The sequence below is a fragment of the Aegilops tauschii genome, chromosome 2, assembly GCF_002575655.3.
Source record: "Aegilops tauschii subsp. strangulata cultivar AL8/78 chromosome 2, Aet v6.0, whole genome shotgun sequence".
Lineage (NCBI taxonomy): Eukaryota > Viridiplantae > Streptophyta > Magnoliopsida > Poales > Poaceae > Aegilops > Aegilops tauschii.
In genome coordinates this window covers 361892651-361963499 of record NC_053036.3, presented here as the reverse complement: position 1 = coordinate 361963499, position 70849 = coordinate 361892651, and the positions used below count along the sequence as shown (strand labels likewise).

Here is a 70849-nt window from a genome sequence, read left to right as displayed (position 1 = left end):
ACCCGGAGAAGATCAAAGCTATCACTTCTCTAGCTAAACCGGCATGTATAAATGATGTTCAGCGTTTGGCGGGTCGTATCGCTGCTTTAAGCCGGTTCATAAGCCGCTTGGGTGAGAAGGCTATGCCCTTATATCAGTTGATGAAGAAAACTGATAACTTTGTCTGGAATGACGCAGCTAATACCGCCTTTGAGGATTTGAAAAAGCAGCTGGCAGAGCCCCCCGTCCTTGCTGCTCCGGTTGACAAGGAGCCCTTGCTACTGTATGTGGCGGCAAACACACGAGCTGTCAGTGTGGCGATGGTGGTGGAGCGTAAGGAGACGGGTAAGGAGCATCCGATTCAGCGGCCAGTTTATTATGTCAGTGAGGTGCTTATTGAGTCCAAGCAGCGATACCCGCACTGGCAGAAGCTTATATATGGTGTGTTCATGGCGAGCCGGAAACTCAGGCATTATTTTCAGGGTCATCCCATCACTGTGGTCAGTTCTGCCCCTCTTGGGGATATTATCCAGAACCGAGAGGCTACAGGGAGAATTGCTAAGTGGGCTATTGAGCTTGGGCCTCATGGCCTCAAATATGTGCCACGCACCGCTGTTAAGTCTCAGGCTTTGGTGGATTTTATTAATGATTGGACAGAGTCGCAAGTGCCTGAGCAGAAGCCGGATAACACCTATTGGACTATCCACTTTGATGGGTCCAGGCAGCTGGAGGGCTCGGGGGCTGGTGTTGTATTGGCTTCCCCTAGGGGTGACAAGTTCCAGTATGTGCTACAATTGATGTTTCCTTGCACTAACAATGCGGCTGAATATGAGGCTTTACTCCACGGTCTTCGGGTGGCTAAGGAGATGAGCTTAAGCCGGGTACGGTGCTTTGGGGACTCAGATTTGGTGGTTCAACAAGTATCAGGCACTTGGGATTCTAAGGATCCCCTCATGGCGGCTTATCGCCGCGAGGTTGATGCCATTGCTGGGCACTTTCAGGGATATCAAGTGGAGCACATTGATCGCAGGAAGAACGAGGCGGCTGATGCTTTAAGCCGGCTCGGCTCTCAGCGAAAGCCGGTGCCGCCTAACACTTTCCTGGATGTCCTATATAACCCTTCGGTTAAGTTGCCTACAGAGGAGGACTTGGCTATCCCTGACCCGGAGGCACGACTGGTGGCGGCTCTTCATGTCATACCAGACTGGACAATGCCGTACTTGGTTTATATAACCCGGGGAGAGTTGCCTGAGGATGAAACTTTGGCCAGGCAAATAATCCGGCGGGCCAAGTCAATGATTGTTATCAACGGCGAGTTGCATCATCGCAGTGTTTCAGGGGTATTTCAGCGTTGTATTTCCCCTGAGGAAGGTCAAGAGATCTTGCGCGAGATCCATGAGGGGGATTGCGGCCATCATGCCGGCTCAAAATCCCTTGTGGCCAAGGCATTCCGTCATGGTTTTTATTGGTTGACGGCTCATGCTGATGCGGAGGACTTGGTCAGTAAGTGTGATGGTTGTCAGAGGTTCTCCCGATGGGCTCATGTGCCGACTCAGGAATTGAGGATGATCCCGATCACTTGGCCCTTTGCGGTCTGGGGGCTTGATATGGTCGGGCCTTTTAAACGGTCCAAGGATAAGAAGACCCACCTCTTGGTGGCAGTGGACAAATTCACGAAGTGGGTGGAAGCTGAGCCAGTTAGCAAGTGTGATGCAGCCACGGCGGTTCAATTTATGAAAAAGGTGATCTTCCGCTTCGGCTTTCCGCACAGCATCATAACAGACAATGGCACTAATCTGTCCAAAGGCGCTATGGAGGAGTTTTGTCAACGAGAGCATATCCGGCTTGATGTTTCTTCAGTGGCTCATCCCCAATCCAATGGTCAAGCTGAGAGAGCTAACCAGGAGATTCTGAAGGGCATCAAACCCCGGCTTTTGGTCCCTTTGCAACGGACGCCGGGTTGTTGGGTGGAGGAGTTGCCCTCCGTCTTATGGAGCATCAACACTACTCCTAACAGGTCTACTGGCTTCACGCCTTTCTTCATGGTTTATGGGGCAGAAGCGGTCCTCCCTAGCGACATCCGTCACGATTCACCTCGTGTGGCGGCTTATGTTGAGACGGACAATGAACAGGCGCGCCAAGTTCCTCTGGACTTGTTGGATGAACAGCGTGATGTGGCAGCAGCCCGTTCAGCGATTTACCAACAAGACCTGCGCCGTTATCATAGCCGCCGGGTCAAAACCCGGGTCTTCCAGGAAGGCGACCTTGTGCTCTGGCTTATCCAGGATCAAACAGATGCACACAAGTTATCCCCACCTTGGGAAGGGCCCTTTGTGGTCAGTAAGAACTTGCACAACGGGTCATATTACCTCATTGATGTTCGGGAGCGTAAAGATTCGTGTAAATCTGAGGAGGAGACCCGTCGGCCGTGGAATATCGCTCAGCTTCGGCCTTATTACACTTGAGCTACTGGCTCTTGTGGTGTACATATTTGTCTCAGATATATATATATATATTATGATAAGCAATAAAGCAGGACCTCTGTCCTTTTTTCTCCTCCAAATATATGTGTCATACTAATTTGAAAGGAGGATCCGGCTTATGATCGCATTTGAGTCTAGCCGTAAGTAGTAAGATCACTTGGGGGCTTCCTGTTCAAACATGGGTCGTATTCGAACCAAAGAGAACATAGCTGTTGATACCCATTTGATTGGCAAAGTGCCGAGCTCATTGGAAGGTTGCCTTTGGTCATATTTGAATCATAGTGTAACCCCTCTGAGAACCGACATGGATCGTATTCGAATCAGCGTCGTTAAACAATTTTCAGAATCACTTGGGGGCTTCCTGTTCAAACATGGGTCGTATTCGAACCCAAGAGAACATAGCTGTCGGTACCCTCTTGATTGGCATCGCCACACCCATTGGGGGCTATATGATCGTATCCGAATCTTGGCTTAAACCCCTGTCGGGCCGGGTCTCTGGTCGTATTCGAACTGGAAGCCCCTAAGTTCCGATTTATCGCAAAGTCTACTCTGATTATGACAACGTGTGCATGGCCGGGTTTCACTTGCCGGCTTAATTTTGGTTTATCTTGTTAGTTGAGCATCATGGATGTCATCAAGACAAGTAAATTCGAGTTAAGATACCAACCGCGCTCCCGGGTTATTTAACCCGGAAGTATGCTTACAGGCTGTTGAGTGTGTTATCACGACTGTGTTCAGAATATAGTTAAGGACCAGTTTTTTTTGGTTTATATTCCGGGTTATCCATCTCAAACACCTGATTCTCAGGGCGGTAAGCCGCCTTGCGACTTGTGATTTGCCTTTCTATGCAGATACTTAAAGGCACTTTTTAAGGTTGAGAAGGACAAGGGGATAATTACGACCCGGAGGAACACAAAGGATAATTTCAAGAGTTTCCAGCATTCATTACGTGCACGATGGCACGGCAGAGATAAAATGTTGCACCTAGTCTATTACAAAATTCTTCAAGTCTCAAGGTTGGAGCGTTGTTCGGTGAACCGCCAGCCGCTTTACGATGCCTGCTGGGTTGAAGTCCCCGGCTCGTCTTCTCCTCCGGTTGATCCCAAGACCTCGAAGGTTGACGACTTCCAGTCGATGCCGCTGAGAGCTTCGAACTGGGCTTCTTCGTCAATTAACCCGGCCGGGTCAATTTCGGGGGCGAAGGTGTGCTGGCGAGCCGGAGGAATCAGACTGAGATCTTCATAGCGAGGGGTTGGAATTCTCTGATTCTCCGCGTTGTACCCCGGCTGATACTTGGTTAAGTCGGTGTCGTTCCCGATGATGGTGGCCACCGGGCGTACAGCCTTCACACATGCCGCGGAATCCTTCTGGTCGAAGGCTGAGCCGTCTTCCTTCAGGCTCGGGTAACCCAGGGCGATGTCTGCAGGGTCTAGTTCCGGCAGGAATGCCTTGGCCCGGCTCAGCGCGGCAATTGCTCCGGATCTTGCGGAGGCTCGGCGTAGCTCCTGGATCCGTTGTGGCAGAACAGCAAGCCGGCGCAGGACTTCGGCCAGATGGGTTGGCACCTCATTGGATAGGGCCACCACAGCTAAGGCGCGCTGTGACCCGGTGTAGAGTTGTTCCACCAGGGTGTACACGGCCTTTAACTTGGTGACCACGCTCTGGTTCAGATTGGCACTCCTGGGACCTGTTTAAATAAAGATCAGGTAAGCCGGTGACAAGAATGAATTATAACATATACAGACTTGATGAAAGCCGGCGAGGTGACTTACCAAAGATAGCAGCCACCATCTGGGAAACCTGGCGCTTTAGGCTGGAGAGCTCAGCGGTTTTTTCATTGAGGGCCTTCTCCGCCTGTTCTGCCCGGGTTACCAGTGCGGCTTTCTCCTCAGCCCAGGTCTTCCGCTCAGCGTCGAATTCAGTCTTCAATTTCTCCTGAGCGGCGATGCTGGAGACAAACTTGGCATTCGCCTTCCGGGTCTCCATCTCTTGAGTTTTTAACCGGCTCTTGAGACCCGCAAGGTCCGACTCAAATTTCTTGCCAGTAGCCTGCATATATTTCCGGGTTATTAAACAGTCATTGTATAAGTCCCAAGCACTTTCCAAGCAAAGACACTTGGCACTTGGGGGCTAATGCATATTGAACGTGTTTATCTATGTACTGCTGGTTCAATTAAGTAAGCCGGACTCTAAGTCTATAACATATGCCAAGTATAAGCTATAGACTTGGGGGCTAGCATGATGAGGATCACTATGCGGAAAGTAAGAAGACAGCAGAAGGTTACCTCAGATTTCTGTTGGATCTGGTTGACCATGGCGATCTCGGCGTCCCGGCTCTTGTGAACTTGGCTGATGTAGCCTGAGACAAGCTCTCCAATGCTTAAATCGGTGTAGCCCGAGAGATCCAGATTCGCCCGGTGGGGTCGTAGCAGCTCCCCCTTCGCGGAGCATTGGGCCAGTGCGGTCGGCCTCCCCGGCTCAACATACTCCGTCCGGGTAATTACCACGTCCGGGTCGTTAGCCGGTGGGGTTGAGCCGGAGGCCTCCGGATTAGCTGACGTTTCGGTCGTTGTCTTGGTAGTCGGGGCAGGGCCTTCAGGCGCCGTATCCATGGGAATGGTGGCCTCGGAGGCGGCTGGTGGATCTTGAGCCGTCGTCTCCGGCTCAGGCAAGTCCGGCACTCCGGCTGACCTGGTCTTCTTTGTTCTTTTGGTGAGCTTTGCCTGGGCGCTGAAAAGACAGAAGTGTTAGGTATACAAAAAGTAAGTACAGACAGATAATGTAAGGAGATTGTTATTACCCGGGTGCAGTCTTGAAGGCCGGCAGATTTGACTGCATGGAGTCACCCGAAGAGGGGGAGGTCTCCTAGTAATTGGAGTCAGAAGAGTTGAGTGGCTGGCGGATGACACCCGCCAACGGATGAAAAGGGTACAGGTGAGAAAAAACCTCAGTACGGCACTTCCTTGTCGCGACGGGTAGCCCGGCGGAGAGGTCGGTGTCCATGCGGGCCCGGGTGAGACGCCGGCTTTCGTGAACCTGCTGCTTCAAAAGAAATTGAGGGTCTTGATGAGCTAATGGATGAGAAAAGCTTACTTTCCGGGTTACCCTTCGGACTTTTAGCTGTGGCAAAGGCTTCGAGTCGGAGGGGAGTAATGTTACCTCTTCAATCACCGGGTTACTGGCGCCGGTGTCATCCTGTCAATAAGCAAAATGATGGTAAAGTGGACAGCAACAAACAATAAATACGGCAAGAGTTTAAAGGTTTAAGGGTTACCTCTGACTCGGAGCTATCGCTTAATTGCAGCAGCTCCGAAGCAGTGGGTCTGTTTCCCTTTTTGCGAGGGGCGGCTCTCTTGGCGGCTTTCTTCGCCTTCCTGGCCTTCTTGGCCGCCTCATGGTCATATTTGACCCGCCAGAATTTATCATCAGCCTGAGAAATACAGTAATGAGTTCTTAGTAAGATGACAGGTAAAAAAAATGGAAAGGTTAAAGTCAGCGGCTTACCGCTGGGGCTGGATTGGTCTTGCAGAACGGGGCTAGCCCGGTTTTTCCACAGTGTGCCAGGCTCTCGTTTAATAGAGCCTTGGTCTCTTCTTCGGCAACGTCTTCTGGAAGGTCGTTGCGACTGTGCCTCTGCGGGTCATCCTTTCGCCCGGTGTACTCACACATTAAGCCGGGGCGGCGGCTCAATGGGATCACCCGCCATGAGATCCAGACCCGGACCAGGTCTATTCCGTTCAGACCGTTGCCTAGCAGGGCCTTGATCTTATTGATCGTTGGAAGCAGAGGCTGGCGTTCCGCGGCAGTCAGCTTGTCGGATAGCGGATGAGTCGGCTCCAGGCGTGTTGGGCGAAAGCCGGGCAGCGGGCTCTCATCAGCCGGGGACGTGTCTTGGCAGTAGAACCAAGTCATGTTCCAGTCCTTGGGGTGACTTGGCGGTTCTGCGTAAGGAAATAGACAGTCCCTGCGCCGTTGGATGGAGATGCCGCCTAACTCTAGACTTGGACCGTTTGCGCACTCGGTTTGGCGGTTCAAGTAAAACAGCTCTCTGAAGAGCAGCAGACTCGGCTCTTCTCCAAGATATACTTCACAAAAAACTTGGAAGTTGCAGATGTTGGATATGGAATTGGGTCCTATATCCTGAGGCCGAAGGTCAAAGAAGTTGAGCACGTCCCGGAAGAATTTTGAGCCGGGCGGTGCGAAGCCCCGGCTCATATGGTCTGCAAAGATCACTACCTCCCCGTCCCTCGGCTGAGGTCTTTCTTCGGACGGGTCAGGGGCACGGTAGGACATCACTTCCTTCCTGGGCAGATATCCGGACTTAACGAAGTTGGCCAGGGTCTCATCAGTGACGTTGGATCTCATCCAGTTGCAAGTGATGGGAGCTTTGGGAGGCATGGTGACGGTTGGTGATCTATGATAAAGAGGAAAGTGTCCGGGTTAATTATAAGCCGGAGTTTATCATTCAAACTACAATGACGGCTTATGAAGGGGACTAATGGTATGTATTGATATGGTGAGTTATCTAAGCCGTCGGGGCATTCAGGATGAGTTGGTCATCTACGGCTTACTGCGGTTAAGTCGGAAGATACTACAGAGCATGGTTCTCTTTAAACCGGAAAGTTCTACGGCGCGTGTTTTCTTTAAGTCGGAAATATAAGCCGCCAAGATTCAAGGGCTGCAGTTTTTTACTAAGTGTGGTAAAACAGATTTCATATATTACAGTAACTTTTTCGGATCAAAATGGTCGGGCAAGATGAAAAATTTCTAGACCTAAAAGAAACAGAAACAGGAGAAATTCTTAAGGTGGAACACGGTTCTTATGCAGTAAAAAGAGGGTTTCTTACATATGAAATGGGTCTCAAACCTCTACCGCAGTGGTTCTACGCGAGGTTAAGGATCAACCAACTACGGTGGCAACAAGAACTACCGAGTTTGTAGGCAACGGTGACGAACACGAAGAACTGAAGGAACCCTACTGCGGATCTGTTTTAGTAAGGCGGAGGAGACTCACCGGAGTTGAGGAGAGAGGAGGTCGCCGCCGTTATCTGGTCCGAGTCAGGGTGATGCAGCGGCCGGGTCGATGAAGGTCAGGGGTGCAGCGGCGGCGGCGGCGGCAGAAGCTCGGGCAGAGGAGCGACAGCGCGAGGAAGAAGAAGGAGAGGGTGAGAAGAGAGCGTTGGGCCGGCCTATTTATAAGGTGGAGTCATAAGTGGGCGCGGGATTCAAGGAGGCCACGGCGTGGTTATCTCCCCCTCACGGCGCCTCGATTCCCGGAATGACAGTAAACGCAAAGATCCGTTGCGGATCTGGCGGAGTAAAAAACGGACTTAATGGAGGATGACGTCACGGCGGATTATCCGGAGTCCGGGGGATGACGTCACTCCGGGTTATGACCTTCACATGAATGATAAGCCGGAGATTTTTTCTGTCTGCAGAGCTGAAGATTGACACGAGCCGGCTCAAGTCAATCTGGGGCCTAATGTTGAGGATATAGACCTTAGAGTCACCCGCCAGGAGGGGCCGGGTTACACTAAGGGTCATTGCCAGAAGCCCGGAGCTAAGTGTCAAGATAATGGGCCAGAGATGGGCTGAGACCCGGCGATGGCTTAAAGCCCGTAGTACAATCTTTATTGTTATAGTAGACTTGTAGTGTAAGGCAAGTATTGTTTAGAGTCCGAGCCGGACACTCTTATGAGCCGGCCGGGACTCTAAGGGCTGCTGGGTGTCAGCCTCCCTATATAAAGGGAGGACCCGGCAGCGGTTTAGGGGCGACAACAATCTGATCGAGAGCCGGGCAAAGCTGTTTAGCTCCCTGGTTATCGAAACCCTAATCAATAACACCTCGAACTGGACGTAGGCTTTTACCTTCACCGTAAGGGGCCGAACCAGTATAAAACCCCCGTGTTCCTTGTCCCACTTAACCCCTTCAAACTTCCCAATTGTGATGGCTCCACGACTAAGTCCTAACCCGAGGACATCTGCCGTGACAATTCCACGACAGGACCCCCTTGACAGTTTGCTTTGAATAAAACTCCTCCAGCAAGGCCTTTTTTCCTTGGGTTCTGCAGACTCAAGGGTCATCTTTATTTAAACCCCCGGACCAGTGCTCCTTCGAGTGCTGGCCCAAACCGAGCGATGTCCGGCGCCCCCTGGGCAACCAGGGTCTATGCCAACCCGACGTCTTGCTCATCCGGTGTGCCCTAAGAACGAGATATGTGCAGCTCCTATCGGGATTTGTCGGCACATCGGGCGGCTTTGCTGGTCTTGTTTTACCATTGTCGAAATTTCTTGTAAACCGGGATTCCGAGACTGATCGGGTCTTCCCGGGAGAAGGTTTATCCTTCGTTGACCGTGAGAGCTTATAATGGGCTAAGTTGGGACACCCCTGCAGGGTATTATCTTTCGAAACCGTGCCCGCGGTTATGTGGCAGATGGGAATTTGTTAATGTCCGGTTGTAGAGAACTTGACACTCGACTTAATTAAAACGCATCAACCGCGTGTGTAGCCGTGATGGTCTCTTTTTGGCAGAGTCCGGGAAGAGAACACGGCGTTTGGGTTATGTTTGACGTAAGTGGGAGTTCAGGATCACTTCTTGATCATTACTAGTTGACGACCGTTCCGTTGCTCCTCTTCTCGCTCTTATTTGCGTATGTTAGCCACCATATATGCTTAGTGCTTGCTGCAGCTCCACCTCACTACCTTCTCCTACCCATAATCTTAAATAGTCTTGATCTCGCGGGTGTGAGATTGCTGAGCCCTCGTGACTCACCAGATACTTCCAAACAGTTGCAGGTGCCGATGATACCAGTGCAGGTGACGCAACTAAGCTCAAGTGGGAGTTCGACGAGGACCTTTGTCGTTACTATGTTTCGTTTCCTGATGATCAGTAGTGGAGCCCAGTTGGGACGATCAGGGATCTAGCAGTTGGGTTATCTTCTTTTCTTTTGGCTTTGACCGTAGTCGGTCTATGTGTGTATTTTGAATGATGTATGAATTTATTTATGTATTGTGTGAAGTGGCGATTGTAAGCCAACTCTTTATCCCATTCTTGTTCATTACATGGGATTATGTGAAGATGACCCTTCTTGCGACACTACCTACAATGCGGTTATGCCTCTAAGTCGTGCCTCGACACGTGGGAGATATAGCCGCATCGTGGGCGTTACAGCTTTGGTCTTTGCCACCTCACCTACACCACTTGAGTGGAACGACAAAGGTAACATAGGTGAAGGTGATGCTCTTGTCCCACTAGTGGACGTTCTTGACATCGATTGCTTGCATGATGTTGATCCACCTATTCCCATGCTTCATGCTAGTATGATTTCTCCATGCGATGATTTACCCATTTATGATGAGTTTGATGATTGCGATGAGGAATCTATTAGTTGTGATGCCATGTTACATAGGATTTCTTGTGATAATTCTCTTGGTCACATCATGTTTGACAATCCGCTTGACTTGTCATATGCTATGCATGAGATACACCATATGTCATATTTGCAATCTCTTCATAGTGACTATGCATATGCCATTACGATAAACCCAATTTGCACATATGGCATAGATGTCAAGCCCATGGTTATTGGCATTTGTTTTTCTTGTGATGATATTGATATGCTCCCTTTGCATCATTTATCTACTATTCCATGCCATGATCGCATTGTTCCAAATATGCATTGTTTTGCATGTTGTCAACATTCTCCATGTGATGTTTCCATTTATGCTCATGAGGAGACCCCCATAGTTTCCTCATACATTTTAGGAGATTTTGATTCATCATATCCATTGCATGATCCCAATACTTGTGTGCACCATATGCTCCCCATGAATAAACATGCTAGTGATGTGCCATATACTTGCATTCTCAATTTGCGTCCCCATCGTGTCATACATAACAACTATTCTTTCATGATGGATGACATGTTCTTATACCATGCATCAATTTTCTTTGAGATATGATTATCTTGTGCTAACTCACACATGCACATACACATCATGATGGATGATGTGTACATTTACCACGCACACACTTTCTTTGGTTTGTGTCTCTTTTGTGTAGGTACCCATGAATACTTGTCAACCTCGCAATCCCACGAGTTGACAAAACGAGCTCTAGAGAGCAATGATGACTTGGGATCCCATGGATTTCCTTTCCCACCGCTCTCTTCGCGCAAAGACTTCGCGCATTTCTTCTACATGGATCTCACATGGTTATGGGTTATCATCCTTTACATATTATATGCCCATCTTGCCATGTTCACTTTGCATGATATGCTCATTCATATGCCTTTGCCATGCATTTGTGACCCATGCTTTGCATTACACATGATGATTGATTTTACTACTTGTATGTGTATTTGCAAGCTTGGTGGAGATATTGCTTATTATTGTCATGTTTGCTATGTGCCCCATGCCTATGATGATATCTTGCTTTGTAATCATGCTTGTGATATGCCATGTGCATTGACTATGCCTACTATTGGCTCTCATGACTTGATTGCCTCGCACATGTTGCAAAATTGCTATATCATTTGTGTTGGGTGCCTCACTTTCTTCACCACACCATATGCACATTGTGCTTGGATTGTCTTGCACTTGCCCCATGTGTTTAGACATTTCATTTCTTTTGGTGTTGTGAATGACTCTTATGCCTACCATAGACCATTTGTCGAGAGCTTTATGCATGTTTGCTATGATCTTGAGGTCGATGCTTGCTATCTTGTCAAACATATTTGCATCGCTACCTCACATTTGCATGCGTGTATCCATGATGTCCTTGATTGTGCTCAATTTAGATGCTTACATTCCATGCCACACTTCTTTGTCAAACCATATGCTATGCTTGATGACAACACTTGTTGGGTGGATCACCGCTTGAATACTTGGTTTTGCTTTAATGCCAATCACATTTGTTTTTCCAAGTGCTTGTTATGTTTGCTCCTTTTGAAGGAACTACAAGACGGTGCGACATTGGAGAGTGCCCATTTCGAGCTTCCACATGACAAGTGCTTGGTGGTTGTCCACTTCTACACGGCGACGCCCTCCCTTTCCCATGGCGATAAAGATCACGATCCGTGGACGGATCTCTCCCAAGGGGGGGGGGAGATGATGCAGAGCATCCCTCGTCCATCCACATGGACACGCCATCACCATCGCAAGCACCGAGAGGATCGGTGACAAGAGCACGTGCACGCAACATTGACAACGAGGTCACTTCTTTCCTCTTCGAGTCTTGTTCGGAATCGCATATGAATCGGGTCCTACCTCAAACGGAGACATTGTGCATTCTTAGGTACGTGGGAGATCGTCACGAGGAAGCACGGAGGGAAACACCAGGTTCACCCGGAGGCACACGGAGGAAGGACAAGGAAGATGGGCACGAAGGAGTGGAGCCACTAACACCCCGGGTGCCCGGCCCCTGCGTCCCCGGGTGCCCGGCCGCCGGATGTGCGGGGCTTGGTCGCCCCGGGTGCCCGGCCAGGAGGCCCCAGGTGCCCGGGCGCCCCAGCCTGGGCGCTTCCCGCCGCCCCGGGTGCCCGGTCAACTGGCCCCGGGTGCCCGGACCCTCCCGCTGGAGCTGCCGCCTTCCACCCCGGGTGCCCGGGCCTTGGCTCCCCCGGGTGCCCGGCCCATGCCCCCAGCCGCCTGGCGCGCCCCCGGGTGCCCGGGCCCTCTACAGCCGGCCCTGTCCAGCCCGGGTGCCCGGCCACCTACAGCCGCACCACCTCCGGGTGCCCGGGCCTCTTTGCACCGGGTGCCCGGACCACTCCGCGAAGGCCTACGTGCAAGTTGGGGATTTTGCCCTTGTAACCCTCTCCCTCTCTTATTTCGCCCCTAGACTATAAGTACCCCCCACCTAGCTCATCAGAGAGGATAACAAAGTAGATGACATGATTTAGTGAGCTTTGCTCCTTATATCTCCTCTTGTGAGAGAGAGAGAGACCACTCCTTTGGAGTACAAGACCTCCATTGGAGAAGATCCCTTGGGATGCAAGCCCCCCTTGAGGGAAGGATCTACTTAGATCATCAAGCCCTCATCTCCTTCATAGGATTTGGGATGAACTCTACCATGTATCTTGTTTCCCTTTGATTGTTCATGTACCTTGTTGATCTTGTGTGTTTGTTGGTCTAGTGGATGTGTGATTGGACTTGTTCTTGAGTGTTCCTCTTGTGTTCATCTTGTTCTTGGGGATTCCCCCTCCAATTCATGAAAGATCTCCATTTAGGGTTCCACCCTACAACACTAGGGCGTTGTTTGGATAAGAGGAATATAGAGAACGCGATCTACGTAAGCCAAAGAAACTGCCTAACCGTATAAAATCTTGTTTGGCTCGTCTAACAACACCACGGATATAGGAAACTCGTTTCTCAAACACCCAGAATTCTGGGTTTATGGGAAAACGAGTATTACTCGTTTTTCCACAAACACGATTAGTATATACGGATGCAACTGCTTTTCTCCGCCCCCGCCTTTTCCTCAGCAAACTCAGCTGGCGCCAATTCTATTGTTCGTGATTCCGCGCAGCCTGCTGCCCCGGGCGTCACAGGTCCAATGGTAAAACGGATTATTTCCGTGCAGCCTGCATGGCCGGCGTTGAGTGGAGGCAGGAGCGCTCGGCCTCGTCCCCTCGCGCCACCGCCGCCGGCAACCAGCGCCACCAGGTCGTGCCCTGCTCCCTTCCTCCCCGTGCCACTCTCTCAAAATCTCTCATCTCTCTCGCCTCACCCTCTCTGTCTCTTCACAGGGAACGAGTGGGATATGCCATGGCCGCCCGCGGAAGCTCCGTCATCGCCGGGATCAAGTTCCTCCGGCCCCGGCTTCGGATCCGACGTCTCCAGCCTCCCTGCTGCCTTCCTCGCCCGGATACGCCCAACTCCAGCCTCCCTCGCCTTTTCCCGCGTCACCAGAGCCCCGCATCCAAGCTCCGCAAGTCCCGCGCCTTCAGCAGCGAGCACCTGCGCCTTGGGCTGCCTTCGCCCCTGCCGCCGCAAGATCTGGCAAGTCCGGTGCTTCCCCGACCTCGTCGCGTCTCCAACCGCATGCCCCGTCGTGCCGTCTGTCTTCTTCATCGACGAACAGCGCCGCCATCCTCTGCGTCAGGAGGACGCTCGAACCTCCCCTACAGCCGCAGCCACCCGAGCTCGTCTTCTCGCGCCTGTAGCCGTCCGAGCCTCCCCTGGCTCCTCTACCCCGGCCTCGTCCCTGGCTCCAGGTCACCGCGCCGCCCCACCGGAGACCGCCAAGTCCCTCTGCCGCGTCGCCCGCCTGCGACCTCCTCGGCTTCACCTGTCGCGCCAAGTCCCACCGCCGCCGCCATGGATGGCTGTGCCCCGCGCCCGAGCTCCGTTGGCCGCCGCCGTTGCCCGGAACCGAGGCCGGACGACTTGATCCGCCCGTTCCGTCCGGTTCCCGCCGACCCCGTCGCCAGGGCCCCCTGCCGTCGTCTTCTCCATTGCCATGCTCCTGCTGCTGCTTCTGTTTCTTCAGAAACGAGAGCAGCAGTGGCTCACCCGGTTCAGTCCCGAGCGTTGACCGCGCCTTCAGTGACCTCCAAGGCCCAGCGCCCCTCCTGCAGCCTCCCCTCCAATCGGGCCAAGGCCCATGGTGAGCCTCCAGCGCCCCTGCTCCTGTTGGCCTAGCCAGATTCGGCCCGATTCATGTTTTTTTTCGTGGAACGATTTTAGCTATTTATCCAGAGACTGCCAGTTTTGCAGAATAGTCCCTCTAGATCATGCATTTAATAACTCACAAATGGTGCATCGGATTAAAATGATTTAAATATGAAAAGTGCTTAGAATTTCATCTAGTTTCATAATATGCTTCTCTCATCCATGTTTAAAATGTTTAAATTGTTGTTTGCACTAATTTGCATATGTGTCATGTTAAGATGATTTAACTCATAACTACTTAACCATAGCTTGGATTTAAATAAACTTGATATGTAAATGGGGTAGAAAAATGCCTAGTTTAACATGGTGTACTTTATTTTGCTGTTTAACAACATTAAAATTGTGTTTAGGGCAGAACAGTACCATAACCAAAATATGCAAATGGGGATTTTCCAGAATTGTTGTTTGTTGTTCCGGCCTCATTTAAACTTGCCTAAATAGTTAGTTTACTTATGCTTCACCTTTTGCCATGTTTAACAACATTTAATATTGTTGGGTACATAACCAAGAGAGAACTAAATAATCGTATGTGGTGTTTCGTCAATATGCAACTTGTTGCATATTGAGCTTCACTTAATTTGTAGTATTGTTTGTGCACTTTGCCATGCCATGCCTCATTAAACTGGACATGCATCATACTTGTTTGTGCATCATGCCATGTTTATGTGATGGTTGTTTACTATGTTGTTTGTTTCTTTCCGGGTTGCTTCTCTCGTTAGCTTCGGTTTCGTTACGGAGTTATGAGGATTCGTTCGACTACGTCCGTTTGTCTTCTTCATGGACTCGTTCTTCTTCCTTGCGGGATCTCAAGCAAGATGACCATACCCTCAAAATCACTTCTACCTTTGCTTGCTAGTTGTTCGCTCTATTGCTATGCCGCGCTACCTACCACTTGCTATATCATGCCTCCCATATTGTCATGTCAAGCCTCTAATCCACCTTTCCTAGCAAACCGTTGTTTGGCTATGTTACCGCTTTTGCTCAGCCCTTCTTATAGCGTTGCTAGTTGCAGGTGAAGCTGAAGTTTGTTCCATGTTGGAACATGGATATGTTGGGATATCACAATATCTCTTATTTTAATTAATGCATCTATATACTTGGTAAAGGGTGGAAGGCTCGGCCTTATGCCTGGTGATTTGTTCCACTCTTGCCGCCCTAGTTTCCGTCATACCGGTGTTATGTTCCTTGATTTTGCGTTCCTTACGCGGTTGGGTGATTTATGGGACCCCCTTGACAGTTCGCTTTGAATAAAACTCCTCCAGCAAGGCCCAACCTTGGTTTCACCATTTGCCTACCTAAGCCTTTTTCCCTTGGTTTCTGCAGACTCAAGGGTCATCTTTATTTAAACCCCCGGACCAGTGCTCCTTCGAGTGCTGGCCCAAACCGAGCGATGTCCGGTGCCCCCTGGGCAACCAGGGTCTATGCCAACCCGACGTCTTGCTCATCCGGTGTGCCCTGAGAACGAGATATGTGCAGCTCCTATCGGGATTTGTCGGCACATCGGGTGGCTTTGCTGGTCTTGTTTTACCATTGTCGAAATGTCTTGTAAACCGGGATTCCGAGACTGATCGGGTCTTCCCGGGAGAAGGTTTATCCTTCGTTGACCGTGAGAGCTTATAATGGGCTAAGTTGGGACACCCCTGCAGGGTATTATCTTTCGAAACCGTGCCCGCGGTTATGTGGCAGATGGGAATTTGTTAATGTCCGGTTGTAGAGAACTTGACACTCGACTTAATTAAAACGCATCAACCGCGTGTGTAGCCGTGATGGTCTCTTTTTGGCAGAGTCCGGGAAGAGAACACGGCGTTTGGGTTATGTTTGACGTAAGTGGGAGTTCAGGATCACTTCTTGATCATTACTAGTTGACGACCGTTCCGTTGCTCCTCTTCTCGCTCTTATTTGCGTATGTTAGCCACCATATATGCTTAGTGCTTGCTGCAGCTCCACCTCACTACCTTCTCCTACCCATAATCTTAAATAGTCTTGATCTCGCGGGTGTGAGATTGCTGAGCCCTCGTGACTCACCAGATACTTCCAAACAGTTGCAGGTGCCGATGATACCAGTGCAGGTGACGCAACTAAGCTCAAGTGGGAGTTCGACGAGGACCTTTGTTGTTACTATGTTTCGTTTCCTGATGATCAGTAGTGGAGCCCAGTTGGGACGATCAGGGATCTAGCAGTTGGGTTATCTTCTTTTCTTTTGGCTTTGACCGTAGTCGGTCTATGTGTGTATTTTGAATGATGTATGAATTTATTTATGTATTGTGTGAAGTGGCGATTGTAAGCCAACTCTTTATCCCATTCTTGTTCATTACATGGGATTGTGTGAAGATGACCCTTCTTGCGACACTACCTACAATGCGGTTATGCCTCTAAGTCGTGCCTCGACACGTGGGAGATATAGCCGCATCATGGGCGTTACAAGTTGGTAATCAGAGCCATCCCCGACTTAGGAGTCCCCTGCTTGATCGAATCGCTGACGTTGTTGAGTCCAGAACAAAAGTGTTTTGAGTCTGGATCTAGGTATTGTTAGTTTGGGTGAGATATATTGTGTCCCTTGTATCCCCAACACGTGATTGCATAACCAGAAAGTTTCGGGAGTTTATAAGTGGGAATTCAAGTAGCTCCTAGGATATTTTCCCGACAGATGCATGATATGAGATTGGGGTTCGACGTCTAGTGGTCCGCCTTTCCACGGTTGGTTTTACGGTGGTCTCGTAGTGTCTTAAAGAGTCCTTGGCTATGCCGACTCGGGGACGCTTCGTATGTCATGTGCACTGCCTTGTACATGATGGTGTTGTACGATCGAGCCCGTGTGGGCCCCACCATGAAAACTTCGGACGAAATCTCTATTATATGGTTGTTCCGGCTTATTCTGCAAGCCAAATCCTTTGTTTTGTTTTCATTGTGGTATTCGAGTTGCTTCGAAGTCAAATGTTGAATCCATACTTTTCCTAAACGGTGTTCTCATATTGCTATGTGAATACTAATCCTTCTTGATCATCGAGGTTGTCATATTAATTCTTTTCAACCGGTGTGCTTCTCTTCAAGTGGATCCGATCATTTCAACATTCACAAGATCACCTCTCAGTTTTTCCCAACGTTGTTTGTTTCATCCGTCCCAAATTGTCTTTGTTTTCCCGCCCTCCCACCCTTTTTCTTCAAGGAGTCAGATGTCTTAACCAAGTATCCATTTTATTCATGTGAAGTCTCTTCATTCTTTTCCTCCATGTTCTTAACCAGTGATTTCTCATGAAGATACTAACGGAGCTTCAAGTTCATCATTCTCTTTTCTTCTCCGGTGGATTCAATTCAAGTTTTCAGTGTTAATCACATTCCTTTCCTTGTTTCAAATGTTTTCTCATGCCGGTGCACCTCTTAATCATCCACCTCTTGCTATTCATGTTTATCTGGAGTGTTGAAGATATCTCAGGAGATTCGTGTTTTCATTCAAGATCCGTTCAAGCTATTTCGAGGTTGTCATCTCATTCAAGCCATTTAATTCAACCGGCGCAATCTCTCTTTTAAATTGTTCAACGGTGTTTCTCTTGAGTGGGCCCTAACCCACAGGTCTTTTCCAGGATCTTACCTGACTCTTCTAATTTTTCCCGGAGCTTCTAAAATTCTTTTCAAAGTTTGACGTAAGAATGGGTTATCATCAGTCATATGTCTTTCTCCAAGATATTTCAAATTCTTTTCATCGTTGGTTCAACCTTTCTAATTTTCATCCCGGGGTATCTCAACAATTCATGGTGGTGTTTCTCATCATCATTCTCAACATTTGAAGACCGAAGAAGAATTTTTCCTCCAAATCCTTACACGTATTTCCATAGATGCGTAGTTCAAGCTTGATGCCATCCTCTCATAATTATTTTCGATTGTGAGAATTCCTTTCACCCATCCGGGGCAATTCATGAGTCTTTTCAGTTTGATTCTCTGAAGGCCATCATTTCAGAAGATTTATTCGTTCTCAACATTCAGCTCTCGTTCTCCCTTTGCATCATTTATCTACTATTCCATGCCATGATCGCATTGTTCCAAATATGCATTGTTTTGCATGTTGTCAACATTCTCCATGTGATGTTTCCATTTATGCTCATGAGGAGACCCCCATAGTTTCCTCATACATTTTAGGAGATTTTGATTCATCATATCCATTGCATGATCCCAATACTTGTGTGCACCATATGCTCCCCATGAATAAACATGCTAGTGATGTGCCATATACTTGCATTCTCAATTTGCGTCCCCATCGTGTCATACATAACAACTATTCTTTCATGATGGATGACATGTTCTTATACCATGCATCAATTTTCTTTGAGATATGCTTATCTTGTGCTAACTCACACATGCACATACACATCATGATGGATGATGTGTACATTTACCACGCACACACTTTCTTTGGTTTGTGTCTCTTTTGTGTAGGTACCCATGAATACTTGTCAACCTCGCAATCCCACGAGTTGACAAAATGAGCTCTAGAGAGCAATGATGACTTGGGATCCCATGGATTTCCTTTCCCATCGCTCTCTTCGCGCAAAGACTTCGCGCATTTCTTCTACATGGCTCTCACATGGTTATGGGTTATCGTCCTTTACATATTATATGCCCATCTTGCCATGTTCACTTTGCATGATATGCTCATTCATATGCCTTTGCCATGCATTTGTGACCCATGCTTTGCATTACACATGATGATTTGATTCTACTACTTGTATGTGTATTTGCAAGCTTGGTGGAGATATTGCTTATTATTGTCATGTTTGCTATGTGCCCCATGCCTCTGATGATATCTTGCTTTGTAATCGTGCTTGTGATATGCCATGTGCATTGACTATGCCTACTATTGGCTCTCATGACTTGATTGCATCGCACATGTTGCAAAATTACTATATCATTTGTGTTGGGTGCCTCACTTTCTTCACCACACCATATGCACATTGTGCTTGGATTGTCTTGCACTTGCCCCATGTGTTTAGACATTTCATTTCTTTTGGTGTTGTGAATGACTCTTATGCCTACCATAGACCATTTGTCGAGAGCTTTATGCATGTTTGCTATGATCTTGAGGTCGATGCTTGCTATCTTGTCAAACATATTTGCATCGCTACCTCACATTTGCATGCGTGTATCCATGATGTCCTTGATTGTGCTCAATTTAGATGCTTACATTCCATGCCACACTTCTTTGTCAAACCATATGCTATGCTTGATGACAACACTTGTTGGGTGGATCACCGCTTGAATACTTGGTTTTGCTTTAATGCCAATCACATTTGTTTTTCCAAGTGCTTGTTATATTTGCTCCTTTTGAAGGAACTACAAGACGGTGCGACATTGGAGAGTGCCCATTTCGAGCTTCCACATGACAAGTGCTTGGTGGTTGTCCACTTCTACACGGCGACGCCCTCTCTTTCCCATGGTGATAAAGATCACGATCCGTGGACGGATCTCTCCCAAGGGGGGGGAGATGATGCAGAGCATCCCTCGTCCATCCACATGGACACGCCATCACCATCGCAAGCACCGAGAGGACCGGTGACAAGAGCACGTGCACGCAACATCGACAACGAGGTCACTTCTTTCCTCTTCGAGTCTCGTTCGGAATCGCATATGAATCGGGTCCTACCTCAAACGGAGACGTTGTGCATTCTTAGGTACGTGGGAGATCGTCACGAGGAAGCACGGAGGGAAACACCAGGTTCACCCGGAGGCACACGGAGGAAGGAGAAGGAAGATGGGCACGAAGGAGTGGAGCCACTAACACCCCGGGTGCCCGGCCCCTGCGTCCCCGGGTGCCCGGCCGCCTGATGTGCTGGGCCTGGTCGCCCCGGGTGCCCGGCCAGGAGGCCCCGGGCGCCCCAGCCTGGGCGCTTCCCACCGCCCCGGGTGCCCGGCCAACTGGCCCCGGGTGCCCGGCCCCTCCCGCTGGAGCTGCCGCCTTCCACCCCGGGTGCCCGGCCCATGCCCCCAGCCGCCTGGCGCGCCCCCGGGTGCCCGGGCCCTCTACAGCAGGCCCTGTCCAGCCCGGGTGCCCGGCCCTTCGGCCCCGGGTGCCCGGCCACCTACAGCCGCACCACCTCCGGGTGCCCGGGCCTCTTTGCACCGGGTGCCCGGACCACTCCGCGAAGGCGTACGTGCAAGTTGGGGATTTTGCCCTTGTAACCCTCCCCCTCTCTTATTTCGCCCCTAGACTATAAGTACCCCACCTAGCTCATGAGAGAGGATAACAAAGTAGATGACATGATTTAGTGAGCTTTGCTCCTTATATCTCCTCTTGTGAGAGAGAGACCACTCCTTTGGAGTACAAGACCTCCATTGGAGAGGATCCCTTGGGATGCAAGCCCCCCTTGAGGGAAGGATCTACTTAGATCATCAAGCCCTCATCTCCTTCATAGGATTTGGGATGAAATCTACCATGTATCTTGTTTCCCTTTGATTGTTCATGTACCTTGTGGATCTTGTGTGTTTGTTGGTCTAGTGGATGTGTGATTGGACTTGTTCTTGAGTGTTCCTCTTGTTTTCTCTCTTGTGTTCATCTTGTTCTTGGGGATTCCCCCTCCAATTCATGAAAGATCTCCATTTAGGGTTCCACCCTACAACACTAGGGCGTTGTTTGGATAAGAGGAATATAGAGAGCGCGATCTACGTAAGCCAAAGAAACTGCCTAACCGTATAAAATCTTGTTTGGCTCGTCTAACAACAACACGGATATAGGAAACTCGTTTCTCAAACACCCAGAATTCCGGGTTTATGGGAAAACGAGTATTACTCGTTTTTCCACAAACGCGATTAGTATATACGGATGCAACTGCTTTTCTCTGCCCCCGCCTTTTCCTCAGCAAACTCAGCTGGCGCCAATTCTGCTGTTCGTGATTCCGCCCAGCCTGCTGCCCCGGGCGTCACCGGTCCAATGGTAAAACAGATGATTTCCGTGCAGCCTGCATGGCCGGCGTTGAGTGGACGCAGGGCCTGTGAGTTGACCTGAAGCAGGACCGCTCGCCGGGCAGAGCTTGTGCGGGGCCGACGGCAGACGAAGCGTAGTAGGCCTGGCAACCTAGCAGTTCAGAGGGGCGGACCGGCGGAGGCGCGCCGTAGCCGGCGTCCGCGCGCGGCGGCGTGTACCTGACGACCCAGGAATCCAGCGGCAATCGGCATCCAGGGGCGGAGGCGCGCTCTAGCCGGTGTCCGCGCGCGGAATCTTCCACGGGCGAGACGAGGGAGCAGCGGTGTCATGGAGCGGAGGAAGAATCAGAGGAGAGCAGCATCTCCCCGAGCTTGGATGACGCCATGATGTGTGATTTGGGAAAAGTGTGAGTCACTCACGGAGTCACGGGAGGAGAATAGGAATAGAAACAGCTAGTGGTCGTGGGTATCCAAACAAGGAACTGGGCGGATCAGTTTTCCGAATTTTCTAACCAAACGTAGTTTTTTATAAACTGATTATTCGCAAAAACAAACTTAAAACGGGTTTTCTTAAAAATCGGCTAAAAACTCATTTTCTATAATCCTAACGCCTCCCCTCGATCACGTTCGACTGCAGCGCTGCTGCCTCCCTCGATCCTCCAGGTCCAGCGCAGTGGCTACCCCTTGATCCATCGGCGCTACGCTGGCCGCCGGGAACGACCTGCATTACCACGCCGCAACCAAACAGGTTTTGATTTTTCTGCGCTAATCTATGAGATTATACGAAGCGTGAAGGCTTTTGGAGATCCTCCCGCGCTGGAAGCCCGGAACCTGCCTCCAAAATTTCTCCAGGGAAACCGCCCCCAAAACCATCTCCCCCCGTTCCCTTCCTCCGACCAAACCGCCCCCAAACTTTCTTCGAGAATGGGGCGCCGCAGCCTAATCATCACCGACTCCGACGAGGAAGATGCCGCGGCCACTCCTGCCTCCGCCTCCGTTTCCACTGGCGGCGGCGGAAGCGTCGGCCGCCCCTCGTCTCAAAACCCCAGCCCCTTCCTAGCCCCCTACACATTACCGTCCTCGCCTCCCCCCTCCCCTCCCGTCGAGATCTCCGATGACGAGGAGGAGGTCGACGAGATCCAGGACCCCGACGAGGATTCCGCCTTCGGCGATGCCCCCGACGAGATGCGGGACTCTGACGGGGACTCCCTTTTCACCGACGTCGCCGATGACCTCTCCCCACCACCTCCCGCTCCACCTCAATATCCTCCGCCCCAAACTCCATGTCCACCTCCCGCTCCTGCTCCCGCCGTTCCTTTGTTCCGAACCCCAAGACCAACCCCGCCTCCCGCATCCACTCCTCCCTCCGGAACACGAACCCCAGTTCCACCGCCGGCCGCCGCACCTACTCCGGCCCGAACCCGAACCCCAGTCTCATCGCCGGCTGCCGCACCCACTCCTGCCCGTACCCCAACCCCAACTCCACCGCCCGTTGCCGCACCCACTCCTATGTCCCGGACCCCAACCCCAACTCCACCAGCCGCTGCCGCATCAGCTCCTCCTGCCCGAACCCCAACGCCAACCCCACCACCTGCTGCCGCGCCTGCTCCTCGGCCTCGAACCCCAGCTCCAACCCCTCCCTCTGCCTGGACCCCAACTGCGACCCCGCTCACGTCCTCGACCCCACCGTCCGCACTGAGCGCGCAGCTGCGTCCGGTGGATGCGTTCCTGCGGCGACTCGGGCTTCGTGTACGGGCAGAGTGGCTTCAACAGTGTGCTGCCGGGTTGCCTGGGCTCAACGGCCATGGCGGCACTGAAGTGCAGGCTAGACAGTGTTTTGAGCAGCTCCTCTTTGCCGACATGAACCAATGCGGCGCTGGTGTGCTTCCGGAGGGCGTCGGGTCTATGGAGGCTGCCATCCTCGATGGACCATTTGTGCTACAGGTTGTAGCCCCCTTATAATTCAGTATGTGAATGATTGGTTATGATTTTCTTTTCGAGTTGGGGATATCAGTACTGCTTTGGTGCCCCTCCTGGTGCTGCATAGTTATGCAATGTACAGCATGGTTTTGCTCTGGTGGATACTTCAGGTTGGTGATGGCAATGTCTGCAATTTGCCTCCATATCCGAGCTTCTAATTCGAGATCCATCTGAAATAAGGCGTTTATGCTGGAACCTAAACCTTTAGTTTACTTGCTTTACTTCAACTTAGTGACTGCGTCACAAAGGCGCAATTCCTTAGTCAGAACTTTGGAGTATCGTTCTTTGACACATGAAGGTGATTGCTGGCCGCATAGAATGATGAATATTGTTGAGATTGCTGTACTAGTAAAGTGCAGGTCATCTAAGTTATCTGTTTAGTTCTTGGTCACCAGTGTGCCAGGAAAACAATCCTAAGCATCACGGGGTCCTTTTAACTTAACCCAATCACATGCATCTTCAAGGTAGTACTGTAGTAGGACTGATGATCTCTTTCCTTCTTTCTTTGTAATGTGATCAAAGTTGAGTCAGTACCAGATTGACCTTAACTTAAGGGCCCATGCTAGTGGGTAGAGGAGAAAGATTGCATCGCTTATATGGTTGGTCCAAATTATAAAGGTGTAGATTTGTCATGTGCAGATTGAGGACCGTTTCATGAATGTAACCATCTAACCAGCTCTGTGTTTCTTAGGTTGATGAAATCGTCAATATGTCTGCCCCTTTAAGGGAAAGATATCGTGATGCACCTGCCGGCCCCAAACGATGTTTAAAGTTATCAATGACAGATGGCATCCAACGCATATATGGAATGGAATACAGGCCTATCAAAGACCTGGAAGTTCTTGCACCTGCTGGTTTTAAGGTCATCTTTCAAAATTTGATCTGCTCATTTTCCTGAGAAGGTTGTCTTGCCTTACGATTTTATGTTCTTTTCTTAGCTTATACTAAAATGTTGAATTTCCACAGAATGTGCTTACTTGTGTTAGGATGCATTTGGCATGGGAATACACTCTTCACATACTTGTGTTCATGGCAATAGTATCAGGCAGTAATAGGATAAAGTTAGAATATTATTTAAATAGGAAAGAGATAAGATTTAAGATAGAGATCGAAGTAACTAATATGATGGTGCCTATGCTCTGGTACCATTTTGACTGTTTTGTGCAATTTTCATATAAAATCAATTCACATATTTACTTTTGTAGCAGTTGAATACATTCATCACCCTTAATGTTCCACCCAGCAATAACTAATATGTGGAGCACTACGCAATTATCTTCTCATTGGGCTATTAAACATTTGAACTTACATCTGGATTGTAACATGAATGTCTACATTTTAATCAAATACTCCCTCCGTTCCTAAATATAAGTCCTTTTAGAAAAGGACTTATATTTAGGAACGGAGGGAGTAGATATGAAAGATAGGACCAGGCACTCCGCATGCATTCAGTAAGTTTTTTCTCTACTTCTGTGATACCATTTGTAAATGTTGGGAAACATAGAAGTATGGTGCTTACTCCATGTGTGGAGTGTTGGTTGGTGCTGGCAAAGATTGATTGTAGTGAAGAAAACTCAGAACTCAGTTGAGAAACCTGGCATTCTCTGAAACTCATTGGTCATACCATTGTCTGCATTTTTTAACTAGCATCCTCTTATATATCATCTTTTCTTGAGACACCCTGTAGACCGAAATGGTAGATGCACTCTATGTACCGGTATATCATATATATAAGTGATATATGATTACAAACAATATGTCAGGTAAATGCCAATGAGTGTGCAGCATGAGATTATAAGACATATTTTTCCCTATCCTTATATTTGTACCAACAGCTTGTAACTTTCTTTACATATCTCAGATTGTTATAAGGAATGTGCACATAAAGAGAGGGCTTCTTATGTTAGTCCCTGAGGTTATTGAGATTCTTGGTGGGGTAGTTGATGAATTGGAAGCAGCACGTGTAAGACTTGTTTCTGAAGTAAATAAACCACCTCGTGGAAAAAGGTATGTACTGTCCTTGTCCATCAGTGAACACATTAGATCTACGCAGATGCCATTTCATTGCGAGGTATATTGCTTCACCTTGTATTTTAAGCAAGAACTCGACAGTTATTTATGGAAGTGTAAAGGGCAGCCCGGTGCATGTAGCTCCCGCTTGCGCAGGGTCCGGGGAAGGGTCCGACCACTTTGGGTCTATAGTACGCAGCCTTTCCCTACATTTCTGTAAGAGGCGAATTAAATAATTTAAAACGCAAACACTTCAGCTGAGGATCTTTGGCTACATCTCTTCTTGGTCAGCAAGAGTCGCAGCTCACAGCCACAATATCATTTTTGTATATTAAGTACTTAGCAAGCTTCGTTTTCTTTCATTTTGTTTACATATCTTTCTATCATAACTCCCAATTTTGTAAACTGAATAATAAATGCTTATCCAATCAGCCACATGCCCTGTTCTTGCAGTTTTGCTATTCAATGTGTTCTGTTCGTCACATTTCTTTACAAGCTGCTAGTTGTTTGTTCATATCTTGGTATATTTATTGTTCTAGATTCCACATGTATGTTCATGTGTTCATGCTGCAGGAAACAAGGTGGATTACCTTTGTCCTCCAGAGCCACCCTAGCTGCCTGGCCACGTAATGTAAGCGCTGCAAATGGTGGTGAGCAAGGCATCTCAATGCCAAGAACAGTAAACCCCTCTCATCCAACAGGATTAGGTAATACTTCTATGTTTAAGTAGACTCATTTTTATTAGATGGAGTCGTAGAGGTTAGAGAGGCAACTGAATTACTATGGATGATTATCTTCTTTGCCAGCAATGTGTAAGTAGACACATTTTTTTGTGTTATCACCTTGATTTTGTGATCGATTTACCTGCAATTAATTACTCCTACCTGTGAGTCTATGCTGCTGAAAGAGACTTTGTATATTCTTTTACTCAAGTGGCGATACAGGTGACTGAATATGCTCCCTATCTGCTGTAGAACTCCATTATATTCAGACACTATGGCCTACTTATAATTGCTTAGCTGCTTGTTGCAAATATTTTGTGCATGACCACAGTTGCCTTACCACACTTTCTTAGAGGTCCTCCTGTTGTATTGAAAATGTTTTCCTGCAATTCTGTCATTCTTGTGGTTCAATACTGTGTCAAAGAAAGTCGATTTGTCAAGCAAGTTGCCCTGTGTTTCAGTTTACATTGTTTAAGATCTTAACCTTCCAAGTATTTATTATATGATGTATTCATGCTTCATTGTTATTCAATTCACAGGTAATGGCTCTCAAGTTGGCGGAACTACACAAACAATGGAAGAAGAGCGTGTTAACCATCCTGTTGTAATAAATGGTGTCCGAGCACAACGTCAACATTTTCAAGAAAACACTATGCAGGACCGATCTACTTCTCTTACTGGGAACAACACAGAGGCTTCTGCACCTGCTACCTATAGACATGAACCCCAACAAAGCACTAGTAGAATTGCACGAACTTTGGTAGACGAATATGTTGACCATCCTATTGTGGCGAACAATGTTGACGAGCAAATACAACGTGTCCAAGAAATCACCATGCAGGACCAAGCTACTGCTTTTACTAGGAGCAGAGGAGAGCCTTCTACATCTACTCCTTGTGGTGGGTATGATTCCCAACAAAGGGCACATGACATTGGTGCAACTGGTGCCAATGGTGCGGAGGCTGCACGGCCTTCAACTGTTGGTGATAATACTGGCCAGATGGAACATCCAGTCATTCTAAGTGGTGAAAATGAAAAACCTTTCATATACATTTTCAACTTGATGGCACATTGGACCATAGAAAAGGATACAAGACCCTACATTCAAGGAAAAATTAAGGTTCATTTACTACTTAGTACCTTTTATTTGCAGATTTAGCTGTCCTTGACCTCTAGCCTTTTTGTCTACATTTTTTTTACATAGAACTGTGTCCATTTCATATTTCCTGTTTGATCAAAATGCTTTTCAACGAGTTCAAGACTGGTGGTAGATTTTCCTACATGTATATTTATTTTCTGTCATTTCCAGATTGGATTTTCTACTTGCAGATTTAGCTATCCTTTCAAACCTTTTGTCTACAAACTTTTACATAGAACTGTGTCCATTTCACATTGCTTGTTTGATCAAAATGTTTTTCCATGAGTTCAAGAGTGCTGGAAGATTTTCTTACATGTATATTTACTTTCAGTCATTTGTGCAAAATGCAAACGTTGATTGGTGACATAACTGCTACAGGGTTTGATTACCTCTGTCAAACGATTTCAATTTAGGAACCGCAGAGAGTACGAGCTTCTTGTGTGCATAGATGATGGAAGTCAAATTTCAGAGGCCTTTGTTGACAGTACTGTGAGTATATCTGTTTTATTAATAGTTTCCTAGCATGTTTACTCAAGATCACAACCTTATCATAACACATTACACAGATTGTACGTAACATAATTGGCCACTCATGTGAGGAGGTTTCAACTGCCGTTTCTGATCCAACCTCAGAATCGTACATCGCTATGAAACAAATTCTGAGTGGATTTCAGCATTATTTGGAGAAATTTGAGGTCCCCCCTCCCTCTTTCCCTCTCATAAAATTGAATATGTATCTTTATTAATACCTTTGCCTTATGGTCCTTTCTTACTGGCGTGACTAATAATATTAGTTTCAATCGCCTGTGCATCTGTTGTCTGACTTATAGCTAGGACAAACAGGGCCCTCCCGATTAATATAAGTATGCTCTAGCAGATAGAAATAAAGTAAAATGTAAACAAAAATCTATTTGAGACTTTTGCAGACCATTTTACAATGTCAAGGGGAATGTCTTATAAGTATGCTCCTAGTTTGACAACATTTACATTTCCAAGTCGAATGTCTTTTGTCACTTAATTAATAATGTGTCGATCATATTTTCACCTGATATTTCATGGCAGCTAAATGTATACTGTGTGAATGTTGTAAAAAAAAAAAAAAAATTGTTGGCTTTTAAGCGATGAACCTTAAGTCTTAGTGCACGTAAGCCCCTTCGTGCGTCCAAGTCGGCCCCGAGGGGAGTGAAATGCCACCAGAGATCCTTTTTGGCAAGACTTTGGTCTACAAACTGAATTTTGTGAGGCTTATAGCCTTCAACTGTTTGAGCTTGCTTTAGATAAGCCTTAGTTATTTTGACAATTCCAGTCGATAAGCCCTTAAGCTAAATAAGCCCCATAACTTTTAAATCAAGTTAGGCTAAGCATGTTCAGATTAGTACATAGCAATTCAGCCTGCTAGTTGTGCTATATAATATCTGCGCACTTACCATTCATGTTTGTAGCTGGACTTCGGTTGATGTTTTAGAACTGTTGAAGTGTATATGTGGATCACCTAGCCCTTTTCATCAGTTCGGGCTTTTGGTTGTGTTGGCTAGTGCATGAAGCTTAGCAAGAACATCTTGCTAGTGCTGCAGTTACCGCATAAGCCAATACTACTACTGTCATTTGGTCAGTTGCCTCTTCATATTGTACTGGTAGTGATTGCAGGTTTTCTTTGAAGCTATTCCTCTATATATATTGGTGGCAAACACTTCAAATAGTGTGCTACTACCTTGTATTCATAATTAGGGAAGAAGTATGTTCAGACCCTTCAGCGCATGGACCATTTGGATTACTTTGAAAAATCCGAATTCATGTCATATGATTTTAGTTCCTTGTTTTTATTTACAACATCTTAAATCTTGAAGGTGTGTATGTTTTCCCCCGTCAATTGTAGGGTACAATGCATATTGAGTACAACGGACAATCTTCTCGACCTATCGTGCGTGAGATGAACGAAGGTTGTTCGACTGCTGATGCATGGCTCCTGCTTCAGAGGCTGAAAACATGTACGGCTCAACGGCACATCCGAAATTTGGACTTTATGGATACCACCCCGTGTCTATGGTCAGCCTTTTTGCTCGGTTAATGCAAAAGCCACATCGTCCTGATCTTGATATGCTAGGCCACTTGTGAAGTTTTCAGCTCTAGGCTTAAGCAGCACTCAGTTTCTCGTTTTACATCTATGCTTCTGCTATAAAATGTTTTCACTATCTCTGATTCACGCAGTAGCTCTTGCATTATTTTTCATCTTCTAGCTCTTTGCATTATTTTTCATCTTCTATGCGTTGGGGGATTGGAACTAAGTAAAAACAAAAACAGTTTGCTGTCACAAGGATAATAAAATATGTCAAATTATTGAAAAAGGCAATTCAAGAATTCACCTGACCGTCAAGAATCCCTCTGTCCGAAAGAATGTACAGAATGTTTGTACTCCTTTTGTCCGAAATTAGTCGACGCTCAAATGAATGTATGTCGAACTGAAATAGTGATTAGGTCTAGGTTCCTGTAAATTGTCTGTGTTCCCCCCACCAAAACACACACACATGACAAGCCGCATCAAATTCCCAATTCGGTAACTCAGAAGTGAAGTTCCATGCACATTGCACCAAGTAGTGATGTCTTCTACGTTGTCCACTGGATTTCAGACGAAGAAAAAAAAGTACTGTAATGTTCTTTTCCACTCTCAATTATTACGGACCATGGACATACTAGTACACAAGCACGTTTTAGTTCGACAAAGCTTCATCTTACTACTACCAGACCTCGTAGTGGGCTTCCTACATCACAACGGGCCGATCCAGCTACTTTCACCTGGCCTGAATCTCCGGCGACCGCAGCGAGGCCGTTTGGGTGAACCAGCGCACCCCGGGCATGTCGAGGATCTGTCTTCCCACAGTGTCGGTCGTTGCAGGGCGCCCCAGTGTCTTCACGGTCAGGAGCCGGGAGCTCCAGGCCAGGATCTCTGGGAAGCAGACCCTGAACAGGTACACCGCCAAGTACCACCTCGGCTCGAACACGTACCTCTCCCCCCGGCACACATCCTTCACCGCCGTCTTTGCGAAAGCGGCGACAGGCTCTGCCGGTGTTGGCCCAAGGATCGCCTGCGATGATCACAATCAGCTAGATCAACAACATGAATTGATATGATGCTACCGTGGTCGAACAATAATATCATGTGGCAACTCGTGTTACATCTCTTTCGTCTTGGTCAACTTTCATCTCTCCTTCCTTGGTGAGCATCTTCCCCTTTGTGATCTCTGACTCGACCACCCCTGGGACGATCTCTGTAATGCGGACGTCCCCGCCAAGCTCCATCCGGAGCGTGTTGTAAAAATTTAGCGCCGCTGCTTTGCTCGCCTGCCATGCAAATAACAGACATTTCACATTAGCAACATTTCCACATTGTACCCGTGCATTTCAATGGTTTATGCTAGCAAGCACGGAAGGGGCTCGTCACAGACATTGTAGAAGGTGTTCCTTCCGATGAATATGTAGGAGGAGTTGGAGGTGACACCAACGATCCGGCCATGGGTTTTCTTCAGGTGAGGAATGGCATAGCGAGTTGGGTACACATGACCCCAGAAGTTGATGTCCTACGTGCAGAAGTCAGATTCTCACTCATTGTCGCCCTAAGTTTGTGTGAAGAACTGAAAACGGCCTGTGTTGCGTACCATCAGTGTTCTGAAGTAGCTCACGTCCTCCACCTCTTCGAACTTGCAGACCTGCCAAATCGACGCGTTGTTCACCAAGTGGTCCACTGCAAATAGCAGGCACATCAAAAGAAAGTTCCGGTGATCCGAATGCACACTCGTCAATCTTGATATGATTCACCAAAAATCCCAGTGATCATTAAGCACTTACATGAATATATGTCATATATGGATTCAGTTAATCTACTGTTTTCAGGAAAATTCATGTAGCAATATTTGTCTACGGTGGCATAGATGCCATTCAGTTCAGACTTACATCTTCCGAAGTAGGCAACCGTGTCGTCGATGAACTTTAGGCAGTCGTCGGGCTTGGAGACGTCAGCCGGCAAGACAAGGACGCTGGGTGAGCCGAGCGCCGACGCGTTGTCGGCGACCTCCCGGAGGCTCGCCTCCCTTCTCGCCACGAGCGCCAGGTTGGCTCCTCTCTTCGCGTACTCATACGCCAGGTGCTACACACACAAACAAGAAACTAGATAAATCTACCGTATAGAAAAGGTGAAGCATCTGTCCTGGAGAGACGTATGCTGTGATGTAACGTATGCATACCTCGCCTATGCCGGAGGAGGCGCCGGTGATGAGGACGACCTTGCCGGAGACGTTGTCGGGGAAGACGGAGCCGAGGAAGGAGGCGGTGAACCTGTAGACGTAGTAGGGCGGGAGGAAGAGCAGGAGCAGCGCGGCGAGAGCCAGCTCCAGCGCTACGCCGGCCAACCTGCCCATCAGCATCGTCATCGGCGTCCTTGCCGACAGGTGGATTTTGCAGTGTGTGTATCCCCTACCATGGCACAAACGTTGCATATATGCCGGCAGCTGGCAGGATCCTCCTTTGCGGTGCGGTGCGGTGCAGGAGACGCGTGGAGAGGCGAGAGGGCATGCGGACCGCCATCTCAGCTGCTACGTGCCGGCGCGGGGGCCACGTGTCAACCGCGTTTCGTGCGGTCGTTTTGGTTATCTGGGCGGCCGCATGCACAGAGCTATCACCGTGAGCATCGTCGATATTGGAGAAGAAGCCCGTTGTATGCTCTGTTTCAGTAGTTTTTTTTTTGGTGTGCGAGGGGCTTTGTTTCAGTTTCGAATGCACACCCATCCATTTGCAGCACTGTGAACAAATCTTCTTTCTAATTCTAAACCCGGAGCGCGAGAACTTCCATTCAAAAGAATGGAGTTTTCTTGTTGTTGAGAGATTCAAAAGAAGAGAGTTTTTCAGGTAGAAACAAAATCATACTTAGTTCGATCGAACGCAACTTAAATTTACACAAACCATCCATCACTCTTCACTAGAACTAACACCTCGCCATTCTATCTTATTTTCTTTGCAGTACGACACCGGAACATTCATTTATTCACGTAGCATCTACTCCCATTTGATGTCCGACGTGTGCAGCGACGGCGGCTGCAGCACGCGCTTGGCGCCCGTGACCTCCAGGACCCTCCTCGCCCTCATCTGGCTGCCCCCGTCGCCGGAGCTCCGGCGGTAGAACACGCGTTGCAGGACGTCGCCCACCTCCGGCGCCAAAGACCGCCAGAGGAACAGCCCCCGGTACCACAGCGGCACGGTGACGCTGCGCCGGCCGCGGCAGACCGCGTCCACGATAGCCTCGGCGCACCGCTCGGCACGCACCACCGGGAACAGCCTCACCTGAGCCTGCATTTGCGCGATGCAAATCAAGCATGAGCATGGTTTGATTCTGTAATTGGCGACAACTTCTACAGAATCAAATCAACTGTGTATTCTCTGTCGTGTGCAACTGACATTCCTCGTGTCTTGATCGACCTCCACTCTCCCTCCTTTGGAGAGGTGCTTCCCCTTGGTCATCTCGGACTCGATCCATCCGGGCGTCGCCACCGTGACGCCCATCTCGTCGCCGAGCTCCATCCGCAAGGTCTCGGCGAAGCTCAGCACGGCGGCCTTGCTAGCCTGCAATGTTACGAAAACGGAACACGTATCAGTCGAACTCAAAATGCACAAACTAGAAAGGGAAAAGGAACTGTAATGTTGGAGGGATTTGTATTAGTACATTGTAGAAGCTCATCCTAGGCATTGCTAGCACCGCCGCGGCCGAGGAGTTGACGAAGATCTTCCCGCGGCTCCTCTTCAGGTGGGGAAGAGCAGCGTGGGTTGGATGCACCGTACCCCAAAAATTCACATCCTGTAGCGCCAACATATCAGTATCATGAAGGGAGATGATGGAATTATAAATTATGTAGAATTGCATTCAGAAATTGAGGAGCAAGAAGGAGCAGAGAAGCACAGGAACATAGGGCTATATTATGAAGAGTCTAAACAAGGTGGGTAGAGATCGAACGGTACCAAGATTTGCTTGAAACCAGCGACATCGGGCACCTCCTCGAACCAGCACACGTTGGCCAAACCGGCATTGTTCACAAGATGATCCACTGCAATTAAACCACTTGCCCAAGTTACAGGGGCTCAAAACATACGTGTACACGATGGATGAGCTATCAAGGCAGGCATAGCACAGCATGTGGCTACTTACACCGGCCAAAGCGCTCGACTGTGGCCTGGACGAACGCCTTACAGTCCTCCGGCCTCGCCACGTCCCCCGGCACAACGAGCACGTCCGGCGAGCCGAGATCGGTCGCCTTCGCAGCGACCTCGCGCAGGCTTCCCTCCCTCCGCGCCACCAGGGCCAGCCTCGCTCCCTTCTTCGCGTACTGGTAAGCTATTTGCTGAACCCACAAGCAGCAAGTCCAAGTTAAACGGGACCCAGGAATATACATATCTGATCAACACGACTTTCTTAAATAAGGGCAACTCTGATCGAGAATCTCCATTATCCGTACCTCGCCGATGCCGGAGGATGCGCCCGTGATGAGCACCACCTTCCCCGCGACGTCCTCCGGCGCGACGGTGGCGGCGGCCGACGCGGCGAGCTTGTAGACGTGGTAGGGGGGCATGAAGAGCGCCAGGAGGAGGAGCGACCGGCGAGCCGCCCAGTCCATGAAGGTGTTGACGAGGTCCGTCGCCGGCGTCTCGCTGCGCAGCACCGTGTACCCCACCTTCAGCATGCTCAGCATCTCCATGACGGCGCCGACCTCCTCTTTCCTTCCTCCTTTCCTCGGGGCTTTGCTCGACGGCTGTGTTGCAAACTGCGATAGGTGGCGACCGTGAGAATGAGGCCAGGAGAGAGACGCTCGAGGAGCTTCACTGCATGAAGCGGGGGTCTCAGGCTGCCATGACACGTCGCGTATGGCTGGACGCGTGGCGCGGTGTCCTGCAGGAGCAGAGCTACCTGTGACTGTGAGCTTCTAGACACAACCTGCAGGTGGCCAGAGCACGCAGAGCGCTACAAGATTGCATCAAGATTGGTGCATGTACGTTTAAGTGATAGGATCATGATATGTTTCTTGCAGGAGTATTTCTTTACCAAAGTGCACGTACGGGTTCCGTCCTAATCCTCCGTTGGAGTGACAAAACACCTTTAGGGAAACGTTTCTACGCGGCGCACCGCCCGAAACTTTCGGCCGGTCCCGCGCGAGCCACGCGATCGAGGCCATCGTACGCCTCGCGTGACCCATCTGCCCCTGCCTTATCTTCTTCCTCCCGATCCCCTCTTCCTCGCTACCTTCGTCCTCCCGATCCCCTTCTTCCTCCTAAATTCTCTCTCAGCCGCGTCCACGCATGGGGGCGGCCATGCCTCTCCTTTTTCTCCTTCAGATCTCACCGCCGGCTAGCCCCAATTCCGCGCAGGTCCATACCTTCAACGTCAGCGCCATGCCCACTTCTTTCTACTGCCCGCGGCTGCAGGTTCCTTCCGCCCCGGCGAGCCGGAGTTCAAAGCCGCCATGGATAAGCCATCCGAGAGCTGCTGGAACCGTCCACCGGAGATGCTACCAGCACGGCGGCGCGACCTCCTCTCCCCGCTGCTGCAACCATCTTCTTCCAAACGAAATTGAAAGCATTTTGCTCCTCCACCGATGTTGCAACCGACAACCACAAAAGCTACAACTGTTCGATTCGAAAGATTCAACCAGCAGTATATAAAGCTTCAACAAGACACCATGCACTGAAAAAAGCTACAATCGTTCATATGAAAGCTTCAACTATAGTTTGAAAAAGCTTCGACGGACCCCCATACAACTAAAAAAAGCTTCAATAGTTCATGTGAAAGCTTCAACCCATATGTGAAAAAGCTTCAAACGGTGGAGTATGAAATAAAAAAAGTTACGGCCATCATTTTGGGAAGCTTCAACCGTTGAATTGAAAAGCTTCAACCGGTTTTATAAAAAGCTTCAACTAGCTTTATAGGAAGCTTCAACCCGCAAGTACACAACGAAAAAGTTGCAATCGTTGACATGAAAAGCTTCAACCCTACTTTTGAAAAGCTTCAACCCGGCGACAAAAAGCTAGAACTGGACACCTCACCGTTGATGCAATGGCGGCACTCCTTCGCCGGAGCTGCGACCTTCACCGGTAGGAGCTGCATGCGATATTTTGCTGCAATCGACAGCGGGAAAAGCTATAATCGGTGCCACGTCTTGCTACTCCCGGCAAAACCCGACGAAGGTTGAAGGAAATCGTGGTCGCCGCCGTGACTGTCGACATGAATGGTTGTAGCGATTCCTGTCACCGGTCGTAGCAAAAAATAACCATGGTTGAAGCAAAATATATCTGCACATGGATGATGAAGGAGAAAGGAATAGTTGGGCATGGCCACGGCGACAGGGCTGCGGCGAGGGGCGGCGGCGGAGCTGCAACCTGAGCTTCACCCGTCGCTGCTGAGAGCTACAACCACAGGTGCAGCTGTTTCATGGGTCAAGGCGGCGACGAGGATGGACGGCGAAGGTGGGGACCGGCGATGAGGACGGCCGGCGAGGATGGGGACCGGCGACGAGGACGGCCGGCGGAGGTGGGGACCGGCGACGAGGTCAGCCACGGAGGGGAGAGGATGCACGCACCGAGCAGGAGATGTGATTCCAGCGAGAGGAAGAAGAAGCTGCGGGGCAAACCCTTTTTTCCGCCAGATCCAATGGCCCACGCGGCTCAAATCCAACGGCCCTGACGCGACCGGCCGAACGGTTGCACCGGTGCACCGGCGCAGATTAGTGCCCTTATCTTTATTTTGCCTCAGCCAAAATGACCCGCTTTCTTGTACTCTGATCGTCCTAAATGTAATGTAGGTCAAGTTCACATGTACCCTTATTGCCGTGTATGAGGCAGCCCAAGATGAGTTCAAGGCTTATTTTCTTCGTGAATTAGTTAATCTGGCAAAAAGATAATCCCTATCTCACTTTTATAGTTGGGGATTTCAATTTGCTTCGATTTCGAAATGAGAAAAGCCGCGGTAGGTTTGATAATCATTGGCCTTTACTTTTCAACGCTGTCATCGACAGTCTAGATCTGCGAGAGGTTTCCATAATTGGAAGGAAATTCATTTGGGCGAATAGTCTTCCAAAACCGACATATGAGAAGCTAGATCGCGTTTTAATGGGTACCGACTGGGAATCTAAATTTCCCATGGTGTCTGTTCGTGCTCTACCTCGTATTGAGGCTATATGAGACCACCCACCCATTATCCTAACTATTGGTTTGCCACGACCACAACATAGATGCAAGTTCAAATTTGAACTTGAGCGGTTGCTTTGGGATGGCTTCCATGATATGGTCAAGGAGGTGTGGGAGAAACCTGTGGCCGGGAATACCCCAATTCACAAATGGAATAACAAAATGCGTGCATTACGCAAATTCTTTGGTGGTTGGGCTAGACATACGGTGGGTATTCTCAAAAAGGAGAAGCTTCGTCTTTCATCTATCATTGATGAATTATAAGCTTTGACAGAGGTTAGACCTTTATCTGAGCATGAAATCGAGATCAAGAGTCATTCGAATGCACACATAGCTAGCATGATGCGTGAAGAGGAACTCAAATGGTACCAAGATTTTAACTCTCGAATACTAGATATTTCCCTTCAGTCGCCAATGGCAGACACTGGAAGAAAATTATTCATTCCCTACTACAGGATGAGGGCACGATTGAGGGGCATGAGCAACTTAAATCCTACATCACTAATTATTATAAAAATTTGTTCAGAGCCCCAGAGGAAGGAAACTTCTCGATGGATGAGTCCCGAACAGATGACATCCCCCAGGTCTCTGATGAGGAAAATAGACTTCTAACAGCCCCATACTTCGAGGAGGAAGTTAGAAATGCAGTTTTCCTAATGGGGCACAACAAAGCCCTGGGTCTGGATGGTTTTCCCGCCGAGTTCTATCAGAACTTCTGGGAAGTCATCAAACATGATCTCCTACTTTTGTTTAGCGACCTACATGCTGGCCAACTAGAATTGTTTCGTTTAAACCGTGGTGAGATTATTTTATTACCTAAGGTTAATGAGGCTGAAAGGATACAACAATATAGACCTATTTGCCTCCTTAATGTTAGTTTTAAAATATTTACAAAGGTTGCGATGATCAGGCTAAATACGGTTGTTGAACACGTGGTTCGTCCTTCACATACTGCTTTTATGCAAGGCAGACACATCTTAGATGGAGTTGTTATCCTTCATGAGACAATCCATGAATTACATCGAAAAAAGTTGAATGGGGTGATACTTAGAATAGACTTTGAAAAAGCTTATGACAAAGTCAAATGGCCATTTCTTCAACAGACTCTTAGAATGAAAGGATTTTCTGTACAGTGGTGCGCTATGATCATAGCGTCATTTCTGGAGGTAGTGTTGTCATTAAGGTTAATGATGACATTGGACACTATTTCCAAATGAAGAAGGGACCGCGACAAGGTGACTCCGTATCGCCCATGCTATTCAATATAGTGGCGGATATGCTAGCGGTAATGATTGAGCGTGCCAAGGTTGATGGCCAAATTAATAGGTAGTAAATCATCTAGTTGATGGTGGTCTCTCTATACTTCAATATGCCGACGATACGATTCTCTTCATGGATCATGACCTCGAGAAAGCGAGAAATCTGTAATTAATTTTATCCGCATTCGAGCAACTCTCAGGTCTTAAGATCAATTTTCACAAAAGTGAATTGTTTTGTTTTGGCGTGGCTCAAGACGACTCCCACCTATACGCCGAACTATTCGGATGCGGGTTGGGCCAGTTTCCAATCACATATTTGGGGATACTGATACATTATCAGAGACTCACAAATGCTGAATGGAAATACGTTTAGGAGAGACTGCAAAAAGACTTAGTAGTTGGAAACGTAAACTGCTGTCTCTGGGTGGAAGATTGGTCCTCATTAATTCAGTACTAAGTAACATGATACTATATATGATTTCCTTCTTCCAGTTGCCGAAAGGAGTGTGGTTTGCCATCGTAAAGTCCAAGGCGGGTTGGGCATTCATGACCTTGAGGTTAAGAATAGGGCCCTCCTTGGAAAATGGTTGCTTAAATTACTAACGGAAGATGATGTATGGCAAACCCCCCGAGGAGAAAATATGTGGGTTCCAAGGCGATATCTCAAGTATACTGGAAGTCTGGGGATTCTCACTTTTGGGCGGGTGTGATGGATACGAAGAAATATTTCTTCTCCTATGGATCCTTCTTGATTAAGGACGGCCCAGAAATTAGATTCTGAGATGACAAGTGGCTAGAAAATGCCACACTCCAAGAACAATATCCGGCTCTATACAACATTGTGCGTCACAAGGGTGATACTATCGCCACGGTAATGGAATAATTTCCGCCAAATGTGACATTCAGAAGAGATTTAGTTGGACCCAGACTTCAATCATGGTACATCCTGCTCCAGCTTTTGTCCACGGTGCATTTGTCACATGGGTCTGATGTATTTCGATGGAACCTACATGGGAATGGACAATTCTCAGTGGAGTCCATGTATAAAGCGTTAATCTAGTCTGATGTACCAGTTGATAATAACAAGAAAATCTGGAAGATGAAGATACCTCTTAAGAATGAAATCTTTGCATGGTATCTTCGTCGCGGAGTCATTCTTACTAAAAATAACCTTATTAAGAGAAATTGGCATGAAAGTCCGCAATGTGTCTTTTGTCACCATGATGAGACAATAAAACATTTATTCTTCCAATGCAAATTGGCTCGTTCTATATGGTCAGTCATCCAGATAGCTTCTGGCTTGTATCCTCCTGGTAGTGTTGCTAATGTATTTGGCAACTGGTTACATGGAATAGATTACAAGTTTAGAACTATTCTTAGGGTGGGAGCGCTTGCCGTTATTTGGTCACTTTGGCTATGTAGAAATAGGGTGTTTAACGATAAAAATACTTCTCTCATGCAGGTTATCTACAGATGTACCGGGACTCTTCATTTATGGTTCTCTCTACAACGTGTGGAGAAACGAGACCTGTTTACGAAGGTGTGCACACGATTGAAGGATTCGGCGAGGGATACTTTTACCCAACATGGGTGGTAGCATGATCTTAGGATTGGCCCACCTCCACTTTAGGCGTTATACAGACTCTACATGTTTCTTTGTATTTCGCCTTCTTAATTTTGTTTGTGTGAGAGGACTTGTTTGGCTGTGTGCATCATAGTTATGCAGAGGCCAGGTGTAATGCTTAAACCTTTTAAGTAATAAAGTGCCCCTTTTCGAAAAAAATGTAATGTCGGTGCCGTCGACGGCTCCGCTTTCGGGCGTCGTCTTCTTTCTTGGAGGTGTCATCGTGGAACTCCTCTTCCTCTACTACTACATGTGGCATGGGCTCTCTCGATAAAAGCCTAAGCTCCGGATGGTTTGGGGAACGGGCGATGGCGGTGTCTTCGTTGTTATTCCCTTGAGGGCGTTGCTTGAGAGAGCTAGCTTCTGCTTGGTGTATCTTGTTTTCTTTTGCGTCGGACTTGGCGGATGCTAGGACAACGGTCCCGGATGGCAGATGTGTGCCGAGGCGGCGGCCTCGAAAAATGATTTGCGATGCGACTCCATGGTGTAGGGCAGCGTCTCGGTCTTCACTTGGGGGCAATCTTGCCCACTTGGGTGGCAGGTTTTTTGTCTCAGTTGATGCGCCCAGACGAGGGCAGTTGGATGGTACGTCGGGGCGACAACCCCGGATGCGGCGCGACGATCGTGGTCTACGTGCAGTTGTTCTGAGCAACATGGGCTACGAGCATTTGTGTCGTCCAGTGTTGTAACTCGAGCGCGAGCGGTAGCATGTCAGGGCGACGACTGCCAGTTCAATATCCGGCGTATCTCGTAGTAGTGGTCCTAAGCTAGGCGTCTTGGAGAGATGGTAACATGGACACGGGATTTTACCCAGCTTCGGGCTCTCTCGAAGAGATAATACCCTACATACTGCTTTTGATTGTATTTATATGGGGTGTAGTACAGAGTACTGTCGGCGTTCTGGGGACGGGGGTCCCCAGACTTGCCTGCCTGCGGCCCATGGCGTGGCTGTGCTAGCGGGCCTGTACGACCCATCTTCATCAACAAAGCATTCAAGACCCTCGCGAGGGGCCAAGCCTCGCGAGGCGGACGATGCAAGACCTCCTCAGGAGCGACCTCTCCAGGCAGGCTCGCGAGGAGCAGAGATATCAAGGTGGGGCAAACCTCGCGAGGCTCTCGTGACGTGAGCCATGACGATCGACACCAGGCGGGCGCCAGCGCGTGCATCGTCCTTGTTTCCTCTTTGGAGCTAAGGAAGCAAGCGCAGGCGCGGAGTACCAAGGCATCAGGAAAAGGTTTCCATCTCAGTGCAACGAGACCAAGACCAGCAGGACGGTAAGACGGAGGTCACCATGGAGCCCAAGACAACGTCACCACCAGAGCCTTTTGCAGGCGAAGACCACTTTTGTCAGGATGGCTTGTACTAGCTGTCCCCTTTCAAATTAGCCCGCCATTGTTGGCTCCCTTCCCGCTCAATATTTGGGGAGAGGACCAGGGCCTATATAAGTAGAACTAGCCACCACAGTAGAGGCATCTGATTCTGAGACATCTCATCCACACAAGTTCGACAAGCACAAGAACACCTCAACCTCAGGAGGCTGTTCTTACCCTTGTACTGTTCATCATCAGCCCAAGAGGCAATCCACCACACACACTGGAGTAGGGTATTACAACACAACGGTGGCCCGAACCAGTATAAATCTCGTGTCTTTCTGTGTTGCTAGTTGATCGAGTTTGTCCGCGAGATCTTAGCGAGTTAGGGCGTAGATTGGTAGGAGGGAAAGAACTTCGCGCGCACCCCAGAGTTCGAACCTTAAGGGTTTGCCGGAACCCCACATCTGACATTTGGTGCGCCAGGTAGGGGTGCGCCGTAGCTTCCCTTCTGTCGATCGGCGCTCCGTCGCTCCGTCGTCTCCATGGCGGACGCTCGCCGTGCTCGTGCTGAGCGCCGGGCTGTCCTCACCGCCCGCATTGCTCAGACGGCTCCCGTCGGCGGGCCACCTCGTCGTTCTCCGTCTCCCGCCGCCAACGCCGCCACCGGCCCGGTGGGGAACGAGCAGCAAGCGTCCTCGCTGCACCCATCGGTGTGGCAGGACGGCCGCACCACCACTCCATCGCTGACCCCAGCCGGTTCTTCATCCTATGCACGTCGCGCGCCCATGGACGCGCAGGCCGCGCTCCTCATGGCGAACGAGCTCCTGCGCTACCGCCCGGTCGATGACCTCTACGAGGACTGGCTCGACCGCGTCGCCGAGCTCGTCCGCGCCGCAGGGGGCTTTCCAGCGCCGTCCCTTTCTCTGCCCCACCCTCCGCCAGCCATGGGCGACGTGGCACACGGGGCGCCTCCTCCACCTCTGCCCCAAGACGGTGCCTTGGCCCCAAGGCGCGCGGCCCCACGACGCGATCCACCACGCCCGGTGCCCGCGCGCGAAGAGCGAAGCTGCCAAGAAATTCCTCGGCCGCGAGAAGCTGCACCTGCGCTCCCCGCGCCACCTCACCAAGACCGCGTGCCACCCGCGGTGGCGGCACGCGGGCCTCGTCAAGACCAAGCTCCACCTCCAAGACGGGCCCCGGCAACCACGACCGGCTGCCGTGCCTTCACCCCCGAGCTGCGTAGCGTCGCCTGGCCGGGCAAGTTCAAGCCGAATCTGCCTCCTCGCTACGACGGCACCCTCGACCCCGCGGAGTTCCTGCAGCTCTACAAGCTAAGCATCAAAGCAGCCAACGGCGATGAGAAAGTCATGGCGAACTGGTTTCCTATGGCTCTCAAGGATGGTGCCCGCTCCTGGCTCCTAAACCTGCCGCATGGCTCGATCTCCTCCTGGGACGAAATGCGCGACCGTTTCATCGCCAATTTCCAGGGCACTCGCGACCGCCGGCCGACCGCGGGTGACCTGCGCCGCATCAAGCAACAACCAGGAGAAACCCTCCAAAAGTACATCCAGCGCTGCAACAACACTCGACTCAAGATCCCCAAGGTGACGGATGAGGCCATGATCTCCGCGTTCTCCGATGGCGTCCGCGACGTCAAAATAAAGGAGGATCTCGCCATCCACGAGGAGCTGTGCACATCCCTGGAGCTGTTCAACCTGGCGACCAAGTGCGCAAGGGCTGAGGAAGGACGCCTTTCCCTTCTTGAGCTCCCAGCTGCCGACCTGGAGGAGAAGAAAGCCAAGGCCAGGGACGTGAAGCGCAAGGGAGCAGCCGTGCTCGCGGCAGAGCCGGACTCGAAGTGCGGCAGGGACCAGCCCGAGTCATCCAAGAGCAGCCGACCGTTCTGCGCCTTCCACAACATGCACAGTCACATGGAAGAGCTCGCTATCCACGAGGAGCTATGCACGTCTCAGGAGCTGTTCAACCTGGCAACCAAGTGCGCAAGAGCTGAGGAGGGGCGCCTCTCCCTCCTCGAGCTGCCAGCTGCGGGCGCAGAAGAGAAGAAGGCCAAGGCCAAGGACATGAAGCGCAAGGAAGCAGTTGTGCTCGCAGCGGAGCCGGACACCAAGCGGGGCAGAGACCAGCCCGAGTCATCCAAGAACAACCGGCCGTTCTGCACCTTCCACAACCTGAACACCCACAACACCAGCGACTGTCAAGAGCTCAGAGCCATTCATGAAGGACGCTACGGTCGATGCCCCGAGCGCAGCGACCGGGGCTATGGCCGAGGAGGAGGACGTGGTGGTGGACGCTGGGACGACCATGGCCCACGCCAGGAGTGGCGCGACCGGCCTCGTGAGGACCGCTGGCAAGATCATCCTCGCGAGGGCGCATGGAGAGACCAGCCTCGCGAGGACCGTCCTCAGGGCAATGCCGGTCTTCCCCCGCTACCGCCACCGCCAAGAAGGAACGATGACCACCATCAGGACGAGGGGGCTGGGGGCTTCCAGGAGCCACGCGCTATCGCCTGCATCTTAGGCGGAGCCCAGGCCCCAGCCTCGCAGCGCATCTTCAAACAGTTTGCTCGTGAGGTGAATGCAGTCCTCCCCAAGCTCGAGGCCATGCGCCCTCTCAGGTGGTCCCAGTGCGCCATCACCTTCAACTCGGCAGACCAGCTCAAGTGCGCAGCCACCGCAGGTTCCCTCCCGATGCTTTGCTCCCCAGTCATCAGCAATGTGCAAGTTACCAAGACCCTATCGACGGCGGCGCAGGGCTCAATGTCCTGTCCATCGACACGTTTGACAATCTCCAAGTCCCATATGACCAGCTTCAGCCTACCAAGCCTTTCTCAGGAGTGACCGACGGTTCCACCACACCGATAGGGCAGGTCCGCCTCCCTGTCACCTTCGGGGAACACAAGAACTACCGCACCGAACTCATCGACTTCGACGTCGCGCACATCCGCCTACCATACAACACCATCCTTGGGTATCCAGCCCTGGCCAAGTTCATGGCCGTCACCCACCACGGCTACAACGTCCTCAAGATGCCGGGAAGCGGCGGAATCATCACGGTCCCATGTGAAGAGAGAGATGCGGTGTGCTCCCTCGAGCGCGCCTTCCAAGATGCAGCAATCGATGACCCCGACAACAGGAACGAGGGCCCTCCAGAGGCCATCCCCAAGAAGAAGCAGCTGCGCCGTGCCGGACCTCAGGAAGGTGGCGTCGCGGTTGGAGCCTCGTCAGGATCAGCACCCGCTCCAGGGGCGCCTCCCTCCATCGCATAGGAAGGCGCGCCCGGCGCCCTTCTCGGGCAGGGCTCGGAGGCTCTCTTCTGGAGGGCCTTAGACCTTGCCAACATCACAAGGGAGGCGCTTGGGCACCACTTGGAGGCATGCTTCGCGGCACGTTTCCCTCAGGAGAATACAGGGCAAGGAGTGCCCACCATTCAGGAGTTCATCACCAAGACCACTCAGGAACTACAAGACGCAAGGGCCATGCGCGGCGACCGCCGCTCACCAGGCGTAGCTCCCCATCCAGGCGAGGATGCCGGGCTGCGCGTCTGCATCGACGTTCCAGGGCTCAACAGGGCCGCATCTCAGGAGCTTTTCTGGCCTTCGCGCATGGGCCGTTGCGAGGGTCCACCACACAGCTACGTTCGCATGCCTTTCGGCTTGCCGAGCGTGTCGTTAGCCTATCAACACAACATGCGGCGTGTCCAAGCGGCCTAGGAGGCCAGGCACCACGCCGTCCTGGCAAAGATGGAGATGGTCCTCAGGGAACCGCCGGAGCCCCCAGAGCCTCCCAAGGCTCAGGGCCCCGGTGGCTCGTGAGGAGCCATTCTTTCGCCGCGTACCTTCAGCTGCCCCAACTCTCCTTCGTCAACAGAACCAGGTGACATTTTCCAAGTTCGTTTAGCTAGGAGCGCCCCTCGGGCTACATTATTCCCAGGCCGCGTGGGTCCGTCCCTGTGGCATGTATCCCTTTTGCTTATGTCTTCAACTTACCTTGTTGGGGGCGCCCCTCGGGCTGCATCATCCCCAAGTCGCTTGGGCCTGACCCAGCGGCATGTATTTTTCTGCATTTACCCAAGCTGATTCGCCTTCCATGCTTAATCTGTCTATGATTGCCACCTGCTCAATCGTCGTCTTCCACGGAGCCTCCTCACACAGGCAAGGCGCTGGTGCATGGGTCCGTCCCTGCCACGTCGACAAACCTGAGCGGTCGAGCTCTGGCTCGCGGCACGCCCCGCGCACGTCACCTCATCAGGCCCTCAGTGCCTTCATCTCCTCACAGAGCAACCAGCGGCAGGCTGACAACCATAACGGCAAAACTGTGTTTCCCCTTGTGCTGGCTCGCAGGAATATCATGAGGATAGCACCAGGCGGCACCATCAGTTCCCACCTCTTCCAAGTAATCCACTTGCACGTTAAAAGGGGGGCTCCTGAGCATCGCGACTCAGGAGCTCTTACTGGCTCTCCAGCCCTCACCCCTGGCCTTGTCCACGGCATCGCGACCTGGCATACCAACGGCGGCTGAGCTCGCTCGAGGGTCGGGACCTGAGGACGTAGAGCATGAAGGAAAGCATTGGAAGGGGGAGGATCCGTACGGGCCTAACCTAGCTACGCTGCGGATGATTACGCACGGACCTGGCGCATCGCGAGGAATCGACCCCGAACTGCCAAGATAAGCCGCGAGCTCGGAACAACTAAGTTGATTGGAACCTAGGCGTTACGCTCGCCGCATTCCTGTTGCGGCCACGTCGCATCCCTTTCCTACCTTACCATAGCCGCTTGGGCGCTAAGGGGGACCTCCTGAGCATCGCGACTCAGGGGCTCTTACTGGACCTCGGGCCGCTCACCTCCTGGCCTTGACCACGGCACGCAACCTGGCATACTAGCGACGGCTGCAGCCTGCCTGGGGACCGGGACCTGTCAGCGTAGAGCAACAAGCTATCGCGAGGTTGGAAAGGGGAGACCGAGCCTGAATAGGACATGCGTTCGCAAATTTTCATGACATGGAATATATACGCAAAAGACATTACAGACCCTTTACACGCCCCCATGGGGTACTTCATGATTCTTTGCAGGAAACAAAAGCAAGAACTAAGAGGAATCCTATCTACACCCTCCCGTGGCGGACGCCATCATCAACAGTGGGCCACGGGAGGCCGGCGCCGACCCCCTCCAGATCAACAGCGGCGGCGGCTGGACGCCGCGGCTCTGCTCCGAGCCCGGCAAGAGCTCGGGGGCACGTAGCTGTCATCGCTCGTCTCCGGAGTCTCGTAAAGCTCAGGAGAGTCGCTAGACTCCCAGGGGCTGTTGCTGCTGGAGTGGCCACGAGCGGAGCGCGCGTCAGCCTGGCGCTCCCCTCTAGGGAAACACTCCAGGCGGTGGCCCTCCGCGTCGAAGACCTTGAAGAAGAGCGTGGAGGTGCCGTCGTACTCAAAGTGGATCACGAGGGCGCCTTCCACACGGCATACCCGCGCGACCTCACCCCAGCCGTGGGTCATGAAGATCTTGCCGGTGGGGACCGCTTCGATCTTTGCTCCAGTCGCCGGAGCGTCGTAGTCAGCATGCTGCAGCCAGAGCTAGAGAGGCCCCCTCGGCGGCATCACGTCGGAGAAGAACTGCGGGAAGCGGATCCAAGAGCTTGGGGGCACCGGCGCCCATAGCACCAGCTCGCGCGAGGAATCCGAGGCGTGGATTCCAGGGGCGACGGCGCGTGTCGCCGTGGCGCGGCGACCACGGACGCGGCGCGGCGACCACAGACGTGGCGCGGGCGGCGCCGCTCGTCGCTCCGCCCTCCTGAGCCCTCGGCTCGGGCGTACAAGGGTAGCGGGAACCCTGGAGGAGGCCGCTCGCACCAAGGCCTCGTCACCACCTGCATCGCCGCTTCGTCGCGGCGGTGAACCGACCTCTTCTTCGGCGGGAGCGGCTCCGGATAATCGCGGGGGGCCTTTCCTTTCTCTTCAGCGGAGAACCTTCGGATGGGCGCCATTGCTGCTAGCAGTGGAGCAAGGAGGAAGGAGCGAATGAACCAAGAAGAGATGGGCGACGGGGGCTCCGCCCCTCCCCATTTATAGCAGAAGAAGGCCAACCGCCCCCCACGATCGCAGGTAATGATGATTCTCCTTGCATGTCGCAGGGACTTGTCAAATCGAGCAGTTGCCGAGGCAGCGTGGGGAAGCGGAGACGCCCACGTCCAATCAACCGCCATGCGTCGATCGAGGCCGCAGGCTTTTGGGGCCCGCGGCGCTTCGTACTTGACCCTTGGCTTCGCCTCGAAGCCAAGCCCGAGCGCACCTTGGGCCCGGGGGCTACTGTCGGCGTTCTGGGAACGGGGGTCCCCAGACTTGCCTGCCTGCGGCCCACAGTGTGGCTGTGCTAGCGGGCCTGTATGGCCCATCTTCATCAACAAAGCATTCAAGACCCTCGCGAGGGGCCAAGCCTCGCGAGGCGGATGACGCAAGACCTCCTCAGGAGCGACCTCTCCAGGCAGGCTCGCGAGGAGCGGAGATATCAAGGCGGGGCAAACCTCGCGAGGCTCTCGTGACGTGAGCCATGACAATCGACACCAGGCGGGCGCCAGCACGCGCATCGTCCTTGTTTCCTTTTTGGCGCTAAGGAAGCAAGCGCATGCGCGGAGTACCGAGGCATCAGGCAAAGGTTTCCATATCAGTGCAACAAGACCAAGACCAGCAGGATGGCAAGACGGAGGTCACCATGGAGCCCAAGACGGCGTCACCACCAGAGCCTTTTGCAGGCGAAGACCACTTTTGTCAGGATAGCTTGTACTAGCTGTCCCCTTTCAAATTAGCCCGCCATTGTTGGCTCCCTTCCCGCTCAATATTTGGGAGAGGACCAGGGCCTATATAAGTAGAACTAGCCACCACAGTAGAGGCATCTGATTCTGAGACATCTCATCCACACAAGTTCGACAAGCACAAGAACACCTCAACCTCAGGAGGCTGTTCTTCCCCTTGTACTGTTCATCATCAGCCCAAGAGGCAATCCACCACACACACTGGAGTAGGGTATTACACCACAACGGTGGCCCAAACCAGTATAAATCTCGTGTCTTTCTGTGTTGCTAGTTGATCGAGTTCGTCCGCGAGATCTTAGCGAGCTAGGGCGTAGATCGGTAGGAGGGAAAGAACTTCGCGCGCACCCCAGAGTTTGAACCTTAAGGGTTTGCCGGAACCCCACATCCGACAAGTACATGTCTCTACCACGAGATTGTAGTAATGAATATGAGATTGTCTATTGACTAGCCTGGCCTCGGTTTATATAACACACCAGAGGCCTAGGGTTTAGGAGAGTCCTCATCTTGGGCGCCAAGTCTTGTGGTATCTCCCTTGTATGCGGCATGGGCTGCCCGAAGTGGCCCATGAGTGAACCGCCATGGGGGTCCTCGGCCCGATCCAGCTGGTCGGGAGGCGATATGGTGAGTACCCCCTAGTCCAGGACACCGTCAGTAGCCCCGTGAACCGGTCTTCAAGTTGAGGACGCTCCTTGATTCTTCTGAACTGTTCTTCATCTTCGGTCATCGGTCTTGAAAACTGGTTCAACAAATCTTCTCATCTTCAATCTTGAGGATCGCCGAAGTGAATCCGAAGGGTTTACACGCCGGGTATCCGAGGAGCCCCTTTAAGTTTTCAGCCTTTATCAATGCCTTGTTATTTTAATGCCACACCTCAGGTTTGAAGTGTTTGTCGTGCGACAGTATCCTCTTGTATCTGAGCTCCAACGCCGGACTGCATTCGAGGTATCTTTTGCAGCCGAGCACCAACGCCGGACCGCTTCCGAGCTCCAATGCCGGAATGTATTCGAAGAGTCTTGTTACGGCCGAGCTCCAATTCCGGACTGCATCCGAGCTCCAACGCCGGACTATGTCCAAGCTCTAAAGCCAGACTGTATCCGGGCTCCAACGCCGGACTATATCCGAGGTGTCATAGATCACCTTGGTTCAAAAAAGTTGAAGGAGTTTAGCCAAGCTTAATGCCAGAGATGCCCTCTATGGAGCCAGGCACTTGCATCCGAGCTTTATGCCGGGGTGCTTCCGAGATGACGCACCACCTCGGGCTTGGACCAATTGTTTGCGGATTTTATTTCCGATTGATGCAATTTATTTACTGACGAGATATGTAGCCAGTAGCCCTCAAGGTGTGTGTGGGCCTAAAATTCTGAGATGCACTTTAGAGGAGATAATGATCGGCGGACGGGCCCTTGAGAGAGGGTTTTGAGAAGTCACCGTAATATACTAGCTTGATGCTGGTTAGGTCCAGATGGTACCTATTGTTGTCCGAAGACGCGTTTGCGCATAGTTCGATCAAGCCGAACACTGAGCACTTTGAATTTTCTGCATTGAATAGGCAATGCAGTAGCACCCGAGACACTGGTCGGGTGGCAACATCAGATCAGGGGATCGATGTACCCCTTTAATATTTGTAAATGATAAGCACGAAGCCCAGTAGCCCTGAGCCTTAATGTGGGCACGGGTGGCCGAATTAAGGATCGATATCCAGAGTAAACACAAAGTATGTGTAATGATTCTATGTATCCAAGTACTCTACATCATAAATGCTCGGATCCGCATTGTATAAAACTTTGTTGACCGACCATCGGCTTCAACCTCCTCGGCCAGCAGCTGAGGAGTGTTTGTCCTACTTTATAAAGCCTTTATGAGGGCAAAGATTTACGGCAAACAAGGCAATCTGGCCATACGGTTTTATAAACAAAGGTACGCAGAGAGATATGTTATATTACTTTTTAATGTAAGAAACATCTTCCGAAGAAAATAGTCCCACTATCGGTTCCTTTCTTTGGGTTGTCATGCTAAGCATGATCATAAAACCTCAGCTCCGATCAATGTGGGAGCAAAATATCGAAGATTTAGTTTGGGGAAAGTTCCCGAACTATGTGGTCTTTAGCGAACCTAAATTTTCACTTCCGTCATTGCCGACCAATTATATCCTGTAAGATTGCGAGCTTTCGGCTTCACCCAGTCTGAGGTACTAACTCGGATGACCCGGTAGTAACAATCACAGAGGTACTCCCTTTACCGCCTAGCCGAACAATCGGGAACGTAGGGGTAAGCACAGGAGGCAACCCAGCTTGGCCAAAATCTTAAGTCAAATTGATGCATATTTATGGCTTTATAACGATAATTATGGAAGGCAACGTTCGTATATTGAATACAAACGCGAAGGATATGTTTATTTTGACTCCGTTGCGACCGTTTATCATTTGAAAGTGGCCCATCGTCGGCTTCCACCCCTTTGTAGATGCTACGCAGGGTGTTTCCGCAATAACAAAGCAACCCTTAGCCGACGTCTCGGTGCCCGAAGGTGGTTGTGTTAGCGGAAACGAGGCAATCAGATATGCGGGCTTTATAACTTTCACTTAGTCATAGGAGCTTAAAGTTGGGAGGCCAGCTACTGGCCCCCGGGTAGTGTTCGGCGACAACCAAGGTCAAGCCGTTAACACTTCGGCCAATGTTATGAACGGCCCATCATTTAACATGGGGTGACCTCCATCGATGTTATAGTTTAACATAGTCATCGGATCGCTGACCAGTTTACGCTTATTGTGACAATCAGTTTTCGGCTTTCTCCACTGAGGCGCTTAACCATGCGAGATGGAAGCACAATCGCAGTGATTCTCCCCTTGCAAACCTAGCCGAACAAAGCGGATCATAGGAGGCAAGCGCAGGAGCTGGGCAACCCAACTATTGACCGAAGACATAATTCGAAACCAATGCATATATAGCAATATCCGAGAATGTTTTTGCCGAGTCTCTAAAGGTGTCCGGCGTTGCACTGCGAGACTTATGCAAGAAACACACAAATAGTTTAAAAGTGCCATAGCCTTGGAAAACCAAAAAACTTCAGTAAAAACTTGACGTCCAAACTAGATCAAGTGTTCGGTGCCAATCCAAAAATTGGTCTTAGAAAGGAAAAAAATTGTGCTTCTGTCGTGCTTTAACATGACACATCCTATCTCAAGACTTCAAGCAGGTCCACCTACGGCTTCAACCTCCTGTCCCGAAGGCGGAGTACTTCTCGTTAGGCCAGTTTAGCAAACTAAACTCTAGCGGCTTTAAGAGAGAAATTAGGCTCCCCGGCTATTGACCACAAACTCGCGTCGAAAAAAGGAGTGATAGAAAAAAACTGTGCAAGGACTAAGAAGAAGAACTCTTATTATAAAACAGCTCACATAAATTTAAGAGCCCCCAAGTGACTTGGGTAAAAGAATTTTATGTATAATGATTGTATGTACCAAAGTACTTATATCATAACTGTGTTCACCCGAACTTTAAACGCGTCTTAAGCGACCGTCGGCTTCTCCCTCTTCGGTCAAGGGCCGAAAAGTGTTATGTACTCCACCTGTCGAGAACATCGATGGTGTTTCCGATAACCAGGCAATCAGGCCATAAGGCTGTAACAGACAAAGCGCGCTCAGGGAACTTATGCTATATTACGGACGAAGTGTAAGAAGCATCTTCGAAGAAAATAGTACCCCCACCGATACCTTTCTTCGGTTGCTCATTGTTACTATGAGACTTGTGCAATAGATTTTTTGTACTCATGAGTTCCGTTGTGTGCCGACCATGATTGAAAACAATAAGAGCGCTAGCTTTCGGCTTCACCCAGTCTGAGGTCCGAGCTTGGATGACCCGATCGTGACAATCGCAGAGGTGCTCCCTTTACTCCCTAGCCGAACAATCGGGAATGTAGGGGTAAACATAGAAGCAAGGCAACCCAGCTTGCAGAACACTTAAGTCAACATGGTGCATATTGTGGCGTAATACACGAACAAGGAACGAAGCCATACAAGTATAATCATATGCAAGAGGAAATGCTTCATAAAGGAAGCCCCCAAGTAAACGGGGTATTTGAATTTGTGTGTCACAAACAAAGTTTTGACAAACAACTTTTTGCCAAAAAAGTATAACGCTTAGTCGAACCGAACAAAATTTAAAACTGAAAGTCTTTGAGCATGAAAGCGACTTAGCTGGTTAATGTGCTCGGTGTTGATAACGCGATTCGGGCTTGTGGCGGGACGAAGACGCCCATTGATCTGTGACAGATCCGACAAGGTTCGCAGTCCTCGGCATGGCCGAGGTCCCAGCCCCCAAGCCCGAGGTGTCTGAGCAAGGAGTTCGGCACTCCGGAGTAGTAACACGGCTTGGCCGATGTGGTAAGGCGAAGCCCCCAGTCTAGCTGAGCTGGCGGAGTTGGTCGGCAAGGTGACAATGAAGCCCCCACGCCAGTCGACCTGTTCGGCATGGTGGACGTCAGTTTGATGAAGCGACGACGCTGCGCGACCGATGTGGCGAGATGAAGTTCTCGGTCCAGTTAACATGGCCAAGCTGTGATCGGCGGATGCCAAAGTCTCATGCAGGTCGGCTGGTGATGCCGAAGTGACCGCGTAACATAGTCAAAATCGATTACCTGCACACATAAAATAGTGCAAGCAAAAAAAATTGAAAGAAAAAATTGCATAAATAATATATGCGAAGCGAATCATGAGGTAAGTTTGGCCTGTGCGCCGGGGTTGGTTCGACGGAGTGGCAGCGCGGACCCGTCGATGCAGGTCGGCATGCGCGGGGTGACAACATCGACCTGGTATGATCCGAACTCATTGTGCGGAGGTGTCGGTCGGTGCAGTGGCTGTCGGCCTAATCCACATGTAGAAATTGTTGTGAAAGACACGCCCCCGAAGTACTCATGCAACTTCATGTGGAAGGTACCACATAAGCTGCTTGTATCATCAATCCAATCTCGATGGACGCGAAGCAACTGGTAGTGCGAGGTGAAAACAAAAGACTGGCTAGACCGACGCCATGTACAATGGTCGGAAAAAATTCTCTGGGCGGCGATGATCGTGGAGGACCGAAGCAAATAAAGAAACATCGGTCGAACTCTGATCGTTGCCTGAAGCAATGCTAGCTGGACTGCTGGCATTCATCAATACGTCAGTAGTGTTTGTAGATTAGATCACAAGGACTGTGCTTGCAAAACAAGTATTTAATACGGTTAGAAATACTCTAGGTCTATGCACTAGGAACTGTCGGCGGCCGACGAAGAGCTGAATTGAAAAGGGGAAAATAATTAAATTTCCCTGTTTATGTGCTGTCATGGAGCCAAGTCCCTGTCAGGGTACTGCTTCCGCACTATCTCTTCGGCTCGATCGCCTGTTGGTCAGACTGAGTCTGGATCCGACGTGTCCGGATCCGATGTGTCGCCCAACAGCGGACACGAACATAGGCCGTACTGAGGATTTGTGAGGCAATCCGAAGAGACACATGTGGGCGTCCTAGAAGAAACAACGGCATGACGATGCCAGGCAGAGTAGTTTTCCTGCGCACATATAAGTAGTGCAAGCCAGGAATAATAATAATATATATATATATTAAAATAAAATTCTCCTATTTAATTAATTTAGCGGAGAAGAAAGTTAGAAATATAGCCTGGCCGACAAGCTCGGCTCGATGATGTCAATGTCGCGAGGTGTGCAGCGGTGTCTGCGGACTACGGGCAAAGAGGGCGGCTTGAATTGGCAATACCGTTGGGATCAGGTAGACTGCGAATGCCGTACACTCGTGTAACGGCTTAAAAAAATTCCTGCGAAAAGCGATACAGTGAAAGCCCCAGAGAAATATTTATAAGTAGTTTAACAAACCACTCCTATTAAGGAAAAATATCACCTGGGTGTTCGCGTAAAGCAGCAGTAATGTGTATGTACAGTACTAGTTTTGGAGTGACAATACAAAGATGCCAGTACGGGGATGCACGCCGAGGCGATGCCAAAACTTGGTTGGCGCAGGCCGGACGACGACAGCTGCTCACCGAAGTGGCGTAGTCGAGGTTAATTATATGCTGCAGCAAGTCTGATCGCCTCTAGAACCACTAGACAAAAAACTCCAAACGCAGCACCACCCCTGACACTTTGAACTTGACGTGAGGCAAAACTCAACCTAAATAATGCTAGTACGATTACTGCTAGTCTTGTGCATGTTTAATTAAAAGTGGAGGTCCACGAGCGGCAGCGTAAACATTATAGATTAAAGAAAGGAAAAAGGAAGAGAGTCTCCCTGACGCTTCCTGCTTGCTTTGTCCGCTAGCGGCCGACGTGCAAAGCAACACGCCGCGCGATCCCTTCATACTCTGCAACCGCTTTGCAACAGCCATCCAGATTGATTCTGGGCACCATGTTGACCAGGTCCATGGCTGCTCCTGGGATTTAGACAGAACACGGATCCCCGCCAACGCGTGTGTCCACTTGGATCGATCGAGAAGCGATCTGGTTTCCGAACTTGACGATCCGATGTCTCACCAAGAACCGTCGCCCGAGAAGTTATGACCTAATTATAGTTCTGCGAACATAGTTGCAAACTAGGAGCACTAATTTGCCAAAAAAAGAAGGTAATATCCACGATACATATCGGATTGGAAAAATATCACCTAACGGTTGATTTGGCTCCCATCAAACAGCGACGATCGCCTAATAGGCTCTCAAAGAAAGCACCAATGTCGGTTCAATATCCGGCGTATCTCGTAGTAGTGGTCCTAAGCTAGGCGTCTTGGAGCGATGGTAACATGGACACGGGATTTTACCCAGCTTCGGGCTCTCTCGAAGAGATAATACCCTACATGCTACTTTTGATTGTATTTATATGGGGTGTAGTACAGAGTACATGTCTCTACCACGAGATTGTAGTAATGAATACGAGATTGTCTATTGACTAGCCTAGCCTCGGTTTATATAACACACCAGAGGCCTAGGGTTTAGGAGAGTCCTCATCTTGGGCGCCAAGTCTTGTGGTATCTCCCTTGTATGCGGCATGGGCTGCCCGAAGTGGCCCATGAGTGAACCGCCATTGGGGTCCTCGGCCCGATCCAGCTGGTCGGGAGGCGATATGGTGAGTACCCCATAGTCCAGGACACCGTCAACGACCCCAGATGTGGTGCGACATTCGTGGTCTGCATGTGGTTTCCATGAGCAGTGTGGGCTGCGGGCATCTGGGTCATGCGGCGTTGCAATTCGAGTATGGGCTGTGGCATGTTGGGCGGCGGCTCGGAAGGTGGTGTTGGTGGGCTGCGCAGGGCGCAACATGGTGGATGAAGGTCGGGGCGCCAACCCTGAGATTTCCGCCGCATCGAGTGACGGTGTCCTGGACTAGGGGGTAATCACCACGTCATCTCCCGACTAGGTGAATCGGGCCGAGGACCCCCATGGCAGTTCATTCATGGGCCACTTCAGGCAGCCCATGCCGTATACAAGGAGGTTTCCACAAAACTTGGCGCCCAAGCCGAGGACTCTCCTAAACCCTAGGCCTTTGGTGTATTATATAAACTGAGGCCAAGCTAGTCAATAGATGATCTCATATTCATTAGAACAGTCTCGTACCCTGCACTACACCCCATATGAATACAATCCAAAGCAGGACGTAGGGTATTATCTTTTGGAGAGAGCCCGAACCTGGGTAAAATCCCATGTCCGTGTTACCATCGCTCCAAGACACTTAGCTTAGGACCCCTACTACGAGATATGCCGGATATAGAACTGATATTGGTGCTTTCATTGAGAGCCTGCAGGTAGTTGCCACGGTGCGATGGAAATTCATATCGTCTCCGGCACGATCTACGCGTCGAAACCGAGCTTTATTGTTGATGTCGGCATCTTCGTCACCAGCTCGACTTGTCAACTCGGCTGGACCGAGGACTACGCTCCACGTCAGAACGTCATGATTGGACGAGGGTCTTCATCAACATCAACTCTGATCTCTATCAAGATCATGGAGGAATCATCCTTGGTGCTCGAGGGCTCAACGTCAACATTGCCCTCCAGCGACCGTGCTATTTTTCTGGACAAGAAAGTTGTATCCGCCGTCACTGCCTCCTCGAGCGTCACTTTGATGATTGCTTCGGTGGAATTGTGCAGAATTGAGTCTACAACAACACTGTAAAATTTCGTTGCATTCCGGTGGAGGAATCTCCGGCGATCTCCGATATACCGAAGCCCTGTCGAATCTGGACGGGAATCTGGACGAGTTTAGGGCGAGGAGTCCAGCATCCAGCTCAGAAATCCTTTGAAAGATCCAATCGTTGATCGGCTGCGAAATTCCTATACCTACCACCTCTCAAAATTTCAGCTCGGTCCGGCCGTTCAAACTCCGGGAAACCTCCAATGAGCGGATTGATTTTCGGATCTGTTTCCTGCGTTAAAAACGAATCTGACCCGAATTCATCTTTTTTATGAACGGATTTTGGACATCCTTTTTGAAGGAAATTTTATCTAGGGTATTGTGTTTTGCTCTCAAACACGTGCCCACTAATTTAAAAACATTTTCCGAGGTAATCCTCACCATTGCGTCGGCGTCAAACCAGACCGACAACATTGCTCCACGGCTGTCGATCTGCGCTAGACATGTCGTCACTTCATCGAGCCGAGCTCAACCTTATCGGATCATCATCTCGACAAGACGATCAAGAGTTCGGCATCGCGAAGACTAGATCATCACCAACATTGTTTCCCCACGGATTATACGGAGCGGGCACACCGGCACCGCCACACGGTCACTTCATCAAGCCGGCATCGACCGCGTCACAAGATCCGACCTGCGTCGGCATCGCCGCGCTATTGCTTCTTCAAGCCGATGTCCACCATGCCGGCCTGCTTCGACACCTCGGCTGATATGGGGATTACAACGTCACCTTACCAACACGCTCCGTCACCTCGTCTAGACCGGGGGCTTCGTCATCAACCTACTTTGGGGACTTCGCCACCACGAGCTGGCCAGCTTTGTCACGATTAGCTGGACCGAGGGCTTCGCCTCGCCACATCGACCGTGTTGTGTCACCACTTAGTCAAGCCGAACTCCTTGATCGGTCACCACGGGCTTGGGGGCTGGGACCTCGGCCAGGCCGAGGACTATGTCTTCGTCCCACCATGAGCTCGGACCTCGTCAGCATTACCGAGCACATTAATCAGCTAAGTTGCTTCCATGCTCAGTTATTTTTAATTTTTTATTCTTGTTCGGTTCAACCAAACATTATATTCGTGTTAAACAAAAGGTTATTTGTTAAAAACTTAGTTTATCAAAAATGTTGTTTGTTAAAAACACTTCTTTTACCCAAGTTAACTGGGGGCTCTTAAATTTATATGAGCTATTTTATAATAAGTGTTTTCTTCTAAGTTGTTGCAAAGTTTTATTCTACCATTCCTTTTTTGACTCGAGTGTATGGTCAATAGCCGGGTAGCCTGGCTTCTCTCTAAAGCCGCTCGAGTTTAGTTCGCTAAACTGGCCTCGGAGAAGCGCTCCGCCTTCAGGATAAGGAGGTTGAAGCCAAAGGCTGACCTACTTGAAGTTTATAGATCGGATGTGTCATGTTAAAGCACGACAGAAGCACACAAATTTTAAGATCGCTTTTGGATTGGCACAAAAAACTTGATTTAGTTCGGACGTAAAGTCTTTACTGAAGTTTTTTGGTTTTCCAAGCTTATGGCACTTTTAACCTATTTGTGTGTTTCTGGCATAAGTCTTGCAATACAACATTGGACACCTTTAAAGCTACGGCAATATCAACGTGGGGCTGCGACTAGAGTCGAACCCACCAAAAGCCAAGGTACTCCAAGGAGTCCTCGGCAAAACGTTCTCGAATATTGCTTTATATGCATCGATTTTGAATTGTGTCTTCGGTCAATAGTTGGGTTGCCCGGCTCCTATGCTTGCCTCCTACATTCCGCTTTGTTCGCTAGGTATGTAAAGGGAGAACCACAACGATTGTGCTTCCAGCTCGAATGGTTAAGCACCTCAGTGGAGAAAGCCAAAAACTGGCTGTCACAATGAGCGTAAACTGACCAACGATCCGATGACGTTGTCAAACTATAGATCGATAGAGGTCACGCCGTGTTAGACGATGAGCCTTTCATAAAACTGGCCGAAGTGTTAATGGCTTGACCTCAGCTGACGCCGAACACTAACCGGGGGCTAGTAACTGTCCTCCCAACTTTAAGCTCCTATGACTAAGTGAAAGTTATGAAGTCCGCATATCTGATTGCCTCGTTTCCGCTAACGCAACCGCCTCCGGGCACCGAGACGTCGGCTAAGGGTTGTCTTGTTACTGCGGAAACACCCTGCGTAGCATCTAGAAAGGGGTAGAAGCTGACGATTTGCCACTTTCAAATGATAAACGGTCGCAATGGATTCAAAATAAACATATATCATCAGCATTTGTATTCAGTAAACAAGCACTGCCTTCCATAATCATCGTTATAAAGCGATAAATATGCATTAATTTGACTTAAGATTTTGGCCAAGCTGGGTTGCCTGGCTCTGATACGTCTCCAACGTATCTATAATTTTTTATTGTTCCATGCTGTTTTATTATCAACCTTGGTGTTTTATAATCATTTTATATCATTTTTTGGTACTAACCTATTGACATAGTGCCAAGTGCCACTTGCTGTTTTTTCCATGTTTTTTTACATCACAGGAAATCAATATCAAACGGAGTCCAAATGCCACGAAACTTCACGATGATTTTTTATGGGCCAAAAGGAAGCAGATGGGCCCTGGTTGCACCTGGGGGGAGTCCCGAGGAGGGGACAGCCCACCAGGGCGTGCCAGGAGGCCCTGGCGCGCCCTGGTGGGTTGTGCCCACCTCGGGTACCCCACGGACCGCCTCTTTGCTCTATAAATACCCCAAAAATACCAGAACCCTAAAGCAATCGACGAAATATTCATCCAGCCGCCGCAGAGTCCAGAACCACCAGATCCAATCTAGATACCATCTTGGATGGGGTTCACCACCTCCATTGGTGCCTCTCCGATGATGCGTGAGTAGTTCTTTGTAGACCTTCGGGTCCGTAGTTAGTAGCTAGATGGCTTTCTCTCTCGCTGAATTCTCAGTACAATGGTCTCTTGGAGATCCATATGATGTAACTCTTTTTGCGGTGTGTTTGTTGGGATCTGATGAACTTCGAGTTTATGATCAGTCATATCTTTTTATATCCATGAAAGTTATTTGAGTTTCTTTGATCTCTTATATGCATGATCTCTTATAGCCTCGTATTTCTTCTCCGATATTTGGGTTTTGTTTGGCCAACTTGATCTATTTATCTTGCAATGGGAAGAGGTGCCCGGTAGTGGGTTCGATCTTACGGTGCTTGATCCGAGTGACAGAAAGGGAACCGACACGTATGTATCGTTGCTACTAAGGATAAAATGACGAGATCTATATCTACCACCATATAGATAAACGGATCTTGTGTACATCATGTCATCGTTCTTATTGCATCACTCCGTTTTTCCATGAACTTAATACACTAGATGCATGCTAGATAGCGGTCGATGTGTGGAGTAATAGTAGTAGATGCAGGCATGAGTCGGTCTACTAATCTTGGACATGATGCCTATGTAATGATCATTGCCTAGATATCCTCATGAGTATTTGAAGTTCTATCAATTGCCCAACAGTAATTTGTTTACCCTCCGTTTGCTATTTTTCTCGAGAGAAGCCACTAGTGAAACCTACGGCCCCTGGGTTTTCTTCCTCATATATTTGCCTTGCGATCTACTTTTCCTTTGCATTTTTATTCATACCTGTTAAACCAAAAAAATAAAAAATACCTTGTTGCGTTTTATCTCTATTTTTTTGGCGTTCGATCTATCATCTACTACAATTTACCTCACGTCCGTTTGCCTATCTTGGGGCACCATACCCCGAAAGGGATTGACAACCCCTTTAACACGTCGGGTTGCGAGGTGTTGTTGTTTGTGTGCAGGTGCTGCTTACGTTGTGTTGCTTGGTTCTCCTACTGGTTCGATACCTTGGTTTCATAACTGAGGGAAATACCTACCGTCGTTGTGCTACATCATCCCTCCCTCTCAAGGGAAATACCGATGTAGTTCCAGCTACCATCAAGGAGAATTTCTGGCGCCGTTGCCGGGGAGGATCTTCAACATAACCAGGTTCCTAATCATAAATCTCATCTCCTCGCAATTTACATTATTTGCCATTTGCCTCTCGTTTTCCTCTCCCCCACTTCACAAAAATTTGCCGTTTTATTCGCTTCTCTTTTTCCATTCGCCGTTTTCTTGCCGGATATGTTTTTGAGTGCAATCTTTTTGTGTGGTCATCATGACTCAAGAGAACACCAAATTATGTGATTTCTCAAATACCAACAACAATGATTTTATTGGCACTTCGCTTGCTCCTCCCGCCACTAGTGCGGAGACTTGTGATATTAATACTGCTTTGCTGAATCTTGTTATGAAAGACCAATTTTCCGGTACTCCTAATGAGGATTCCGCGTCCCATCTTAATACCTTCGTGGAATTATGCGATATGCAAAAGAAAAAATATGTGGACAATGATGTGGTCAAGATGAAATTATTTCCATTCACTTTGCGTGATTCTGCAAAAAATTGGTTTTCTTCTTTGCCTCCTAATAGTATCAATTCTTGGAACAAGTGCAAAGATGCTTTTATCACTAAATATTTTCCGCCCACAAAAACTATTTCCCTTAGAACCCAGATCATGGATTTCAAGCAACTTGAACATGAGCACGTTGCACAATCTTGGGAAATGATGAAAATGATGCTAAGGAATTGCCCAACTCATGGGTTAAATCTCTGGATGATCATACACATTTTTTATGCAGGGTTGAATTTTGTTTCTCATAATATTTTAGATTCCGCCGCGGGTGGAACTTTTATGGAAATTACTTTGGGTGAATCCACCAAATTTCTTGATAATATCATGGCAAATTATTCACAATGGCATACCGAAAGAGCTCCTACTAGTAAAAAAGTTAATTCGGTTGAAGAAATTTCTTCTTTGAGTGATAAAGTTGATGCTCTTATGAAATTGGTTGCTAGTAAAAGTGCTTCGGTTGATTTTAATGATATGCCTTTGTCTACTTTGATTGAACAAAATAGTGATGCCATTGATGTGAATTTTATCTCTAGAAATAATTTCAACAACAATGCTTATAGAGGAAGTTTTAATCCTAGGCCTTTTCCTAGTAATTCCTCTAATAATTATGGTAATTCCTATGGAAATCAACCTTACAATAATAATAGGAACACCTCTGATCTTGAGAATAATATTAAAGAATTTATCAACACACAAAAAAATTTCAACACTTCCATAGAAGAAAAGTTGAACAAGATTGATGATTTTTCTAGAAGTGTTGATAGAATTGCTCATGATGTGGAAAATCTCAAGATGAAATTTTTTGTGCCTAAAGTAGATGAATCAATTAATGCTCGTTATGTTTCTATGGATGAAAGTAAGAAAAGAACTGCTATGCTTAGAGCTAAAAGAGAATTTTTAGAAAAAAACTTTTTCTAGTGATTATTCTTGCAAAAGTGATGAAGATCTTAAAATGATTGGTGTTTCTTCTATTTATTCCTTGTTTAGTAAAGTTAAGAATGGTGAAAAAGGGACTGGAGAAGAGTCAACTTTAGGTAGAAGGCATCCCAATATTTTGGAGGGTGAAAATCTTGTTGAGAAAATTGATGAAAGTGGGTTTGGAGAGGTCAAAACTTTAACTAGTGATGTGCCCACTCTTTTGGATTACAAAGACTTTAATTATGATAGTTTCTTTGATTGATTGTATTTATTTGTTGCAATCCATGATAAATTCACCCCATGCTTATGAACAAAATAAAGCTTTTACTAAACATATTGTTGATGCTATGATGAAAGTTCTTGAAGAAAAATTGGAATTAGAAGTATCAATTCCTAGAAAATTGCATGATGAATGGGAATCTACTATCAAAGTCAAGATTAAAAATTATGAGTGTTTTTCTTTGTGTGACTTGGGTGCTAGTGTTTCTACAATTCCGAAATCTTTATGTGATGTGCTTGGTCTTACCAATCTTGAAGAATGTTATATGAATTTGCACTTGGCGGATTCTACTATTAAAAGGCCTATGGGAAGAATTAATGATGTTCTTATTCTTGCAAATAGGAATTATGTGCCCATAGATTTTATTGTTCTTGATATTGATTGCAATCCGTCTTGTCCAATTATTCTTGGTAGACCATTTTTACGCACTATCGGTGCCGTGATTGATATGAAAGAAGGCAATATTAAGTTCCAATTTCCTTTGAGGAAAGGTATGGAAACTTTCCTAGAACTAGAATTAAGCCACCTTATGAATCAATCATGAGGGCATCTTATGGATCTCGAACCAAAGATGACAAAATTTAGATCCTTGCTTTGTGCCTAGCTAAGGGCGTAAAACTATAGCGCTTGTTGGGTGGCAACCCAATGAATAAAATTTATTTTTGCTTTTTGCTTTCTGTTCTTGTGTGTTTACACAATTATGCTACTGGTATGATTGTGTTTTTTGTGTTTTATGTAGTGTTTGTGCCAAGTAGAACCAATATGATCTTCTTGGGTGATAGTTGTTTTATCTTACCGAAAAAGACAGAAACTTTGTGCTCACGAAAGTAATTGTTAAAATTCACCAGTACGTGATAAAATGCCAATTCTTTTTGAAGAAGATCAATATACAAATTATACAGGTTTTTCTAGTTTTTCAGAATTTTTGGAGTTCCAGAAGTATTCAAACAAATCAGATTGCTACAGACTGTTCTATTTTGATAGATTCTGTTTTCTTTGTGTTGTGTGCTTATTTTGATGGCTCTATGGTTCTCTTTGATGAGTTTTTGCCATAGAAAAATTGGAATACAGTAGATATAATACAAAAACAAAATATTAATTGGTTTGATACAACACTTGTAGTAGTGATTTATTTTTCTTACACTAACGGATCTCATGAAGGTTTTGTTGAGTTTTGTGTGATTGAAGTTTTCAAGTTTTGGGTTATCTTACGATGGATGAAGGAAGGATGTAAGAGCCTAAGCTTGGGGATGCCCCGGCATCCCAAGCTATTATCCAAGAATGAGCAACCAACTAAGCTTGGGGATGCCCCCGAGTGGCATCCCCGCTTTCTTCCAACAACTATCGGTATTTTACTCGAGGCTATATTTTTACTCGTCACATGATATGTGTTTTGCTTGGAGCGTCTTGTATGATATGTGTCTTTGATTGTTTTATTTTGTGTTTTAAGTCATCAATCCTTGCTGGACACACCTTTTTGAGAGAGCCAAAATTATATCATGACTTGTCAGAATTGCTCTCTATGGTTCACTTAAATCTTTTATGAGCTAGGACTTGCTCTAGTGCTTCACTTATATCTTCTTGAGCACGGTGTGCTTTGTTATTTTTGAAGAAATGCTCTCTTGCTTCACTTAGATTTATTTGAGAGTTAGTAATTTTTTTAAGAAATTCTCTCTTGCTTCACTTAAATTATTTTGAGAAAAAGAAAATTTGTTATGCTCATGCTCTTCACTTATATTTGTTTGAGCTTATGAAAAGCAACACATGAAAATTAGTCCCAAAGTGATAGATATCCAAGAAGGATAAAGAAAAAGAAAATTTCAGGAATATCATTGGACAAAATAAACTTGATTCTTAGTAATAGTTTTGAGATATGATGATGTGATATGTGAGTTATGTTGATGGGTAAATGTGCTCTAGTAAGAATATTGGTGTTAAGGTTTGTGATTCCCTATGCATGCACGAAAGTCAATACTCATGCAATGAAATTATATCCTACTTGTGGTGCATTATTCGGTGTTAATTATGCTTAATGCTTGCTTATGAGATTATTCGTTTCTTAGTTGGTTGCTTCTCAATCTTTTTGCTAGCCTTCATTTCGCACTAAGTATGACCTCTACTTGTGCATCCAAAATCCTTTAAACCAGTTTTGCCACATGAGTCCACTATATCTATCTATATGCGGTATTCTTTTGCCGTTCTAAGCAAATTTGCATGTGCCATCTCTAATTTTCAAAATAAACTTCTCTTTTGTGTGTTTGTTTCGCTCGCGGAACGGTAACGGGTGGCTAATATTTTCCATGCTAGATGTGTTATTCTCAAGATGAGTGTTTATTCACTTGTCATTGCATGAGAGTAAGGCAAAGGTTTAGGGATGCCCAGTCACGAAATGCAAAAAAAATATTTACTTTATGTTGTCAAATAATAAATTGCTTGGAAATTGTTGGTATGGAGGGCACCCGTGGATACGGCTAGCCATGGAAAGTGAAAGAATGGCGGAAAAAGGAATAACCTTTATTTTCTATTTGGGAACCGCTTATGGCATATCTAGCATGGAAAATGTTGGGAACTCTGAGTCATTTTCGTTGGTGGGATGGATACACCTCCCAAAATGTTTTTATTTCTAATTTTTTCGCTTTGAGCTTTGGCACCTCTACAAATCCCTACTTTCCTCTGCGAAGGACCTATCTTTTACTTTATGCAATTTTTATTTTTGAAATTTGAGTCTCCATCTTCTCTCATAAAAAAGCACCAACTAGGAGGCAATATGATCGTGCTCAAGTATTGGGTGTAGTTAATATTCGAGTGTGTTTCATGAATGGATCAATGTTTGAGCATGATGGGCCAGGGATAACTTGTTTTAGCATTGATATTTTGAAAGACATGGTTGCTCATTGATATGCTTGAGTATCTAAATTATTATGTCAAAACTAGACTATTTCATTGAATCACATAAAAGTCCAAATGTCCATGCTATAAAGAAAAGAATATGATATGACTTGATGAACAACACTCCACATCAAAGATTCTGTTTTTATCACTTACCTACTCGAGGACGAGTAGGAGTTAAGCTTGGGGATGCCGATACGTCTCCAACGTATCTATAATTTTTGATTGTTCCATGCTGTTTTATTATCAATCTTGGATGTTTTATAATCATTTTATAGTCATTTTATATCATTTTTTGGTACTAACCTATTGACATAGTGCCAAGTGCCAGTTGCTCTTTTTTCCATGTTTTTTTACATCGCAGGAAATCAATATCAAACGGAGTCCAAATGCCACGAAACTTCACGATGATTTTTTATGGGCCAAAAGGAAGCAAATGGGCCCTGGTTGCACCTGGGGGAGTCCCGAGGAGAGGACAACCCACCAGGGCGCGCCAGGCCTCCTGGCGCGCCCTGGTGGGTTGTGCCACCTCGGGTACCCCCCGGACCGCCTCTTTGCTCTATAAATACCCCAAAAACACCAGAACCCTAAAGCAATCGACGAAATATTCATCCAGCCGCCGCAGAGTCCAGAACCACCAGATCCAATCTAGACACCATATCGGATGGGGTTCACCACCTCCATTGGTGCCTCTCCGATGATGCGTGAGTAGTTCTTTGTAGACCTTCAGGTCCGTAGTTAGTAGCTAGATGGCTTTCTCTCTCGCTGAATTCTCAATACAATGGTCTCTTGGAGATCCATATGATGTAACTCTTTTTGCGGTGTGTTTGTTGGGATCTGATGAACTTCGAGTTTATGATCAGTCATATATTTTTATATCCATGAAAGTTATTTGAGTTTCTTTGATCTCTTATATGCATGATCTCTTATATGCATGATCTCTTATAGCCTCGTATTTCTTCTCCGATATTTGGGTTTTGTTTGTCCAACTTGATCTATTTATCTTGCAATGGGAAGAGGTGCCCGGTAGTGGGTTCGATCTTACGGTGCTTTATCCCAGTGACAGAAAGGGAACCGACACGTATGTATCGTTGCTACTAAGGATAAAATGACGAGATCTATATCTACTGCCATATAGATAAACGGATCTGGTCTACATCATGTCATCGTTCTTATTGCATTACTCCGTTTTCCATGAACTTAATACACTAGATGCATGCTGGATAGCGGTCGATGTGTGGAGTAATAATAGTAGATGCAGGCAGGAGTCGGTCTACTAATCTTGGACATGATGCCTATGTAATGATCATTGCCTGGATATCCTCATGAGTATTTGAAGTTCTATCAATTGCCCAACAGTAATTTGTTTACCCTCCGTTTGCTATTTTTCTCGAGAGAAGCCACTAGTGAAACCTACGGCCCCCGGGTCTTCTTCCTCATATATTTGCCTTGCGATCTACTTTTCCTTTGCATTTTATTCAGATCTATTAAACCAAAAAATACAAAAATACCTTGCTGCGTTTTATCTTTATTTATTTTATTTTAGCGATTGATCTATCAATCTACTACAATTTACCTCACGTCCGTTTGCCTATCTTGAGGCGCCGTACCCCGGAAGGGATTGATAACCCCTTTAACACGTCGGGTTGCGAGGTGTTGTTGTTTGTGTGCAGGTGCTGCTTACGTTGTGTTGCTTGGTTCTCCTACTGGTTCGATACCTTGGTTTCATAACTGAGGGAAATACCTACCGTCGCTGTGCTACATCATCCCTCCCTCTCTAGGGAAATACCGACGTAGTTCCAGCTACCATCAGGCTCCTGTGCTTAGCCCCTACATTCCCGATAGTTCGGCTAGGGGGTAAAGGGAGCACGTCTGTATTGTTACTTACGGATCATCCGAGTTAGTACCTCAGACTGGGTGAAGCCGAAAGCTAGCCATCTTAAGAATATAATTAGTCGGCAATGATGTAAGTGAAAATTTAGGTTCACCAAAGACCACAAAGTTCGGGAACTTTCACCAAACTAAATCCTCAACATATTCCTCCCACATTGATCGAAGTTGAGGTTTCACGATCATGGTCAACATTATAGACTGGGAAAAGCAACTTATTGAAAGTGCGTTATATCAACTAGAGGGGGGGGGGGTGAATAGGAGATTTTTACAAATTCGTCACTGAGGAAATTCAACTCGAGGAATTTGCTAAGCAACGAAATACATGCAGCAAAATAAGTACTCAGGTGCAAGCATAACATGGCAGTAACACAGTCATCATGATGATATGAAACAATCACAGAGCACAGGTAGCGTGTAAACAGGATAAGCAGGCTGAGGATAGGATGACTGAAGAATTAGGATTGAGAAAATTGATAAAGACTTCAGTCAAAGTCTTCAAACAGTAACGATCAAGTTCATCGACACAGGAATGAGGAAATGAAAGGGTTGAGGAAATAGAACCAGTAGCTTGGTGAAGACAATGATTAGGTAGACCAGTTCCAACTGCTGTGACATTTGTACGTCTAGTTGGAGCGGCTAGGTATTTAAACCTGAGGACACATAGTCCTCACCGTTTTCTCCTTGAGCTAAAGTTACACAGACCTCGCCCAATCACTCGTGGTAAGTCTTCAGGTGATTTCCAAACCTTCACAAACTTGGTCACTCGACGATCCACAATCCCTCTTGGATGCTCTAGACCATGACGCCTAACCGTCTGGAAGATGCACAGTTTTCAAAGGTAACAAGCGTCGGTTCCACACAGGAACAATCTCTTCAGTGATGCTCAATCACTTGGGGTTGTAGGTGTTTGGGTTTGGGTTTTTCCTCAGTGATGATTTTCGCTCAAAGTCCTCGGAGGATGGGATGCTCTCAATGAAAAGTGTCAGTTTCTCTCGGAGCAGCCAACCAACTAGTGGTTGTAGGCGGCGGCTATTTATAGCAGAGGAGCAGCCCGACATGATAAGACATAAATGCCCTTCAATGATATGACCGTTAGGTGGATAAGATATTTGGGACAGCTGGCGCGTAGCACAACAATGGTCGGAAATTTGAGCTCTCAAATTCCTCAGGGCTATGATGTTCCTCACTTAGGCAATTCGCACTGGCGAATTCCTAACTCCTCAGTCAGAACAAATTCCTCAGAGACCAGAAGATCTTCATCTTTGTCACTAAAAAAATTGAGTGAACTGTATGAGATTTCCAAAGGCTTCACTCGAAAAGATTGGATATGTGTAGGCTTTGAGATGAGCATCACTTGGAAAGTGTTTCCTTAGTTTTACCTCGACCCCCTTTAATAGTACGGTGTTTCCTATGACTCAAGAAAGATAAAATGAAACTACAAAAACAAAGTCTTCATGCTTCATAATCCTTGCATCAATATCAAAGTCTTCAAGGTCACACCAATTTCCTCATTTTCAAACTCTTCAATAAAACCAAAGTCTTCAACTAAAGACATTCATTTTTAGTGGTCGACTTTCTTCATAAATATCAAACTCCTCATAGACTTATAGAACCTGTGTATACTCACAAACACGTTAGTCCCTTAACCTACAAGTCTTCAATACACCACAATCACTAAGGGGCACTAGATGCACTTACAATCTCCCCCTTTTTGGTGATTAATGACAAATAGGTTAAGTTTTCAACGGGGATAAACATATGAAGTGTAAATACTGATATTGAGGAATTTGATTGCAAGATATAGAAGAACTCCCCCTGAAGATGTGCATATTTTAGGAATTTGCTTTGGATAGCAAATGCACATTGTAGAGTAATATCATGGAGATCTCCCCCTATATCTTGTAATTCATACACGCATTTAACATATGATATGAAGAATTTGAAATGCATGATGAAATATGGTGTCTCACGAAATTCAGCATGCGTGCATTAAGGTACTTGAGGAAATAAGCATGCAGAAAGCAGTTTAAAAGTATTAGAGCACCATAGAACTTAAGTCTACAACTCATCAGAGCAAACACCTCAGAAGAGCAAGAGTTGTAACTTAATGAAAAAACAGCTCATATATAAGACCCGATTGAAGACTAACTCAAATTTCTCCCCTTTTGTCATTAAATGACCAAAAGTGACGAAAAATGAGGACTAACGCCCCTGAAGAATATCATCATGATGTCGATGGAGGAGCGCCAGCGTTGTTGGGGTTATCCGTTGAGGTAGGGCCTGCCGCACTGTCGTTCAAATCTTCAGCTTCATCCGTCTCACGTGATGAAGAATATGAACTTGTAACCAGCTGAGGAACTTTGACCTTCTTGAATTTCTTCGAAGGAGGCTGAGACCAGTCAAAGTCCTGTTGAAATCCCATCTGCTTGAGGTCTTCATCACCGTACAGGTGAGACAATATGGCCCAAGTGTGATAGAAGATTTCATGCGCGTAGTAGTGATTCTTCTTCATAGTGTTTGCGTGACAATCATGTTCTGAAGAATGGAGCCAAATTGACGCTTGACCCACTTGTGATTGCGATCGACCTTCTGATGAAGACTTAGAAGAAGCTCACGACCAGTCATCACTCGTGGAGCAGTGGCTTGAGGAGTTGGCTTTGAAGCTTTTGCGGCAGAGTCTTGAGTTGTAGAGTCATCATTGGTGGAATAAGATGCAGCTTTGCGAAACTGAACACCCAATGGACGAGTGCCTTCGTCAATAACAGTAGCTTTGCCTTTTTCATCAACTGAAGAAATGGCCCGCTTGAGGATTTCAATGGGAGGCAAGAAGCTGAGGTGATTCTGACAATCTGCCTTGTAGTGAATTGAAGACCTTGTTCTGATGAATTTCATAATCCATGGTGCATAAGGCTTCAACTCAAATGGTGATAGTGCAACATTCGCCAAAGTCCTCATGAAGAAATCGTGGTAGTTAATGGGAATACCATGTATAATGTTGAACAACAGATTCTTCATGATGCCAACAACTTCCTCTTCTTCAGAGTTGTGGCCTTTGATAGGACTGAGGGTGTTGGTCAGAATGCGGTAGATTGCCCTAGGAACATAAAGCAAATCCTTCACTAGGAAGGTGGTCCTTGGTGCTTGGCCAGCCTTCAAAGGCTTCATCAGTACTTGCATTAGATGATCTTGAAGCTCAGGTTCCTCATACATGAGCCTTGCGCCTTCAACAGATGGACTGACTGGTACGACATGAAGTAATTCAGAGGCCGGGTCTTTGTAATGGGTATTCTTAGTCATCCAGTCAAGCACCCATGAATTCACATCACCCACATTTCCAGTGAGGTGCAGAGTGGCATAGAATTGAAGAATTAGCTCTTCATTCCAATCACAGATGTCAGTGCAGAAATTCAGGAGCCCAGCTTCATGAAGAACATTCAAGACGGGTTGGAAGCAAGGGATGTACTCCATGTCCACATGAGGAATTTGACGGTGCTCAAATACCTTGTCCTTGTCAAACATGAGTGGTGAATAGAAGTTCATTTGGCTTGCAGTCCAGAACCACTTGCGTTGAAGTCTTGCTGAGTCATATGGATTGAAGTCAGTGAAGAAATGATGCGCAACGAAGAAATCGTCAGCCTTGAATTTCGGCCTTTTTGCATGAGGATTTTGTTGCTTGGGCTGAAGGTTAGCAGTTGAAGACTTCACAGCCTCTTGGGTCAGAATATCTGGAGCTATTGTCTAAGTAATTGAAGCTTCAAGTTCTTCAGCAGCGTGTTGAGTCTCTATTTCTTCAGCTGTAGTTGCTGGAACTTCTTTAGGAATGGAGAGAAGAGATGTTTGACGTCCTTCAGATCCCGTTTGAATTTCTTCAGTTTGCACAGGGGACTGAGGAATTAGGTGCAGAGGTGTGGTCAATGGTGAATTGGGGTGACGTCTTTCCCAATAGTCATCATTCAACACATGAGTTGTAGAACCGGTGTCCACATCTTCTTCCATTTCTTCAATGCCTGCCTCTTCAGCTGTGAACTGAGGCATGGGCGATGATACCAAAGGTGTGGAAATGACATCTTCCACAACAATTTCTTCATCCAACTGCTCTGAAGAAGCAGCAGAAGGATTTTTCTCATCAATGTCATCTGGAATGACATAGTCTTCACCAAAAGGAACAATTTCTTTGATGGCACTATCAAAATCGGAACAACATCAATTGGGTTGTTGAAATAGCTTATCAAAGTCCTCACTTTCTTATGAGCTGAGTACTCTGTAGAGCTTGATGCTTTCCTTTTCTTCACAGTTGCCTTCTCCGCAGCCTTGGTTTTCTTCACTTCTGATGCAGAAGGAAGGTTGATATTCTTCATCCTTGATGACTTTGCAGGAGGGGGAGATGAAGTTGGTTCAGTGTCTTCAGGCTTGACTGATGCAGTCACCCTAGCATGCTCAGTTTCTTCAGGCGCAGCAAATGCTTCAGCTGGCCTGGGTTGTTCTTTAGGCGCAACATTGGAGGTTGCCCTGGCAATTTCTTCAGGAGTTGGAATTTCTTCAGCAGCCCTGGTACTCTCAGTTTCTTCAGCAGCCTGATTTTCATCAGCTGCGCTTGCATTTTCTTCAGTTTGCCGAGCAGATGCTTCAGCCTAAGGAATTTCACGTTGCGATGGAGCTGCAACCTTAGGTTTGAGGTTATTTGCAAGCTTGACAAACCTGACTTTGGCACCTGCCAATCTGCATGATAAGTGTCAAATTCATCACTGAGATCTTTGATCTCCTTTTGCATATTCACAAGTTCTTCAAGAGACATGTTCACAACATTGTTCTTCAGAAAATGATCCTTCTTGTACTGAGCTTTCTTGACCTGCCTGGCCTTCTGAAACTTCCATTTCTCTTCGCCTATGAAGGCATTCAGCATGTGAATTTGACCAGGAGTGAGGTTCAAGTCAGGAAGTGGAGTGTTGGGGTCTTTGTGCCATAGATCAATGAAGTCAAGAATCTTCCTTGGATCCAACATCAAAGGCACAACACTGCCTTTGGCTCTAGCGGCCCTTTCTTGCCTGTCCCTGATGATCTTAGCAAGTTCTTCATCATCAACTTCATCGTCATCAGACGGAACTTGGA

The 70849-nt window shown here is 48.3% G+C and overlaps 3 protein-coding genes across 5 annotated transcripts; 1 reads left to right on the top strand and 2 right to left on the bottom strand.

The window, feature by feature from the left end:
* Window positions 1–21662: 21662 nt before the first annotated feature.
* LOC109752614 (recQ-mediated genome instability protein 1) lies at window positions 21663–29090 on the top strand. Of its 2 annotated transcripts, none has more exons than XR_005768266.3 (8): window positions 21663–22992; window positions 23720–23890; window positions 24890–25035; window positions 25612–25745; window positions 26300–26880; window positions 27312–27387; window positions 27465–27593; window positions 28775–29090. XR_005768266.3 is itself a non-coding variant. In XM_020311511.4 (8 exons), the coding sequence occupies exons 1-8, from the start codon at window positions 21973–21975 to the stop codon at window positions 28964–28966; spliced, it is 2484 nt and encodes an 827-aa protein (XP_020167100.1). In that variant the 5' UTR covers window positions 21663–21972; the 3' UTR covers window positions 28967–29090. The 2 variants fall into 2 exon arrangements, 1 of the variants encoding a protein (XP_020167100.1); XM_020311511.4 differs by having other exon boundaries at window positions 27277–27387.
* A 450-nt stretch (window positions 29091–29540) lies between these two features.
* On the bottom strand, window positions 29541–31403 carry LOC109752621 (11-beta-hydroxysteroid dehydrogenase 1A-like). 2 transcript variants are annotated; one of them, XM_020311522.4, is made up of 6 exons: window positions 31137–31403; window positions 30847–31039; window positions 30552–30637; window positions 30342–30473; window positions 30073–30237; window positions 29541–29981 (listed from the first exon to the last, which is right to left on the bottom strand). In XM_020311522.4, exons 1-6 carry the CDS (start codon window positions 31386–31388, stop codon window positions 29688–29690), a joined length of 1122 nt encoding a protein of 373 aa, XP_020167111.2. In that variant the 5' UTR covers window positions 31389–31403; the 3' UTR covers window positions 29541–29687. The 2 variants fall into 2 exon arrangements, with proteins under 2 accessions (XP_020167111.2, XP_040254961.1); XM_040399027.3 differs by lacking the exon at window positions 30342–30473 and having other exon boundaries at window positions 31137–31361.
* Window positions 31404–31789: 386 nt separating this feature from the next.
* Window positions 31790–33732, bottom strand: LOC109752622 (11-beta-hydroxysteroid dehydrogenase A). The gene is made up of 6 exons (XM_020311523.4): window positions 33396–33732; window positions 33089–33281; window positions 32902–32987; window positions 32609–32740; window positions 32344–32508; window positions 31790–32235 (listed from the first exon to the last, which is right to left on the bottom strand). The coding sequence occupies exons 1-6, from the start codon at window positions 33633–33635 to the stop codon at window positions 31945–31947; spliced, it is 1107 nt and encodes a 368-aa protein (XP_020167112.1). The 5' UTR covers window positions 33636–33732; the 3' UTR covers window positions 31790–31944.
* Between the last annotated feature and the right edge of the window lie 37117 nt (window positions 33733–70849).

Excerpts from the sequence above, each read along its gene's own strand:
- LOC109752614 (XM_020311511.4), top strand. The coding sequence starts at position 21,973 with ATGGGGCGCCGCAGCCTAATCATCACCGACTCCGACGAGGAAGATGCC. Across the intron at positions 22,993-23,719 it reads ATGGACCATTTGTGCTACAG|GTTGATGAAATCGTCAATAT; the intron begins GTTGTAGCCCCC and ends TGTGTTTCTTAG. Across the intron at positions 26,881-27,276 it reads ACATTCAAGGAAAAATTAAG|GGTTTGATTACCTCTGTCAA; the intron begins GTTCATTTACTA and ends TAACTGCTACAG.
- LOC109752622 (XM_020311523.4), bottom strand. The coding sequence starts at position 33,635 with ATGGAGATGCTGAGCATGCTGAAGGTGGGGTACACGGTGCTGCGCAGC. Across the intron at positions 32,741-32,901 it reads CTGGTTTCAAGCAAATCTTG|GATGTGAATTTTTGGGGTAC; the intron begins GTACCGTTCGAT and ends TTGGCGCTACAG. Across the intron at positions 32,236-32,343 it reads TCGATCAAGACACGAGGAAT|GCTCAGGTGAGGCTGTTCCC; the intron begins GTCAGTTGCACA and ends GCGCAAATGCAG.
- LOC109752621 (XM_020311522.4), bottom strand. The coding sequence starts at position 31,388 with ATGCAACGTTTGTGCCATGGTAGGGGATACACACACTGCAAAATCCAC. Across the intron at positions 30,638-30,846 it reads GGTTGCCTACTTCGGAAGAT|TGGACCACTTGGTGAACAAC; the intron begins GTAAGTCTGAAC and ends TGCTATTTGCAG. Across the intron at positions 29,982-30,072 it reads TTGACCAAGACGAAAGAGAT|GCGATCCTTGGGCCAACACC; the intron begins GTAACACGAGTT and ends TGATCATCGCAG.